Genomic DNA, 70169 nt, shown 5'->3' with positions numbered 1-70169 from the left:
TTTACATAAATTACTCTGCTGAATGTGCTGACCTGTAGAAGCTGAATGTGATCCTTCAGTCTGTAAGACTCCTGCTCAGAATCTCTGAGCCTTGGGCTCAGCCTGTTGACACAGGGGCATGAGGAACAGCATTGTTACACAAGTGTAAAAAAAATATATATATAAACTCAGCAAAAAAAGAAACAAATAACTTCACAGATCTTCATTGTAAAGGGTTTAAACACTGTTTCCCATGCTTGTTCAATGAACCATAAACAGTTAATGAACATGCACCTGTGGAACGGTCGTTAAGACACTAACAGCTTAGACGGTAGGCAATTAAGGTCACAGTTACAAAAACTTAGGACACTAAAGAGGCCTTTCTACTGACTCTGAAAAACACCAAAAGAAAGATGCCCACGATCCCTGCTCATCTTCGTGAACGTGCCTTAGGCATGCTGCAAGGAGGCATGAGGACTGCAGATGTGGCCAGGGCAATAAATTGCAATGTCCGTACTGTGAGACGCCTAAGACAGCGCTACAGGGAGACAGGACGGACAGCTGATCGTCCTCGCAGTGGCAGACCACATGTAACAACATCTGCACAGGATCAGTACATCCGAACATCACACCTGCGGGACAGGTACAGGATGGCAACAACAAATGCCCGAGTTACACCAGGAACGCACAATCCCTCCATCAGTGCTCACTGTCTGTAATAGGCTGAGGGCTTGTAGGCCTGTTGTAAGGCAGGTCCGCACCAGACATCACCGGCAACAACGCCGCCTATGGGCACAAACCCACGTCGCTGGACCAGACAGGACTGGCAAAAAGTGCTCTTCACTGACAAGTCGCAGTTTTGGTCGGATTTGCGTTTATTGTCGAAGGAATGAGCGTTACACCGAGGCCTGTACTCTGGAGCGGGATCGATTTGGAGGTGGATGGTCCGTCATGGTCTGGGGCAGTGTGTCACTGCATCATCGGACTGAGCTTGTCATTGCAGGCAATCTCAACGCTGTGCGTTAAAGGGAAGACAGCCTCCTCCCTCATGTGGTACCCTTCCTGCAGGCTCATCCTGACATGACCCTCCAGCATGACAATGCCACCAGCCATACTGCTCGTTCTGTGCGTGATTTCCTGCAAGACAGGAATGTCAGTGTTCTGCAATGGCCATCGAAGAGCCCGGATCTCAATCCCATTGACCACGTCTGGGACCTGTTGAGGGCTAGGGCCATTCCCCCCCAGTCCGGAAAGGTGCAGGTGCCTTAGTGGAAGAGTGGGGTAACGTCTCACAGCAAGAACTGGAAAATCTGGTGCAGTCCATGAGGAGGAGATGCACTGCAGTAGTTAATGCAGCTGGTGGCCACACCAGATACTTTTCATTTTGACCCCTTCCCTTTGTTCAGGGACACATTATTCCATTTCTGTTAGTCACATGTCTGTGGAACTTGATAAGTTTGTCTCAGTTGTTGAATCTTATGTTCATACAAATATTTACACATGTTAAGTTTGCTGAAAATAAACACAGTTGACAGTGAGGGGACCTTTATTTTTTTGCTGAGTTTATATATAGACAGGATGATATCATGATATGACTGTAAAGGTCTTGTACTAGAAAGATATGTGCATTGAATGGATTGCTCGAGACAAGTACTCACTGTGCAATCTCCACACTTTGAACCTCAACCTTTCCTTTCAACTCCTCTCGCTCCTTCTTCAGCTGTTTGATCTTGCTCAATGCTTGTTCATATTTCTCACAAATAGGAGTCAGAGACTGCAGGCATTTGTGAAGAGAAATAGCAAGTTAAAGTGATTCAGACTTTGTCCCTTTAAGCCAATTTTTGCGAGTGCAGTTCGCTTAATATTTTGTGTAGTGTAAGGAAAGTTCCAAAGGAACTCAGAACCCTCAAAAGATCCCCCGAAGTGAACTGAACTGAGACCATCTCGAGAGGTGGTCTGACTTCGGTTCGCTTGAATTCTGCAGGCCGGTTCTCTTTTTTAGACCAATGTGAACACAAAGCTCCCCAGGTTCGCTTGTCGTTATTCCTGCACCACACACTACACTACTTTATTAAAGAGGACTATACAGTGCCTTCGGAAAGTATTCAGACCCCTTGACTTTTTCCACATTTTGATAGGTTACAGCCTTATTTTAAAATGTATTCAATCTACACACAATACCCCATAATAACAAAGCAAAAACTGTTTTGTAGAAGAAAAAACCCCGGAAATATCACATTTACATAACTTTTCAGACCCTTTACTCAGTACTTTGTTGAAACCCCTTTGGCTGTGATTACAGCCTTGAGTCTTCTTTGGTATGACGCTACAAGCTTGGCACACCTGTATTTGTGGAGTTTCTCCCATTCTTCTCTGCAGATCCTCTCAAGCTTCTTCAGGTTGGATGGGTAGCGTTGGTGCACAGCTATTTTCAGGTCTCTCCAGAGATGTTTGATAGGGTTTAAGTCCGGGCTCTGGCTGGGCCACTCAAGGAAATTGAGACTTGTCCCGAAACCACTCCTGCCTTGTCTTGGCTGTGTGCTTAGGGTCGTTGTCCTGTTGGAAGGTGAACCTTCGCCCCAGTCTGAGGTCCTGAGTGCTCTGGAGCAGGTTTTCATCAAGGATCTCTCTCTACTTTGCTCTATTCATCTTTGCCTCGATCCTGACTCGTCTCCCAGTCCCTGCCACTGAAAAACATCCCCAGAGCATGATGCTGCCACCACCATGCTTCACCGTAGGGATGGTGGCAGGTTTCCTCCAGATGTGACGCTTGGCAGTCAGGCCAAAGAGTTCAATCTTGGTTTCATTAGACCAGAGAATCTTGTTTCTCATGGTCAGAGTCTTTAGTTGCCTTTTGGAAAACTCCAAGCGGGCTGTAGTGCCTTTTACTGAGGAGTGGCTTCCGTCTGGCCATTCTACTATAAACGCCTAATTGGTAGTGCTGCAGAGATGGTTGTCCTTCTGGAAGGTTCCCCTATCTCCACAGAGGAACTCTAGAGCTCTGTCAGAGTAACCATCAGGTTGTTGGTCACCTCCCTGACCAAGGCCCTTCTCCCCCGATTGCTAGGTTTGGCTGGGTGGCCAGCTCTAGGAAGAGTCTTGGTGGTTCCAAACTTCTTCCATTTAAGAATGATGGAGGCCACTGAGTTCTTAGAGACCTTCAATGCTGCAGAAATGTTTTGGTACCCTTTCCCAGATCTGTGCCTCGACACAATCCTGTCTCGGAGCTCTAGGGAAAATTCCTTTGATCTCGTGGCTTGGTTTTTGCTCTGACATGCACTGTCAACTGTGGGACCTTATATAGACAGGTTTGTGCCTTTCCAAATCATGTCCAATCAATTTAATTTACCACAGGTGGACTCCAATCATGTTGTAGAAACATCTTCAAGGATGACAGGATGCACCTGAGCTCAATTTCGAGTCTCATAGCAAAGGGTCTGAATACTTATGTAAATAAGGTATTTCTGTTTTTTTTTTTTTTTATATATTTGCATTTTCGCTTTGTCATTATGGGGTATCGTGTGTAGATTGCGGGGGAAATTAATTTATTTAATCCATTTTAGAATAAGGCTGTTACGTAACAAAATGTGGAAAAAGTCAAGGGGTCTGAATACTTTCCGAAGGCACTGTATGTGAAAACACCCTTCGATACATGACAAGGAGACAGAAAAAGTATGGGAAAAAAAGATTAGAAGAGGCATTGAAAAATATTGATGGTTTACAAACAGCTGTCACATGTTTTGACACGTTCACCAAATATTTTTCATAAATTGGGGTCAGAGACTGCAGCCTTTCATGGACAGAAACAGTTAGAAACAAGACAAAATGCACTCAATAGTAGTAGTAATTCTTTGGTAGTCCCAAATGGGAAATTGGTTTGCGACAGTTACCTCCTGTCCTGTGTGTGAGTCATCCATTGATTTGGCATTCTGTGTCAGTTCTTCATGCTCTCTAGCATTCTGTTGCTGTTGCTCCAGTTTGCTCACTACCTGTGCAAGTTCCTCTTTGGATTCCTACAGGAACAATATACAATTCATTACCCTCTCAGCCTGATTAGGGGCTAGAAGTAAAACTGCTTGGTGGAAAGAAAAGACTTTCAAACAAACCTTGAGGCGGTCAACCTCTTGATGTTGCTCCTTTAGGGCACGTGTCAGAGTCTCATTTTGCTCTTTCAGTTGCCCCAACTCCATGACCAGCTCTTCTATCATCCTCTCACTTTGCACCGCCTGTTCCTAGATTCAGAAATGCTCAAATCATGTCCATAACCTCTACTGGTTATGAAAATGGAACACTAGTCACTTTAATAATGTTCACATACTGCTTTACTCATCTCATATGTATATACTGTATTCTATTATACTGTATTTTAGTCAATGCCACTCCGACATTGCTAGTCCTAATATTTATATACTTCTTAATTCCATTATTTTACTTTTAGATTTGTGTATTGTTGTGAATTGTTAGATATTACTGCACTGTTGGAGCTAAGAACACAAGCATTCCGCTACACCCGCAATATACATATTTAGCAGATGTTATGTGACCAATACAATTTGATTTGATTACTGTGTTTGGATAGTTCCATCTATCCATCAAGTATAGTTCCACCAGTTATGTTGAAAAGCATTTATGTTTCAGTATGGAAACAGTTTCTTAGTTGTCAGATGATTTGTGATCACTGTGTTGTAGACACAAAATTCACCAAATATTACCTCCTGTCCTTTGTGTGAGTCTTCCATTGATTTAGCTTTCTGTGTCAGTTGTTCATGCTCTCTTGACTTCTGCTGCTGCTTCTCCAGGTTCCCGTCTGCCTTGTATAGTTCGTCGTTAGACAACTGCAGAAATAAGGTTACAATTCTGTTACCTCACATTGTAATTTCCATTCTCACACATGACTAGGGGCTAGAAATTAGCAGATGTAACGAACATCTTGAAAACAAACCTTGAGGCAATCAATCTCTTGCTGTTGCTCCTTCAGGACTCCTCTCAAAATCTCATTTTGCTCTTTCAGTTGCCCCAACTCCATGACCATCTCGTCTTTCTCCCTCTCACGTTGCTCTACCTTTTCCTAGATTCAGAAATGCACATCATGTACATACATAACCTCTCCTACGGATAATTCTAGCTAAAATGTTCTTGTGAGGGACATCATCTCCTTGACCCAGCCACTAAGCAAGCCAAACAAAAAGTTCTGCATTTTTAAGTGTTTCAAGCATGGTCTTTAAAACACAATCAAATCAACTTTTAATGTTAGGTATGGTGGATTGCGTTGTACCTGTGTTGTGATGACCAAGAGGTCGTTTTCCAGGCTGCCGTCTGTGCTTTGTTCCCCTGAGGTTTTAAAGCAGAATGGGGTGCTGGCTCCTCTCACTTGGCCGTTGCTATCAATATAGCAGAACTGATAGAACTCTGCCTCATCCTTTGGCAAGTAGTATGCTAACAGAATAACAACATCATTGTCAGTGTAATCCCCAGCATAATACTGATCACTTGAATGTCAAATAAATGTCATTTGTATCTAAAATTAAGAAATTAACATGGGCCTATAGGTATCATCAAAACCGAATTCACCTAAATTGATCACGATCATTCATATCAAAGTTCATGTCAGTCGAAAAGTTTGAGGATAAAATGCACACTTGGTCTTACCACTAAAAAGCACTTGTTTTCTGTTTGCATCCTGTGTTATCAGATCCAATGATGGTTCTATCCACACAAATGTGTAATAATCCTTTGTGGTGCTCCAGCCCACCTGCACAAAATCAGTTATAACACAATCAGCACAACATCAGTTACAACACAATCATGGCTGACTGACAACTGGGAGGCATTCCAGACTGTGGATTTCTATTGTTAAATATATGAGGTTATTATTTCCTTTGTGGAAATACAATCCATATCATAATCTCTGATGAAACAGACCACTCATGAATATTCATGACAAAATATCTATAATCCCACCTTAAATATCCCCACCCAGTCTCTGGGGTTCTGTTGAATGGCTGCTGTCAGAGTGTAGCAGCAAGTCACGGCAGTACTTGGCGTGTAGGAGTGGGGGATTTCCTGAAATACAACCTGGGAAAAGGTTGTTGACAATTCCATGTTGGCTGCACTTTCGACGCTCTCCATTGTGACCTCTGAAATTGAGAATATAGCAAAATGAAAACAAGTAGGCCCAACATGCGCATAAAAAAACTAACAGCATGTACAACTCGAATAAACCATCATTTATGTTGTCAACTGAACCCCGTATATGTATCTAATCTGGCAGCAGACGTTGTGGATGGTTCGTTTGTTAATTAGAAGGCCAAACATTTTATATCACATAAAAATTGCATATAATGTTGCGTTCGCAAAACTAAGTTTCACTTTCATTTAACATTTATTGTGAAACGTATCGCCTATTCTTCACACTTGACAATCACATTTAACATACCCATATATGTTTTCAGAAGACTTTTGGACGTCAATTTGATTGTCAAACATATACTTCTAACCCAATAACTTATTCGATGGTGATTTATTATGTTTGATCAAGCTACAATAAACCATACAAGGCCACAAATAAAACACTGGAGAGAAAACGAATATGAAAGTGAACACAATTCTGTCACTATTAAGATCAATGTGTTATACGGTTTAGCTAAAATAATGACATTAAATGGTTGAACTTACATGAAGTTTGGACTGCCAACTGCAACTGCCAGTTCAACTCAGCGGTGTCGCAACTCGGACTGCAACAAGAAGTACTTACTGTCCCTAGGTATTAATTTCCCGCAGAGAGGAAGAGGTTAGGGGCGAGGGATAACAGGGCTAAAATCTATCTTCTCCAACAGGTGGCGTTGTTTCGTTTTCTTTCGCTCAACAAGCGAGGAGCTTTTGTATGGAGGTCAATGAGAGTGTCGAATTTCGCTAACACAGAAATGCAATGGCTTATTTTCTATGTGTGGCTTATTTGATCAAATAGAAGTCTCATAATGATGAGGTTGTTACGACTGTACGGATATAAATAGGACACCTGACATCCCGGCAACTTTGAGAAAACACACTTTATATCGGAGTTGTGGCTGGTCATTACTACTTACCCCAGCCACAAAGTCATAAAGCCCATTTCTACAATTTATCTTCTTTAAATGTGATTTTAAACCTAACCTTAACCACACTTCTAACCTTATGCCTAACCATAACCTTAAATGAACACCAAAAATCCAATGTTTGTTTTCATACATTTTTTATGATAGCCTATAGCCAATTTATACTTTGTGGCTGTGGTAACTTGTGGAAACCCTTGTGCCTGCTGTTCACACACGTATATGTTTATACTTTCCCTTTCACCTAGACCAGTGTTTGCCAGTACATGCATTTGTTGTGGCCCATGACAAGCACACCTGATTCTACTTGTCAACTAATCATCAATCCTTTGACAAGTTAAATCTTTTTTTTTTTGTCCTTGGATTCATCAGAAATGTGTGCTGCTGTTGATGGTACTCGAGGACCGGAGTTGGGAAACACTGATCTAGACAGTTGGGGAGATTTCACAATATGAAATAGGATATAGCCTCTTCCCTCTGGAAAGTTGGATATTGACCTGTCCCCATTATTAAAGGGTTGGTCTTATGTTGTGACTGGATATTGCTGATGTCAATGAGTGGCATTGCGCTAGTATAATAGGAACTAGCACTATATAATAGGAAAGGGGTTCAGGTAGCCTTGGTGTCAGACTGTTTCTGTATTCAACAGTTCAGCTAAAGCAAAAATAGACTGTCACCCAGGGTAGATGACAGGATGGGAGATAATCGTGATCAACTTTCAATTCCCTGCATGTGCTGTAGTGCACTCAGATATCTGTATGTAGCATGTAGCATGTAGCCTACAGACTTCTCCTCAGTTAACCAGTTGTTTTCTAGAGGAAACCAACAACAATTTCATTTTGTTGGTTGAATTACACAACAATCTCCTGTGTTTACTTGAATACTTGGTCAATCTGGTGTGATTGAAGGTGCAAGGATCCCTCCTTCCATTGGCAAACAATAGCAGATGAAACAAGGGCCATAGAGGATGGGTAGAACTTTGCTATAGCAGAAGCAGACACCAAATCAAGTAAAATAAAATTGTATTTGTCACATGCGCCGAACACAATAGGTGTAGACCTTTCAGTGAAATGCTTACTTACAAGCCCTTAACCAACAATGCAGTTTTAAGAAAACAGTACAGAGTCAATGTGCGGGAGCACTGGTTAGTCGAGTAATTGAGGTAATATGTACATGTAGATAGTGTCAAAGTGACTATGCATAGATAATAACAAGAGAGTAGCAGCAGCGTGGGGGGGGGGGGGGGCAATGCAAATAGTGTGGGTAGCTATTTGATTAGCTGTTCAGGAGTCTTATGGCTTGGCGGTAGAAACTGTTAAGAAGCCTTTTGGACTTAGACTTGGCGCTCCGGTACCGCTTGTCGTGCGATAGCAGAGAGAACAGTCTATGACCAGGGTGGCTGGAGTCTTTGACAATTTTTAGGGCCTTCCTCTGACACCGCCTGGTATAGAGGTCCTGGATGGCAGGAAGCTTGGCCCCAGTGATGTACTGGGTCATATGCACTACCCTCTGTAGTGCCTTGCGGTCGGAGGCCGAGCAGTTGCCATACCAGGCAGTGATGCAACCAGTCAGGATGCTCTCGATGGTGCAGCTGTATAACCTTTTGAGGATCTGAGGACCAATGCCAAATCTTTTCAGTCTTCTGAGGAGGAATAGGCTTTGTCGTGCCCGCTTCACAACAGTCTTGGTGTGTTTGGACCATGATAGTTTGTTGGTGATGTGGACACCAAGGAACTTGAAGCTCTCAACCTGCTCCACTACAGCCCCGTCGGTGAGAATGGGGGCATGCTCATTCCTTCTTTTCCTGTAGTCCACAATCATCTCCTTTGTCTTGATCACGTCGAGGGCGAGGTTGTTATCCTGGCACCACAAGGCCAAGTCTCTTACCTCCACCCTATAGGCTGTCTCATCATTGTTGGTGATCAGGCCTACCACTGTTGTGTCGTCAACAAACTTAATGATGGTGTTGGAGTCGTGCCTGGCCATGCAGTCATGGGTGAACAGGGAGTACAGGAGGGGACTGAGCACGCACCCCTGAGGGGCCCACGTGTTCAGGATCAGCGTGGCAGATGTGTTGTTACCTACCCGTACCACCTGGGGGCGGCCCGTCAGGAAGTCCAGGATCCAGTTGCAGACGGAGGTTTTTAGTCCCAGGGTCCTTAGCTTAGTGATGAGCTTTGAGGGCATTATGGTGTTGAACGCTGAGCTGTAGTCAATGAATAGCATTCTCACGTAGGTGTTCCTTTTGTCCATGTGGGAAAGGGCAGTGTGGAGTGCAATAGAGATTGCATCATATGTGGATCTGTTGGGGCGGTGTGCAAATTGGAGTGGGTCTAGGGTTTCTGGGATAATGGTGTTGATGGTGTTGATGTGAGCCATGGCCAGCCTTTCAAAGCACTTCATGGCTACAGACGTGAGTGCTACGGGTTGGTAATCATTTAGGCAGGTTACCTTAGTGTTCTTGGGAACAGGGACTATGATGGTCTGCTTGAAATTGGTTTTGGTATTACAGACTCAGTCAGGGACAGGTTGAAAATGTCAGTGAAGACACTTGCCAGTTGGTCAGTGCATGCTTGGAGTACACGTCCTGGTAATCCATCTGGCCCTGCGGACTTGTGAATGGTGTCCTGTTTAAAGGTCTTACTCACATTGGCTACGGAGAGCATGATCACACAGTTGTCGGGAACAGCTGATGCTCTCATGCATGCTTCAGTGTTGCTTGCCTCGAAGCGAGCATATAATTAATTTAGCTCGTCGGGTAGGCTTGTGTCACTGGGCAGCTCGCGGCTCTGCTTCCCTTTGTAGTCTGTAATAGTTTGCAAGCCCTGCCACATCCGACAAGCGTCGGAGCCGGTGTAGTAATCTTAGTCCTGTATTGATGCTTTGCCTGTTTGATGGTTCGTCTGAGGGCATAGCGGGATTTCTTATAAGCTTCCGGGTTAGAGTGCCGCCCCATTGAAAGCGACAGCTCTACCCTTTAGCTCAGTGAGGATGTTGCCTGTAATCCATGGCTTCTGGTTGGGGTATGTACGTACGGTCACTGTGGGGACGACATCATCGATGCACTTATTGATGAAGCCAGTGACTGATGTGGTGTACTCCTCAATGCCATCGGAAGAATCACGGAACATATTCCAGTCTGTGCTAGCAAAACAGTCCTTTAGCTTAGCATCTGCGTCATCTAACCACTTCTTTATTGACCAAGTCACTGGTGCTTCCTGCTTCAGTGTTTGCTTGTAAGCAGGAATCAGAAGGATGTATGGTCAGATTTGCAAAATGGAGGGTGAGGGAGAGCTATGTACGCGTCGCTGTGTGTGGAGTATAGATGGTCTAGAGTTTGTTTTCCTCTGGTTCACATTTAACATGCTGGTAGAAATGAGGTAAAACGGATTTAAGCTTCCCTGCTTTAAAGTCCCCGGGCCACTAGGAGCGCCGCCTCTGGATGATCGATGGTGACACACTGGTGCTGCTATTCCTGTAACACTAGCCCACTGCTCTCCTTCTGCTTCCCTGGTTCAGTGTACAAAAGGAGATAACCTGCTGAGCGCTCTATCAGAGAGGTGTCAGTGTGACTCATTTGTAGCCAGGTTGAACAGGTAGCAGGTCCCCAATGTATTGCCCAGCTTAAAACACACTATGCATAACCCTGACCTTTCTAACGTTAGCCAGGATAGTGTAGTATTAGGGACAGAATTGAGCATTGAAATGCTCTATGCACCTGTTGAAGGCCGGGTGTGGCTTTTGGCTCTTTTTCTTTCATTGCTCTGATCCATATTGCATTTTTTGAAGGATTTATTCTTATGATGGTTTGTTGATTTTGAGGTTGATGTTTCGGGTTAAATTTCTTTCTGCCCCATTTTATTTGATCAAGACCTTGTTGTCCTGTGCTGCTTCATTTAAAGATACCGCATATCTGTATATAATGACGAGATGAGAAGTTTAGATCCAAAATAAGCCCATAGAATCGCAGAAGGCTTTTTTTAAAAGATTTTGGCAAGAGTGAAACCTCTCGCTTCGTCTTTTCATCTCTGAAGATACTCTGTGCACCCTGGTGGGTAGGCTAAATACCACCTGTTTCCTATTTTGAAAATGTTTCACACTATACTGAAGAATAGTGCTCAGATTATACAATAATTTACTGATATTACATTTTCTCAGAATCCTGAACCTCAGTATAATCCTCCAGAAGTATTTGAGTCTCAGTGAACTGAACGTCAGTGTCAACCTCGCCTCTAGATGGTGCAAACTGACCTACATCCTTTTTCAAACCTCTCCTTAGGGACCCCTAGATGTTTCCCAATTGTGTTGTAGCCCTGAACTAGCAAACCTGATTCAAGTAGTCAAGAGCTTTATGATTCCTCGTTGAATAGTTCAAATACATGTTGAATAGTTCCAATACATGAAATGGCTGGGGGTCTCTGAGGAGAGGTTTGAAAAAGGCTGCTCTAACCTACAAAATCTTCTGCGTCACCATTCACCATTTGTCTACTGTTATAAATATCAGGGGCGCAACTTTCACTGGAACTGGGGACGGGAGGGACAGGGGAAATGCCCCCCCCCCCACACACACACACACACACACACACACACACACATTCTGAAATTGCATTTTTGTCCCCACCAGTTTTAGCATTGGAATGTGATACAAAACGAGGCAACGGCATGCTTTAGGACAATGCCAACACCTCCGAACGGTTGGGTAGGCTGTTTGGAGTGTTTATCCGACCGGATAAAAAAATATATAAAAAAATGATATGCCCCCCCACTTCTAAAACCAAAGTTGCGCCCCTGATAAATATAGTGGCTTTTGCAAAGATGTAACTAACAATGTCTTGATAAGCTGCTTGAGGACCTTGTCAAATCTGGCAGGATTTCTGTCCTTCTCTGAATAGCTGATCATGGAGCAGCTTTCCGTTTCATTCTGTAGCTTCAGGAGATGAAGGATGAAGCATCTGATTTTATTTTATTTTGACCTAATAAAGTGAACATTTTGTAGGGATATGTACATAATACCGATACACTGACTTCATTATGACTGACCATACCATAATAACCATAATGTGGAATACCAAGCGATCTAAAACGGCTCAAAAGCAGGGTAAAATCCGTCCAAGACTCAAGGAGAACCTCAAAGGCTGATGTGTTTCTCTGGTGCAGAAGTAATCAGTTAGTACAGTGGTATTTAAACTTTTTCAACAGGGACCCCATTTTTTTCGCCAGAATTTCTCGTGACCCCACCCCAACTCTAATGGCACAACCTTAAAATGGGTACATTTCTACTTGAAGACCAACAAATAACCTTAATTTAAGTACACGTTCATCTCTCATCAAAATTAAGAGAACCAATATATACATTTACTCAATAAAATTGTATTTTTCAAATAACCTTTCAAAAAAAGATTGTTTATTGTCCCATACAATAATCTGTAGCATACTCTTATTTTTTTTCTTTTATTTTTAGGTACAAACCCCCACTAGGCGTTGCTGAGAGCCCATTGGCTGTCGAACGAACAATGGGCTGTGTGATTGGACGAAATTACAGCCTGTTTGTGTAGGAGGAACTTCAGCGCAAAAGAACAGGACGTCGGGAATGTTTTAAACAATATTAACACTGTGTGCCTGCCACACTAACACATATTGTGCGGAACGAAAAGTAGAAGGTAAGCTTTACTATTTTATTTTGACAGTGTATGGTTTGACATTTTCGGGTGAGTGAGAACATGTTTGAGACTCAGGTGTTGATACCTACTTGCCGCTGCTTGCCCTGCAGTCAGCGAGCGTTCTGTTACCATAGCAATGCCATGCGCTATCCAGCCAAGAAGCTAACTAGCATAGCAGCAGGGAAGTCAAGTTAATACAGTGGGTTTATATTTTGAACTCACTATTTGCAATGTCAATTATTCAGTTACTATTCTAAAAAGGTTACTGTTGGCTCAGTAGGGAATGGATAAACTGTAATGTGTAAAATAACATTTGCAGCTGGTGAGGGAGGGTATGTTAGGGGTAGGAAGAAAGCAAGTGTTAACATAGCAGAGACTCAGTCAGTGTGTGTGTGTGTGTGTGCGCGTGCGCGCGCGCTAGTTAGGAGATGACTGATACCTATTAGTTACCATGACAACAAGGAAACATAAGGTAAAGTGACCCCCACATAGATTAAATTACCTCCTATGCTTTAATCTCTGTATGCTGGGGGGCTAGTTGTAACTCATCTTTGGTTAGAATAAAATAAATATAGCTATGAAAGATGGAGCAGAAATTCTTTATAAATCCACAGGTTGCAGTAACAAATAGACCAGAGCATCCCTTTGAACAACTACGGTTCAGTTCCGATTATCTGTAGTGCAGATTTCTCCATGGTCAATGCAAAGCTATTAGGATGTAAGTCAATCTGAGTAGGGCCACCCCTGGGCTCATAGTACAAATGTGCTCTTTTTGTTCAGGATTAGGACCCGACCAGAGGTGGATATGTGGCTTTGTGAGCTGCCTTCTGTTGGGAACGACCACATCTTGCTGGGCCCCTGAAACTGAGGGGCCACGACCAACAAACAGAGTGGGTGAGTTGGACAGGTGGAGGGCATCGTCTAGCATTTCCACCCGCCTTGAATGCACAGCACAGGTTTGTGTACCTTCAAAAAAAAGTATATATATGTATGTGAGAGTGCTGTTCATTGACTACAACTCAGCGTTAAACTCCGTGGTCCACTCCAAGCTCATCACGAAGCTCGGGACCCTGGGACTGAACACCTCCCTCTGCAACTGGATCCTGTTCCTCGGTGTCCACATCACTAAGGACTTAACATGATCCACACACATGGTCCGCACAGTCGTGAAGAGGGCACAACAGTGCCTCTTCTCCCTCAGGAGGCTGAAGAGATTTGGCATGGGCCCTCAGGTCCTGAAGAGGTTCTATAGCTGCACCATCGAGAGCAACTTGACTGGTTGCATCACGGCTTGGAAAGCAACTGCACCGTCCTCGACCGCAAAGCTCTACAGAGGGTGTTGAGGACGGCCCAGTACATCACTGGGGCTGAGCTCCCTGCCATCCTGTACCTTGATATCAGGCGGCATTAGAGGAAGGCCCGAAAAAATTGCGAAAGACTTCAGCTACCCAAGCCATAGACTGTTCTCTCTGCTACCGTCCGGCAAGTGGTACCGGGGCAACGTTTCTCGGACCTGCATGCTCCGAGACAGCTTCTATCAACAAGCAATAAGACTGTTGTATAGATAATCAAATGATTAACCGGACTACATGCGCTGACTCTATTTTGCACTGACTCTATGCACACTCACAAGACTCTATCCACACACACATACACACACTTACATACGCACACACACAACACATGCGTACTGACGCCACACACACACTTTCACACATGTACACATACTCTCATCATACAATGCATCGTCTGTAAATTATACAGACCCCTTCCCTTTTCCCACATTTTGTTACATTACAGCCTTATTCTAAAATGTATTAAATAAAAATTATCCCTCACCAATCTACACACAATACCCCATAATGACAAAGCGAAAACAGGTTTTTAGACATTTTTGCAAATGTATTTAAACGAACAAATAGGGTATTTACATAATTATTCAGACCCTTTGCTATGAGACTTGAAATTGAGCTCAGGTGCATCCTTTTACCATTGAACATCCTTAAGATGTTTCTACTAGATTGGAGTCCACCTGTGGTAAATTCAATTGATTGGACATGATTTGGAAAGGCACATACCTGTCTATATAAGGTCCCACATTTGACAGTGCATGTCAGAGCAAAAACCAAGCCATGAGTTCCAAACACATGTCCGTAGAGCTCCGAGACTGGATTGTTACGAGGCACAGATCTGGGAAAGTGTACCAAAAAAATGTCTACAGCATTGAAAGTCCCCAAGAACACAGTGGCCTCCATCATTCTTAAATGGAAGAAGTTTGGAACCAACAAGGCTCTCCGCCAGGCCAAACTGAGCAATCGGGGGAGAAGGGCCTGGGTCAGGGAGGTGACCAAGAACCCGATGGTCACTCTTGACAGAGCTCCAGAGTTCATCTGTGGAAATGGGAGAAACTTCCAGAAGGACAACCATCTTGCAGCACTCCACCAACCAGGCCTTTATGGTAGAGTGGCCAGACAGAAGCCACTCCTCAGTAAAAGGCACATGACAGCCCGCTTGGAGTTTGCCAAAAGGCACCTAAAGGACTCTCAGACCATGAGAAACGAGGTTCTCTGTTCTGATGAAACCAAGATTGAACTCCTTGGTCTGAATGCCAAGCGTCACGTCTGGAAGAATCCTGGCACCATCCCTAAGGGAAGCATGGTGGTGGCAGCATCATGATGTGGGGTTGTTTTTCAGCGGCAGGGACTGGGAGACTAGTCAAGATCGAGGGAAAGATGAACGGAGCAAAGTACAGAGAGATCTTTGATGAAAACCTGCTCCAGGGTGCTCAGAACCTCAGAATGGGGCGAAGGTTCACCTTGCAACAGGAAAACGACCCTAAACACACAGCCAAGACAACGCAGGAGTGGTATCGGGACAAGTCCTTGAGTGGCCAAGCCAGAGCCCGGACTTGAACCCTATCGAACATAGCTGTGCAGCGACGCTCCCCATGCAACCTGACAGAGCTTGAGAGGATTTGCAGAGAAAAATGGGAGAAACTCCCCAAATACAGGTGTGCCAAGCTTGTAGCGTCATACCCAAGAAGACTCAAGGCTGTAAATGCTGCCGAAGGTGCTTCAACAAAGTACTGAATTAATGGTCTGAATACTTATGTAAATGTGATATTTTGGTGGTTAATTTTTTCTAAGAACCTGTTTTTGCTTTGTCATTATGGGGTATTATGTGTAGATTGATGAGGGGGGGAAACTATTTAATAAGGCTGTAACGTAACAAAATGTGGAAAAGGTCAAGGGGTCTGAATACTTTCCGAATGCAATGTATACGCTGTTGCTACTTAGTTTTTTACATTTTATTATTATCAATCCTGATGCCTAGTCACTTTACCCATGCCTACATGTACATACATAACTACCTCAGCTACCTCGTACCCCTGCACATTGATATGGTATTGGTTCACCCTGTATATAGCTTAATTCTTGTTTTTATTTTCTTATTTTACCTCTGTGTTGTCAGGAATTAGCTTGTAAGTAAGCATTTCACTGTAAGTATTCGGCGCATGTGACAAATAAAATGTGAAGTGATAATGAGGGAAAATGCAGTGAGCATTGATCAGAGAAAAACATGCAAAGTCAGGTCAGTGATTGACTGAATTGTTGATTTGAGTTGTTTTCAGAAGTTTTTTACCATGACTTCAGAACTTTTGCATGAAATAATTACTTTGTTTTTCCATCTTGAGGATAGAGATTAGTGAATTGAAAATGAATTATTATATAGTAATAGACCAATATCGTTCTTTGACTAGAATTTACATCTGATATACTAGAAAAAAATATGCTTGAGAACACAGAACTGCTAGGCCTATTTAAAGACTATATTTATGCAATTGTTGTTTTTTGGATAGGTCCTAAAGAGAGATCCTATGAGAGTGCTGTTGTAACAGTATACCTGTAGAGGTCACTGGGCCGTCTCGGCCAAGCTCAATTACAAGAGTTCAGGGCCAGGATTATCCAGATCACTGGCTCAGAATACTGTTACCCAGCACCAGAGGAGGCTGGTGGGAGGAGCTATTGGTGGATGGGTTGATTGTAATGGCTGGAATGGAACAAATGGAATGGAGTCAAACATGTTGTTTTCATGTGTTGGATGTGTTTGGTACCATTCCATCGATTCCATTCCAGCCATTACAATTAGCTCATCTTCCTATAGCTCCTCCCACTAGCAGCCTATGCCCAGCACCCAGGCCTCCCGCAGCCTGACAGGGATGTCCCTCCTCACCCCCCCGGGCCCTGTCCAGCACTTACCCTTATCATTACCAGCAATTAGCCTACTCTCACCTAGGCTTCACCTTTGGGACGTGAGATCGGAGAGAGAACCCCTCTGTGATGGTCAGTGCACACAAGGACACTTCAAGGGGATTTAGGCTAAGTTACTGTCTGAGGAGTCTTGTGTTTTTTTCCAAACGGAGTGATCCGTCTGAACTCTGTTACAAACTTGATTCGCTGCCCAATAACTCTTGAATGACCCTCTGCTATGGATGGAATGTTGACAGGCCGAGTACCTACCTGAGAAGAGAAATGGAAATAGAAACATGATTCCCTGTGTACATTACAACCTGGATTCTGATCCAGTTGATTGTATTTCAGGGTGGGGGTACTTGTATCCACATCAAAACACAATTATGTAAATGTATGCAAATTGCTTAGATGTAGGTTGGAAAACAGAATGTATTTTAATTTGTGTTAATTGATGCTTGATAACTCAAGTTAATTAACTAGTGTTACTGTTATGTAAGCCTTTTTTATTCCTCTTTGTGTATCTTCTTCAGGATGGACCTGCGAGCAGAGAGCCCTGACAAAGACTCTGAAGATGATGCCTTCAAGTGTGGACCTGAGGGAGGAGAGGAGGGTGAGGGCTGGGGGAGCGATAGTCAACCCGAGGTCTGCACCCCTACTCCTCCGTCCACTGGCAAGAGGAAGAAGAAAAGGAAAAAGAGGTACTTTAAAGTTAAAATATGTAACTGTGTGGATGTACCGGTGCTTTGATGCTTCCTCTTCCCCAGAACGCTGGGAGAGGCAGAAGTTATTGGGGAAGGATGATTACAACCTTGCAGCAAGGCACGTCTGTCCCCCTCTCTCTGTTTCTTCTCTCCCAGATGACTGTGGATCAATATCGTCAACTGCAAATATGAAAGTGGTGAGTTATCCTGCATATACTAACATGTGAATTGGTGTGATTTTATCTTTTCAAAGATCACCCATGTCACTTGCTTTGTTACCCCCATGTTGGGATAATCCGAGACCATCCATTTATTTCCTCACAGTCACAGTTTTGCTACTTAGTCTAGTCAAATACATTTGAAGCACAGATGTACACTGAGTATAGCATACATTAGGAACACCTTCTTAATATTGAGTTGCACCCCCTTTTGCCATCAGAACAGCCTCAATTTGTCAGGGTAGGTGTCGAAAGGTGTTGAAAGCATTCCACAGGGATGCTGGCCCATGTTTACTCCAATGCTTCCCACAGTTGTGTCAAGTTGGCTGGATGTCCTTTGGGTGGTGGACCTTTCTTGATACACACGGGAAACTGTTGACCGTGAAAACCCCAGCAGCGTTGCAGTTCTTGACACAAATCGGTGCACCAGACACCTACTACCATATCCCGTTCAAAGGCACTTAAATCTTTTGTCTTTCCCATTCACCCTCTGAATGGCACACACACAATCCATGTCTCAATTGTCTCAAGGCTTGAAAATCCTTCTTTAACCTGTTTCCTCCCCTTCACCTACACTGATTTGAAGTGGATTTAACAAGTTACATCAATAAGGGATCATAGCTTTCGTCTGGATTCACCTGGTCAGTCTATGTCATGAAAAGAGCAGGGGTTCCTTAATGTTTTGTATACTTAGTGTAGATTAATATATGTCATCTAATAGGAAGTCTTTCTTCCTCACCCTGTCAGTGCGACGTGCTGCTCGCAGATATGGCCTTTTGGAAGCAGTGGAGGGCGAGGACTGGACTCTCTTCTGGACAGACTGCTCTGTCTCACTGGACAGAGTTATGGACATGAAGCGCTACCAGGTACTCAACATCTCCCAAGTGCACTCCTCATTCTCTCCTCATAGAGTTCTGAAAAGGTTCCTCTGCCCCATTCAATGCTATGTGTCTGCTGTACCCTTACAGAAGATCAACCATTTTCCAGGGATGAGTGAGATTTGTAGAAAGGATCTCCTGGCTCGAAACATGAACCGCATGCTAAAGCTCTTCCCCAAAGACTACAATATCTTTCCCCGAACATGGTGCCTACCAGCAGAGTGAGTTCTCATTGTCAATGTGCTTAAGAGTCTCGTTATTCAAAACACATACAGTACCAGTCAAAAGTTTGGACACACGTACTCATTCCAGGGTTTTTCTTTATTTTTACTATTTTCTACATTGTAGAATAATGGTGAAGACATCAAAACTATGAAATAACACATATGGAATCATGTGGAAACCAAAAAAGTGTTAAACAAATCCAAATATATTTTATATTTGACATTCTTCAATGTAGCCACCCTTTGTCTTGATGACAGCTTTGCACACTCTTGGCATTCTCTCAACCAGCTTCATGCGGTAGTCACCTGGAATGCATTTCAATTAACAGGTGTGCCTTGTTAAAAGTTAATTTGTGGAATTTCTTTCCTTCTTAATGTATTTGAGCCAATCAGTTGTCTTGTGACAAGGTAGGGATGGTATACAGAAGATCAATATTATGGCAAGAACGGCTCAAATAAGCAATGAGAATCGGTTGCCAATCATAACTTTAAGACATGAAGGTCAGTCAATCCGGAAAACTTCAAGAACCTTGAAAGTTTCTTCAAGTGCAGTCGCAAAAACCATCACGCACTATAATTAAACTGGCTCTCATGAGGGCCGCCACATGAAAGGAAGACCCAGAGTTACCTCTGCTGCAGAGGATAAATTCATTAGTTAACTGCACCTCAGATTGCAGCCCAAATAAATGCTTCACAGAGTTCAAGTAACATACACATCTCAACATCAACTGTTCAGAGGAGACTGCGTGAATCAGACCTTCATGGTCAGATTACTGCAAAGAAACCACTACTAAAGGACACAAATAAGAATAAGAGACTTGCTTGGGCCAAGAAACACGAGCAATGGAGATTAGACCGGTGGACATCTGTCCTTTGGTCTGATGAGCCCAAATGTGAGATTTTTGGTTCCAACCGCCGTGTCTTTGTGAGATGCAGAGTAGGTGAACGGATGATCTCCACATGTGTGGTTCCCACTGTGAAGCATGGAGGAGGAGGTATGATGGTGTGGGGGTGCTTTGCTGGTGACACTGTCTGTGATTTATTTAGAATTCAAGGCACCCTTAACCAGCATGGTTACAACAGCATTCTGCAGCGATACTTGGAGTGCTGCATCAGATGACCTGGCCTCCACAATCACCCGACCTCAACACAATTGATGGTTTGGGATGAGTTGGACCGCAGAGTGAAGGAAAAGCAGCCAGCAAGTGCTCAGCATATGTGCTGGGCGGCAGGTAGCCTAGTGGTTAGAGCATTGGGCCAGTAACCGAAAGGTTGCTAGATCGAATCCCCGAGCTGCCAAGGTAAAAAATCTGTTCTGAATGACAGAAAAACGACATAAAAATATGTGGGAACTCCTTCAAGACTGTTGGAAAAGCATTCCTCATGAAGCTGATTGAGAGAATGCCAAGAGTGTGCAATGAGGGCATGAAAAAACCTGTTCCCCCTCAGGAGACTGAAAAGATTTGGCATGGGTCCTCAGATCCTCAAAAGGTTCTACAGCTTACACCACTGCTACTCTCTGTTGTTATCATCTATGCATAGTCACTTTAATAACACTACCTACATGTACATATTACCTCAACTAACTCATGCCCCCACACATTGTCTCTGTCCCGGTACCCCCCCCCCCCCCCCATAAATATAGTCACGCAATTGTTATTTTAGTGTGCTGCTCTTTAATTACTTGTTACTTTTATTTCTTGTTCTTATCCGTATTTTTTTGTTAACTGCATTGTTGGTTAGGTGCTCGTAAGTAAGCATTTCACTGTATTCGGCGTATCTGACTAATAAAATTTGATTTGATTTGAAGCTGTCATCAAGGCAAAGGATGGCTACTTTGAAGAATCTAAAATATATTTCGATTTTTTTTAACACTTTTTTTGGTTACTAAATGATTCCATATGTGCTATTTCCTAGTTTTGATGTCTTCACTATTATTCTACAATGTAGAAAATAGTAAAAATAAAGAAAAACCCTGGAATGTGTAGGTGTGTCCTAACTTTTGACTGGTACTGTATATGATCAGGAGAGTAATCAATTGAGAATGGAAGTGTTTTTTTGTATCTCTGCAGTTATAGTGACTTCCAAGCTTACACCAGGTCCAAGAAACACAAGACTTACATCTGTAAGCCAGACTCCGGTTGCCAAGGGCGAGGCATCTTACTCACCAAGTCCAGCAAAGACATCCGGCCCGGAGAACACATGATCTGCCAGGTGTACGTCTCCCGGGTGAGACTCACTCCCTTCTCAGAGAGGGATCCTTCTAGACTTTTGTACATATTGTGTAATATTCTGCACAAGCAATTCAACTCGTAGTTCAACTGAGGTTGCAGGATGACAGTTGTAATAAATGTGATACCTTATTATGTGACAGTAATTATGGGACCAATCAGAGAGAAGGGTTATGACAATGTCATTATGAAAGGACTAATCCGAGAGCAGGCTATGACGATGTTATTACGAAGGGACTAATCAGAGAGCAGGGTTATGTTGATGTCATTAGGTATATCATAATGCCAACCGTCCTCTCCCCCCAGCCATTCGTTATTGACGGCTTCAAGTTTGACCTGCGTATCTATGTGCTGGTGACCTCCTGTGACCCCTTCCGCATCTTCCTGTACAACGAGGGGCTGGCTCGCTTCTGCACTACCCAATACAATGAGCCCAGCAATGGCAACGTGGTGAGGTGGACAACACAGATACTCCGTTAACACTTCTAATGCCAACTGTTACGCAGCCTTACACACTTCTTATTGTCCTATTTCGCCCTGTTCATTGACAGTTAATTGGTAGTTGTGGTGTTGGTTGTGTCGTTGATGCTCTGAAGCATTCGAGATAATCATTTAAAATGGGGAATCGCATCTTTACAGTAGTCATATGTTTATTCCAGAATGATAGTATATTTTCTACGGTGTCCTTTCTGATCCCTTATTGTACCTTTACACATCCCTGGCTCTCCCTCACAAAATGTATATTTGTACAAGGATGATGTTTGCATGCATCTGACCAACTATGCCATCAACAAGCACAGTGAGAACTTTGTCCGTGATGACGACACGGGCAGCAAACGGTAAGCAGGTGTTTGTTTACTTCAAATACCTCTCGAGTTGACCTTTAGCTTTGTTTGTATAATTCATCTCATGATGCAAAGCTTGCATCTCAGTTCCCTCCTCCCTGTCGTTCCAGGAAGCTGTCCACCTTGAACAAGCACCTGGAGGCCATGTGTTACGACACAGAGAAGATGTGGTTGGACATTGAGGACGTGATTATTAAGACGCTCATCTCAGCCCACCCTATCCTCAAACACAACTACCACACCTGTTTCCCCAACCACGCAGCCGGCAGTGCCTGCTTTGAGATCCTTGGCTTTGATGTGCTACTAGACCATCGACTCAAGCCCTGGCTGCTGGAGGTGAGGCCTTCTTAAAGAATCAGGATGATGTATTGATTTGGGTCCGGTTCAGTGTTTGTTGAGCTAAGAAATGTGTTATTCTAATCTACCACACTCTCATCATGCAGTGTCCAATAGGCATTTCGCTAGCAACTTATAATAACTTTATTATTAAAGGTAGATAGCAAACAAGGAATATTCATGATGTTCAATTATGTTCACATTAATATATGGGCGTGTTTATTAAAGGGATACTTTGAGATTTTGACAATGGGGCTTTTTATCTACTTTCCCAGAGTCAGATGAGCTCGTAGATACCATTTTTATGTCTCTGTGTCCAGTATGAAGGAAGTTAGAGGTAGTTTTGCGAGCCAATGCTAACTAGCGTTAGTACAATTAATGGGAGTGTAGCGTCCTAGCAGAGTCCCCCAAAACTTAGTCATTGCGCTAACGCTACTTAGTAATTCCGCTAGCGTTAGTTAGTAGGAGGTAGATAACGTGCCTCATTACCAAAATCCTAAAGTATCCCTTTAATGTTTGTGCAGGTCAACCACTCCCCCAGTTTCACTACTGATTCGCGGTTGGACCGGGAGGTGAAGGATAGCCTGCTGTATGACACCCTGGTCCTTATAAACCTGGGTGCCTGTGACCGCCGTAAGATCACTGAGGAGGAGAAGCGCAGGGTGAAGGAGAGGCTGCAGCAGAACCGCTCCAGAGAGGCTAGGTATAGTCAGGACCGTGTGATGGATAGGAAGACAATGCGGAACTTTGATTTCAATGCGCTTGTAGGATCAGTTTGACCATGTAACAATAAGCTATGATGAGTCATTTTATTATAAATTAGCATTGTTATAGACATGTAACAAACAAAGTGATTTGGACCAAACTCAAGCCAACACACACTGAGTGTACAAAACATTAAGAACACTTTCCATGACATAGACTGACCAGGTGAATCCAGGTGAAAGCTATGATCTCTTATTGATGTCACTTGTTAAATCCACTTCAATCAGTGTAGATGAAGGGGAGGAGACAGGTTAAAGAATAATTTTTAAGCCTTGAGACAACTGAGACATGGGCAAGACTAAAGATGTAAGTGACTTCGAACAGGGTATGATAGTAGGTGTCAAGCGCACCGGTTTGAGTGTGTCAAGAACTGCATCGCTGCTGGTTTTTCACGCTCAACAGTTTCCCGTGTGTATCAAGAATGATCCAACACCCAAGGACATCCAGCCAGCTTGACACAACTGTGGGAAGCATTGGAGTCAACATGGGCCAGCATCCCTGTGGAACGCTTTCGACACCTTGTAGAGTCCATGCTGTTCTGAGGGCTAAAGGGGATGCAACTCCATATTAGGATGGTGTTCTTAATGTTTTGTACACTCAGTGTATATTGAGTGTATGCATTCATTCAGTTGTGGTAATGTTGTGTTGTCAGGAGTGAGGAACTGCGTCAGTCCCAGGCAGCCAGTGTAGAGCAGATGCGGAGGTATGAAGCCAAACACCTGGGTGGCTTCCGTGGAATCTACCCCTGTGAGGGTGGAGAGAAGTACGAGAAGTACTTCAAACACAGCAGCTCCCTGTTTCAGGAGACTGCCGCCTCTAAGGCCAGGGAGGAGTGTGCCAGGTAGAAACAATCACCCAAACACTCACACACATACGCATGCACAGGCTTCTTGACAATACCATGAAAACACTCAACAGAAAATACAAAATCGTTGTGCCTTTAAATTCACTTTTTTTGTTCTTTCATGTACAACTTATTTGTGTGTGACTGTGTGTGACTGTCCGCTCAGGCAGCAGCTGCAGGAGCTTCGTCTGAAGCAGGAGCAGAAGGAGAGGGAGCAGAAGGGGAGCCGTAGACGAGACTTGCAGGGGGAGTCTGCAGGAGAGAGGGCCAAACCACACAGAGTACAAGTTCGTCAGACCAACTCCAACTCCCAACAGGTTACTGTGAGTCACATCACCCTGCCCATCAGATTTTATGTAACATTTTACCTCAGGTTTTGAATGTAGTATTGCCTACAGAATCTAGCAGACAACAACCGTAAAGAGAAGTCTAAAGTCTCGTCTTATCATTGGGGGTGGCAATCTTAGTGGACTTGTAGTTGTAGGGCCTTTCAGTGGCCACAAGAGGGAGCCAAATATCTTCTCCACTAAATACCTTACACATATGTCCAGCTACCAAACTATATATAATGGCCATTTATCATATTTACATAAGCATCTCAATGAATACTGAAGAATGATTATACACTGTGATGAACTTATTCCTTACTGTATGGTGTGAATTGTGGCTGTCCAGCTCCTGACCATGCCCCTCCTGCCTACTGCTACCAATGGTTCCGCTATGGTGCAGGACCTCTCTGATGAGGAGGTGGAGAGGGTGAGTGGACTGCTCCAACGGGAGAGTCTACTGAGGGACCTGGGGGTGGTGGACCAGATCTATAAGCTGCTGCAGGGGCGAGGCCAGTCCATGCCTAACGGCATTACACCACCCCGCGAGCAGAATGAGCGGCCCCTACACAGACATGAACGAGCCAATAAGGTAAGGCTACACCTCCATAGTCACTGACTGGTCAGTTTAGTAAGTTCCGTTTATTGTTTCCCTAACAAGGAAATGTGTCCTCCATATTTTTCCTAATATGGGATAAAGAGCTCGACAGCTTGTAGTCCTAAAAAACAGAAATGAGTTCTCTGGTTCGTTCAAGCATTCTTATGGATGGAAATTAATGGGAAAGAATGAGGTTTTGGGATAAACGTTAGAATAAGGTCAGAGATTAACACAGGTTTAGGAGATCTTATACATTTTGTTCTGTGAGAAAATGTTATTTTATATTATATTTGTCACATGCGCCGAATACAACTGGTGTAGACCTTACAGTGAAGTGCTTACTTGCAGTTTTACGAAAATACCCCAAAAATACGAAATAAAAGTAACATAATTAAAGAGCAGCAGTAAAATAACAATAGCGAGGCTATATACAGGGGGGAACTGGTACAAAGTCAACGTGCGGGGGCACCGGTTAGTCGAGGTAATTGAGGTAATATATACACGTGGGTAGAGTTATTAAAGTGACTTATGCATAGATAATAATTAAGTGATGTTAGCTGATGAAGATTATCTCATAGAACAAAATGTATAAGATCTCCTAAGCCTGTGTTTACTACAAACCTTATTTTTGCCGTTTTATCCAAAAACCCTACAAAAAAAAAAAAAATCTCCATAGGCTTTGTTTAACCAATGAGTTATGGCGGAGTTAGTGCCGACAAAAATACACCATTACTCTTGCTCTCTATGGTCACTGCATTGTCTCAAACATTACTCCATTAGTAATGAGATGCTTAAGTCTGTCCTATGTAATGTCTTGCCAGTTGGACTCCCTGACTGAGTTTTCCTGGAGACCGAAGCGCCACTGTACTGTGATCCAACACCTGTTGCCTCCAGGGGCCAAGCCCTGCCGTCAGTACGTCCATTCCCAGCTGCTGCAGCACCGCTGGCCATGGCCCAGTCTGGACAGGGGGCCCGCTCAGACTGAGTCTGCCTGCCTTCAGTACTACACCCCAGAGGACCAAGTCCTAGAGACGGTCCGCCGGGCACCAGGGGACCTGAGGAGGACCAACAGTGCCCAGCGTATCCCATTGACAAGTGAGCACACCCACTGAGCACCCTCACTGCACCTCACTTTATTGTGTCATTACAGTACCGCCACTGATCTAAAGTTGGACATTGTACTTCTGGGTAATTGGATGGCATAGTATTGATTTTCTCTACCTCTCTCTCTTTTTCTCTCTCTCTTTGACTCTCAGTCAATGGTGCTCGTCAGGGCAGTATGAGCTCGTCTTATGCAGAGTCCAAGGCCCGGACCACAGTGTCAAACATCTCCCAGCTCATGCCTGGACGGCTCCACTGCACCCCCATGTCCTCCGACCCCAAGGCCCTCCAGAGCCTGTTTGTCATCTCCACCCCAGCCCTACTGATCCAGAGGCCCGAGTTCCCCCACCCCATCCGCAAACCCCCGCGCAAAGTCCCCCAGCACGGACAAGGGCGCTAGGGAGCAGGGACTTTACCAGTCCATCCATAGTGCCATAAACCACGAGCAGGGGAGAGTGAACAAGCTTTCCTGGCAAAACTGTACACAAGTTGTCCCTGAAATCCTCTCCCTATACTGTGTACATTTCTTCACTTTTATTTCATGAAAATGAAATTCATTTCTACATTAGCACTGAGCTACTGAGAATTAATTGAAGAGAAATGGAGAATAGATAAATGGAATAGGTCTTATTGTGAAAATATTGAAGCAACGGTGCCTATCGTGACTTAGGTATTGTGTGCGGTACTTGGTAGGAAGACGTGTCATCTCATATGTCTACGCAAACACTGTGGCTTTTACAGAATTGAATGTAAGTGAATACTATCTGTGTCTTATCAAATATCTTGGGTTGTTAAATATCACTATAACCACTGAGCCAATGGTGAAAACACGTTTTTTTTTAATAATTCTGGAAATCTGGATGTTTTACTCAGTAATGTGAAATCTGAAGGGAAAATGTGACCATGTAGGCATATAGCAAGTTTGTATGACTTTGATGTTGATGACTTTGCTACTATGCTATGTTATCATATAGATTTTTGTTTAGCTAAGCAGGAAATTCTAATTTTGCAATGGGAACCATAATCAATCATGTGTGCCAAACCTTAGAAGAAAAGCTCAGGATACTGAAATGAGATACTGAAATGACCACCAAGCTGGACTAACAAATACTCCTCACATTTCACTGATTTTAATTGCAAATTTACCCACAGTATTTTCATATGGTTATTTTAAATTTGGGATGGGGTGTACATTTACTTATTGAGCATTCTTTTATTTGAGTTGGTGAGAAATATAGACAAATACCTTCCGAAATGTTATGCCTTGATCATTGCTCATGTAGAAATGAGGATATTTGTTAAATTCAGGATGATATTGATAATAGTACTAGGCTTATTATCAATATATACTCCATATGAATAATCAAATAGTTTCCTAATTTATGTAAATTATTTGGAAATCTTAAATTTGCACATTTGTAGGCCTACAAATTATGAGTGAAATCTTTGGAAATGCAAACTAATATTTCAATGAAAATGTAAGTTTATTTTCTTTAACAATGCTCTTGTTTGATTTTTTTTTCATAAACGTTGTCGGCCTACTACTGTATTTAAATGGTAATTCGATATTTCGATGTGTTTGCATTTTACCTCAAGAATTATTTGGAAAAGTAGGCTTTAATTACAATCGAAATCATTGAACGATATATTTTTCGATTGGAATATGTAGACCTTTGTAGAGTTTCGATGCGTGTGATCTCAAGTCTATCGCTCAAGACCTATGAGCTGTTGATATAGTTGTCATAACAATAGTTTCAGTTACATAGTTAAATTACACAGTTTAGTTATAGTTTTATATAACTTTCAACACCCTTTATCACAATATTTACATTTCAATAAAAGCACATTAGTTTTATTGTCATCTACAAACACAATAACTCAAGCCCCGTATATACGAATAATGGTTGATTTTTAATCGCCAAAATAAAGTAGTCTTTACTTTTCACGCTGAAACAGCCTGCTGATGAAGACATCATCTTATTGTTGACGTCTTTGAATGCCAATTAAAAATATAGGTTATCAGTTTGTTGTTAGAAATTAGTCATAAAATGTAAGCTGTGTTCTTGTATATTCGATCCAATGAACTAGCCTATGCATCAATATTCTCTAGTATTTCAGCTAACTAGCTCTTCACAGTTTAATATTTGTATCAGGTTCACGTAAATACGTCTATTCCACACTGGTTCAAAATGACGTGTAAAAAAACGTTGATTGAATCAGTGTGCCCAGTGGGTTCCCTCGTCTCCCTATCACCCCCTCCCTTGTTGGTTTCTCTCACTTTGCATTCAAGCGCGCAATGCTTTGTCTGTTGTCTGGAGATTTTCGTCTGGAGACATCATCGTATCCAAAACAAGGCAGGATATACCCCGTGAAGGTATAATCCATGTATTCTGCCCCATCATTCACGGACTTCAGAGAGGTAGGCAATTGAATTGACATGGAAATGTTGGTCTTCACCGAGGAAAGTCATGCCTAAACTTCAAACCTTGCGTTTATTCCATGAAGTGTAATATATGCTAGTAGCCTGACTTAAATAAGATTTTAAACAATAGAAAATGAGCTCTTATTTCGTTAATGGTCTATTCTCAAAAAACAGCAACAGCGAGTCCTGGCATTCCGATTATGGGCTGGCACATGATTTGGGAAGCACATCCTCTGTATCGTACGGATACGGTGCCGGTGGCACCATCCAGCAGCAGCATCCCACGCAGTTAACGGAATTCTACAATGGCACATCGTTGTCCAAAACCGCTCACCAACACCAACTAAATCCGTGCGTATTATCGCTGCCAATGGGCAGCTTGTATCATGCCCACGATGTGATACAGAGACCAACCTTTTACGCATCCCATAATACGGATTGTATCCAGTACAGTGATTATCATTTGAAATCCACCGGGGTTGCAAATGATTCCGTGTGCGCAGAACAGTGCTCCTCTCTACCCGACCTCTTTCCCTGGATGAAACCACAAGGTGAGTCAATGACCCTTAAAACACCTCATTTGAGAATTTGGTTGACCTCGGAGATATGTGAGACACCCCCCCCCCAATAAACTTCGTTTTCAAATGACCCCCAATAAACTTCGTTGTTTTTCCAGCATTTCTGGAGAGGACAATGGCTCGTTATGGTGTCAAAAAGAAACTGTAAATCTATTTTATGATGTGAGAAAAGTTTTTGCTTCGCCTGATTTTTTTCTTCTTCTTTTTGTGTGTGTGTGTCTTCCATAACAGCTAGGGTATGTGGTAGCCTTTGTTTAGGCCTATTGAGTCAATGTTCATCTAAATGTCTCTAAAATGTTTTGTCTCTCAGCAGCTACCGGACGGAGAAGAGGCAGACAGGCATACAGTCGCTTCCAGACTCTGGAACTTGAGAAGGAGTTCTTATTTAACTCTTACTTGACCCGCAAGCGCAAGGTTGAAGTCTCGCACGCTCTGGCGCTCACCGAGCGGCAGATTAAAATCTGGTTTCAAAACAGACGCATGAAATGGAAGAAGGAGAACAAGAAGGACACATTTCCGATAAACAGGCCGGATCAGAATGAAATCAAGAAAGAGAGCAAAGAAACGTACAAGAATATTCAGACGTCAGATGAGGAGGGTAAAGGATAAGACTATCCTAGACTTGGTGATGGGAGGTCACACAGTGATAACAAATGTGTTAATTATAAATTGCATTTCGAATAAAAAAAATCAACAGTCAAATCTATTGTGTTTGTTGATAATTCATTGTCAAATTAAATTCTATAAAACTGGAGAAGACGTGCGCAAAATAGCTTTTACGCACCATTTTACGCATCATTCCAATTATTTATTTATTTATTTATTTCACCTTTATTTAACCAGGTAGGCAAGTTGAGAACAAGTTCTCATTTACAATTGCGACCTGGCCAAGATAAAGCAAAGCAGTTCGACAACATACAAAAACACAGTTACACATGGAGTAAAACAACATACAATCAATGATGCAGAAGAAAAAATAAGACTATATACAATGTGAGCAAATGATGTGAGATAAGGGAGGTAAAGGCAAAAAAATGCCATGGTGGCAAAGTAAATAAAGTATGGCAAGAAAAACACTGGAATGGTAGATTTGTAGTTTGAGGAAAGTTAAAAGTTAAAATATAAATAATATGGTGCAAAGGAGCAAAATAAATAAAATAAATAAATACAGTAGGGGAAGAGGTAGTAGTTTGGGCTAAATTAAGGATGGAGAATTAGAGGTTTGTGCGTGTGAATCACTTCTGCAGAATAGTCTGAACAGGTATTTATGTTGTTAGAATGTATAATTATGTAATTTAGTGCAGTATGGTAGCACAGCTGCCACACTTTCTGCCACTAATAATAATGATTCATCATTAGATGGGCTTCCGAGTGGCGCAGTGGTCTAGGGCACTGCAACTCAGTGCTCGAGGCGTCACTACAGACCCTGGTTCGATTCCAGGCTGTATCACAAACGGCCGTGATTGGTAGTCCCATAGGGTGGCGCACAATTGGCCAAGCGTCGTCCGGGTTAGGGTTTGGCCGGGGTAGGCCGTCATTGTAAATAAGAATTTGTTCTTAACTGACTTTCCTAGTTAAAAAAATGATCAATTAAAAATGTTTTTTTTTTAAAAAGCTGGCACTAAATCCTAACTTAATTAAGATAGGCATAAAGAATTTTGCGCAAACCTCCAATGGGCATGTTTTATGCAAAGATAGAATAACGTGCACATCTCGAGTCCATTTTAATTGGCAGTTTTGTATCTGTGTTGTCAATGTTGTGTCTAGAGCTGTTGTCAGGCCTTGGCTGTAAAGGCTGCTACTGGATGTAAACTGTAAATAAAATGTAACCTTTTAAAATCGAAGCCTTTCCTTTATTGTGAAACATTCAGGCCTACCTAATAGTGTAATTGTTCGGATCTTTGTTTGCTGAAATCCATACTTTTTTAATAAAACGTTAATCAAATACAACCACCAACTGTTTTCTTGAATAGATTCAATTGGCACATGCGCATTAGCGCTGAGTTGCCATAGAGCAACAGTAACTAGGAAACAGTCGGTGGTTGTATTTGATGAACGTTTCATTAAAAAGTATGGTTTTCAGAAAACAAAGAAAGGCATGCAACAACAGATGACAAACAGGTACACAGCAAGCGTTAAGGAATTAACATTTGGAAGTGTCGACGCATAGCTAATTGAAGGAGTCGGAGGTTCATTTAAAAGAACGAATCTTTGCTCAACTCTGTGGAGGAGTTAAGCTGGCTAACAACCAAGATCACATATTGCTGGTCTGTATCCAGTTTCCTCCGTGTTATATCGACATTTTGATTAGCCTATACAGTTTGGCACTAGCAGAACAAATTCAAAAGATCTAGAGATATTATAGAAAAAAATATTTGTTTTACTATGTCGGGTAACTGATATTTTGTACACCATCATTCAGTCTAATATAAGCCTGGTTGAATTCATGCCAATTGTATATTCATTGGGCCTAGATTTTAAAAAGTGTCTGAAGGTTATTAATAAACAGTCTGGAATTGTGGAAACACACAATTTCAGCTAAATTTTATCCACCTTCATGAGGCAAATACATTGTAGTTAATGAAAACTATAATGTATCAAAATGCTTCATGTTAGTTTATTGTTGATAGGTTGTTAGCATTTTTTAGACTGCAATACAATGTTCCAACGTAGACCTATAGCCCTACTTACAGGTCACATTCATCCAAAGTAGAATCATTTCAAACTGCATTTGACAACCTCCAAGTCTACATAATATTTACGAATTTTATAGAAATAGTGATAAAAACGAGTTCTCCGTTTATTGTCGTGGAGGTTAGGCCTGTTGTTCTTACTAATGAAAAACATTCCTGAATGAATTTCAATTAAAAACACATTGCAAGTTTCCTAGAATATGTTCGGTTTAGGCTAGTCCTGCTTTGGGGAGATTAGGCCGAATTGTCTCTGTGCGACCTTTTGCAGAAGGAATATGTTGCATTGGGGGGTTTTATGGTTTTATTGCATCTATAAACGTCGGAAATCCTTTTGTCAATGAAATTACATTTAACAGGGCACCATGCAAATAGTTGCTTTGGCTATGTAACGGAACATTTTTCCATACATTTTATATAAATATTTTACCTTATGATTATATACATGCCTGATGACCACTGGGCACAGACGTCAGTTCAACCTCTTATTACACGTTGGCTTAACATAATTTCATTGAAATGACGTGGAAACAACGTTGATTCAACCAATGTGTGCCCAGTGGGTGTTTTCAAATAGGGATATCTTTGGTCTATATATCTTAACATACAACTGTTTTATATGAGAGAAAAATCTTAAGATGGGCAGCTCACTAGGCTATTGCAACAGTATAGGCTAATTACATGGATCCCTATCATATTTTGTCGCATTTGTTTGAAAATTTGTGCTAGTGCAATGAAGGTAGGCCTATAGGCTATCTAAGGGATTCATAAAGGGTTCACGCTTGATTATGTTGATATATAACTAGTTTAACTTAACTACATTACTAAACGTAATGCAAATGTAGACTAGGCCTTAAATAATTATCCGTTTACATAATCTACCTATAGGCTTTTATCAATAATTTAAGTAAACTTATAATAACTATCCTATAAGACAATGTAAATTGTAACCAAACATGTTTTATATAAGCCTATATGCTATTGTATGGAACTACAATTTGGTCAAACGTTTCCGCATTTTTGTAGCTTAATATTCAATTGATAAGGCATGATCATCAAATGCTCTAAATAGGATACCGGCCTGAAATATTATAGACCTAGCCATTTCGCTTTAAAGACAACGTAGCTTTTTAAAAAAAGCCAAAAATGCTATCCCATCTTTCAAAGAAAAAGATGGCGATGAAGAAAGAAATGCCTTCTATTGAAGCGTTCCTGAAAAATGCAATAAATTAGAGTCTGCTAATGAAAATGTACAACTTTATGATGGAACTTTACGACTGGCTGGGTTCTGGGATTGGCTGAGGTTGGTCATGTGGACTCTGGACAGGGAACTTTTTACCCCTTGAGGTTATATTGCAGCTGTCTGTTTTCGACCGCTCATTCAGTAACACCTTCGTTTTCTTGGCTCTTGTATAAGCTCCAGTTGAATTCTGGTAGAAATGTGTTCTGTATCTACGGAGCTCCACCAACTGAGAGATGGAGTCAATGAGGAATCCCTCATCCAATGTTAGCCTATGCTAATGTGGCTATCTCTGAATTGCACCGTCAAAGAAGACTCAATATTCGCAAGGACAATGGAATACTTTATGTTTTATTTTTCACAGAGGGAATCGTTTATTTATTGCTACTTACCGTATGCAATATACCAGATTAACAGTAATGGAAGACTAAAAAGAACCTTGATAATCACATCCGGAATACCCACATGCGAAATGATGAATTATCAACAAAAGGTAGGTCGTCAAATCTCAATGTCCTATATCACCACAATCATACTTGAAGCCTGTCTTATAAGGTTTTTAAAATGATAAAATGTTGAGTAGGTTGAGTAGGTGCAAATTATGTTCGATAAAAACCGTTACAAATGTAACATTGGTAGCATACAAAATGGCTAGTGTCTTAAAGTGTACTAGCATTGTATTGATTTGCAATACCTATAGTGTGTTAGTGGCAAGATGGCAGCAGTATCTTTGGCGGGTGACTGTGGCCTAAATGCATTTAGTATTTTAAGGTTTCAGATAAATAGGTAGGCCTATATGATACCTCTTGGAAGTTGTCACAATCATGTGCACACACTGAAAATGAGACAACCCAAAATATTTAGATCTAGATTTCCTGTGTTTTTTTAGATGTACAGTGTTTTTTATTGTGTGTCGCCTACATTTGTATTACCTTTGAGCTAGCTGTAATGCTAAGTAGATATGCTACAATTGACTCATACCCAAAATGTTTTATGGGTCATTTAAAGAGTAAAATCGAGACATGATGTAAGCGATGTTCTCAAGGGTTCAATGTCATTTTTCAGAATCCACTTTCCAATCATCTGCACTATTCGACGTCGTCATCATCATCATCATCATCATCAACATCAACATTATCGTCGAGCCTCAATCAATGAATTGATAAGCTGTATGTTATTCACTCCATTTATACAGCAGTATGCTGACACATTTTCTTTACAACCTGATCTCGTGTATTGCTCTTTGACTCCATCTACTGGCGACAATAAGCCTACATTTGGACACCGAATTCTTGAGACAGAAGCTTTCAGAATGACATATTGACGTATTCGTACAAATTATTATTATTTTTTTCGTTTTTTATGATCAAATTAAACTAAAGCAAACTAAAATGTATTTTGCACAAACGCTATTGACGTTGAGTAACTGTCATTCTGTATACAGACAAGTCGTAGGATACTTAGCAACAATATTTGATTACTTGTGGAAACAATTTTGTTGAAGGAAGTCTACACAGACTATTAACTATCAAGTTTAGATAATACAAAATTATTTTGTTGAAATATCAAAGGTTTTTACAGTGAACGGAAAATAACATTGATTGGAAAAAGGAAAGACATCCTATTCTAAAGAAAGTGGCTTTGTTTATTGATTAAAATGTATTGAACGTTTTAGTCCAACAACAAAATAACGATAATAGCATAATAATAATACATATTAAATAATATTATTCAACTCAATAACATGTGTCTACTGATATAAGAAGCAGTCAAAAACAATATCAGACTAGATTCGATAATGACAATATTTATATTAATGTAAATATATTTATTTGATAATATTAAAAAACATAGATGATTTATTTTAGTGGTTAATAATAAAACATGCTGCATGTAATGTGGTCTACTTAGGCCTACAAGTTCCCGAAACATGAACGGCAATCTTTAAGAGATGAATGTTGAAACCAACGTGTAATATCCTCTGCATTGGCCTTGATCAGTTGGAAAATCCTTTTGCCTTCTGTCAGTTGATTTGTCAGTGTAGACGTCTTGGTCGTGTTTAACTTTTTATCCGGCCAGTGTGGGAATACCTAGAAAACAGAACGAACACGTTAACTTATACGTGAACGAATGATGAAACATAAATTATGTCAAACAGCTTAAAATAACAGCTGCATGAAAGTAGAAATTCAGCTGGATCAATTGAATAGGCCCACGTTTGATTGTGCAACTAGCCCACTTCTAGTAATCAATACTTTACATTTGTGGGTAATTGAAAGAACCAACAAACAACAACATTATTCTTCTTAAGTCAATTTGATAAAAGGGGAAATTGTACAGTAATTATTTCATGCAAACCAAAGATCGAATAAAGATCATATAAGGGTCAAATAGTGTGTGTGTGTGTGTGTGTGTGTGTGTGTGTGTGTGTGTGTGTGTGTGTGTGTGTGTGTGTGTGTGTGTGTGTGTGTGTGTGTGTGTGTGTGTGTGTGTGTGTGTGTGTGTGTGTGTGTGTGTGTGGAGAGAGAGGGTGGTGTTGCCAGCATTATATTATTTATATCGTTTGTTTGCAACGAAATTAAGAACGAAAACGAAATGCTTCAATGTTTAATGAATCAGAGGGCGCAAGCTCATTTGATATGTGGAGAGACTGCGCGAGAAGCCTGTGCGCTTCGTTTCGAGTCACTGGGGACCCCTGTGCGCAACAAGAGCCCCCCCATGAGAGCAATATTGTAACCAGACGCTCGCGATTGGCCGGACGTTGATCAGATGGTACAGTTCCCTTCTGCCCTATTGAGTGGCACCTCGCAAGCCCCCTTCAGCTAAAACCAAATCTCCGATAAAGTAATGGCAAAACCACTTGGACTATAAAACATTACAAATCATATTCCTCGGAGCATATTTGTCCATCCAATGAGTTCCTATTTTGTCAACTCAACTTTTCCTGTTTCTCTGCCCGGAGGACAGGAGTCTCTCCTCGCTCAGATACCTTTATATTCCTCCGGATATACTGACCCTTTAAGACACTTTTCCAACGCTACATATGGAGCTGCCAATATGCAAGAGAAGGTTTACCCAACCTCATATTACCAGCAAACCACTAGTCTCTACGGTCGCCCCAGCACCAGCGCTCCCTGCGACTATACAGCTGCCGCTTTTTACACTGACCGCTCGTGCGCTTTCGCAAATCGAGAGGAGCAGCCGCTCTTTGTAACTCAGGACCAGCGCAAGTCAGAGTGCCTCGAGCAGAATGTAAACATAACCACTGCTGTGGACGACAAGTCTTCTCTGCTTTATCCCTGGATGCAAAGGATGAATTCTTGCACAGCCGGTCAGTGAAACCTTTACTTTTGATTTGTGTTAACGTTTAACGTGTTTTCATTGTTAATTTATTGAAAGGGGGGTTTACAATCAGCATGTTGCCTATCAATCAGATGACTACTGTAACAGTGTTGCCTGGCAAAGTCCATAATATGCATAGACATTGTAGCTTATAAGTAACTATTGGTTTGAAATTAAGACGGGAAAAATAGAAAAGAGGAAGAATTTTACAAGTCGTTGTGTGAACACATGCATGATGATTTGATGACTGGGATATGTATTGGATTCTATCGCCGGGAACGTGATTGACATGAAAAATATATGAACAGATAAACTGGTTTTGTATAGGAAACGCGTTAAACTGTCAAAATGCAGTGGGCTATCATGTGAATCAAATGGATAATTTCAACTACGCTATGCTATTTTTAAGGTTTTAGTAATGGAGGCTATTTTACATGTATATAGGCTAATTTATTACATCCATAATAGTGATTGTAACAATAGTCTATAACAGTGATGATAGTGTAAAGGTATCCATCCTGTCCATGTCTTTGTTTCTTACATAATTGCTGGGTTTGGTTTGCTATTCTTTTTTTGTAGGGACATTGGGCAGCAGTGGACGCAGGGGCCGTCAGACCTATACTCGATACCAGACTCTTGAGCTCGAGAAAGAGTTCCATTTCAATAGGTATCTCACCAGGCGTCGTCGAATCGAGATTTCGCATGCTCTGTGTCTCACTGAACGTCAGATAAAGATTTGGTTCCAGAATCGCAGAATGAAGTGGAAAAAGGAGAACAAAGTTATGAATCCTTCGAAACCCAGCGACGAAGAGGAGGAAAAGCAGACAGATTAAAAGACACTGAGTAAAAAAGCTACACAAGCCATCCTATAACTGTTGTAACATGAATTGAGAGATGTTTAATTATTGTTGGTTGTTGTTTTTCATAAAATAGCTGCATAGGCCTACACATTTTTGTGAAAATATGTAAATAGGCCTACTAGATAAATATATTTGCACGATGAAATAACGTCTGTTGGTTAGAAACAGGTTAAAACCAACTGAAGCTGGCTAGCCTATTCTTATGATTTTGGGTTTTTTGTTTTGTCAATATTGTTGCTTGAAAGTAAAATAGGGTTTACCACATCCACAAAGTCAAAATTGGCTATATCGTAAAAATTCATGAAAAAAGAAATGTGGTCTTAATTTAAGGTTAGGTAGTGTGGTTAAGGTTAGAAGTGTGGTAAAGGTATAAAATCACATTTTAGGAAGATCAATTGTATAAATAGGCGGGGTTTATGACTTTGTGGTTGTGGTAACTGGTGACGACCGTGAAATAGGCCTTACACTCGCACATATTGGTTTCCTGGAACGGCGTTGAAGTGCAAAAACAAGCCTAGTCAAAATACTCGATAATTAAATATTTTTGCTTCAAAAATATTTTTTTATGGCCCCATTATCGATACAAGAGAGATGCTTTGGCCTAATAGCCTACCATAGTGTGTGTTGTATTTTGTTCGTTTTAGGCTTTTACATCGCTTTGTCATATTCAACTGGATAATGTTTTCACAAGTTGTTGATTGTGCACTTACCATCTGGACGTCGTGTGCAATATTATGTAAGACATGTTTTTGTTATCTTTTGTAAATGCAAATAAAGCGTTGGTAATTTCTGCAAATACTTCATAGAAAGTTTTCTTGTTTTATTGATGTGAAGGCAATAGTCTTATAATAGTTATTATTATCATTATGTCCTGTAAAATGGACCTAGTTGAGCAAACCGGACATTTAAATAGGCTAGTCTCTCTTTAATGATACAAATTCCTTGTGTATTAGGCCTACTATAATATATGTTTTTGTATAACTTTTTTATACTGGGATACCTGTCTGAGATACCTATTGGTAAAATAGTTTAGCCTACTTTTGTGTCCTAGAACAGTCAATGTTTTAAAAAAAATGAACAATGAAAAAAAGTATTCAGAGCACCCTCTCTGACAGTTACCTCCACTGCCAGTAGATGACGCTGTCTGTCTACATGGATCTCAGGGCGAAATGGGGAGGCACCATTGACTCGAGCATAACGACCATCATTTCGTCATCATTTGTAACCATAGAGCATGAATTACCTCTTGAAGTCATCAGTGAGAATTTACGACTGGTCAACAAATGCACGTGATTCCCGAGCGCTCTCCCATATTTGGCCGCATACCTGGCAAAGTACAGTAGGCTTCATTGCTATAATTCATGATTACATCATAAATCGTGAAGCAGAGGATTATAGCGACAAAGATCTACAAATCGAGCCTTTAAAAACAAGCAAATGAGCTCTTACTTTGTTAACTCGTTTTCAGGGCGCTATCCGAATGGCTCCGACTATCAGTTACTAAATTATGGGACTAACGGCACTGTGAACGGTACGTTCAGGGACCCTGGCACCATGCACTCTGGGTCTTTCGGATGCAACTACAATGGCATGGACCTAACCGTAAATCGCCCCGACACTGGTAGCCACTTCGCGGCTGTTGGAGAGGATACCCGTGGTTTTCCGTCCACTGGCCCGGATGCCCGGTACAGATTGCCGACCTGCTCGCTTTCGTCTCCAGATCCCCTTCCTTGCGCCAACCGCGAGTCTTTGGAACTAAAAAGCCCCTCTCCTCCACCTGACCGGAGCACGACCTCGATCGCCAACAATAATCTCAACAAAGGCAACAACAGTCATTTTACAGAGATAGAGGATACCAGCGTTGTCTCTGAGACCGAGGAAGGCGCGCACACAAGCAGTACCAGCAGCATGGCTGCCCGGGCACAACAACTACAACAGGAGTCCAATAACGCAACCTCCACGACAATCTCAAACGATTGCCAAACGCCGCAAATATTCCCATGGATGCGGAAACTGCACATTAACCATGGTACATACATAGCCTACTTTTACTGTGTTTTGTGGTGGTCTTGCTTTGGAGTGAATTGCATGCTCGCTGATGTGATTTTCTATAGTACAAATTTGTAGCGTCACAAATATGTCAAGTGTTGCATGAACTCCGTAAGGATGGTAGGATATAGCAACGGATTTGCTTTTATGATATTGTCCAGTGCAATATATTTCTTAGTGCAAGATAAAACATAATTGTTAGCCTATTAAAGTATTTTAATTGTAATAAAGATAATTGTAATAAAGATTAATTTAGAGAAACATTATTTAAATGTTGGAAAATTGGTGGCTATTTATGTTTAGGCTATAGCGGAATGCAAGTTCTATTTCTGGTAATGTAGGATAGTTGTGCGACAATCCGTGCATGCCACACAACGTGCAGCCTATTCAACACCCAGAATTGCTTAATATTTCATATGTGCTGTTAAACATGTTTCCTTTTGTAATGTTTAAAATCCTATTTCCACTATCTGTTGTCCACTTCTAATTTGGATTTTTCATGCAATTTAGAAATGGCTGGACCAGATGGGAAAAGGGCCCGAACAGCGTACACCCGCTACCAGACGCTAGAGCTGGAGAAAGAATTTCACTTCAATAGATACCTAACCCGGAGGAGGAGAATAGAGATAGCCCACACGTTGTGCCTCACGGAACGACAAATAAAAATATGGTTTCAGAATCGAAGGATGAAATGGAAGAAGGACAATAAACTGAAAAGTATGAGTCTGGTTACAGGAGGTAGCGCGTTCCATAACTGAGCTCGAACTAAGAGTGATACGGGAGAAATCCGGAGGACTGTAAGCTACAGCGCAGCACCTTTCAGCATGTTGTTGTGATTTTAGACGAACAAAAATATTCTGTGGTCTTTAACAGACGTTTAGTTTAACGTTGTGTTACGGTAGCCTGTAGTTATCTTTGGAACTAGAAAAAAGTTAGACTCATTGTCTAAGGGTAGTATAAAGTCATGTGCTCTGTTTTATCTCTTGAATGTTGTCATGTTTCACGTGAGCTGTTAGCCTATATTGTGTAATTTCTAAACATTCGAACAGGTGTAAAGTGTACAGTAGCCTATGTTTCCAAAACATACGCTGCTCTTCATTGAATGTAAACCTACAGATGATGGGATCATTCAAAGCGCTTCAGTGTAAGTTTTTAATGCTGTATTTATGCTTGATTATCGTGGTTAGCGCAGTACGTTTTCCAGGTTTAAAAATACAGGTAAATCTGTTATGTAGCCTATAACACGTTGTGCACAAATATATCCAATTGTAATTGTTTAGAACTAAGTACTTATTAAGTTGCATAAATGTATTGAACCTTTTCAATGTGATCAATTTGTATAGTGGACAGGAAGGGAGTGGTATTCGGTGGATTATACGCCTACAGTGATGGTAAAGATTTTGCCAATTAAGCTTTTTGTATTTCTATGTGAATCTATAGATTTGGAAATAAAGTTACTCTCCATCGCTCGATATATTTGAAGCATAGTAATTGCAATTAATTAACCTCTTCTTCATTTAACATATAGTAAATGAATGAATTAGGCCTACACATGTTTTAATGCACTATTTTAAAGACACACATAGGCTATAACACTGGTGAACGTAAACCATTCATGGCATTTTGGACATTTTGTATCAACAATTTAGGCTTACTTAACCTTGCCACACGTTCAAACAAATTAACTTCATAAACAACATGTTCCTATAGATTCTGTACTGTTTTACAATGATATAAAATAACACATTAGCAAGAATAATTTCCATGGAAGTTTTCATGCTTAACATTGGCTTGAGATCCCTTTTTTGGTATAGGCCTATGACGTGCATTACATTTGAGTCAGGTTTGTTGCTGATTTAAATATGTGCATTGTTTTCGTCCAAGCTATATTGTTTTAACCATGCACCTATAAAGTGCCCACCATCATGTCAAGGTTATTAGATTCATTATTGGTTCCATGCTGCCATTCTTTACCAGAAAAACAAACGCTAAACCTTTAAAACTTACCCTCTTATTGACTTCTTTGGGTTGAGTCGCACTTCTGTTTGCTTGTATTTAGTTATTCGTTTCCCCATCAAATGTCCCAACATGTAGGCTGTCTTACAGGTACGTGGCTCGAATTTACTAAATGCCTCCGTACCGTAGAACATATAATCCATTTACTGACTCTGAAAGGTCACGTGGGGTCCATAAAGTTAGTTTTATGGTTTTGGGGAGTAGACAATGTACTATATAATTCACATTCTTGAATGAAAGTGACGGTTTTACTGCTGCGAAGGGATTAGAAAGGGCTGTGGACTGTACAGCACTAGTCTGGGCAGTGGCGATATCCTCGATATTAGGATAGAAAGTTCATATCAGAAATGCAGTGATACATTTAAATAAGTGTTCCACTGTCTATGATTATAAACCAAACATATGTTATTAATGTTGGAATTAGCCTCAAAATAAAATATTTTGACAATCCATGGATTGTAATCGAATTATCTATAAACACCAGCAAATAAGAATTCATTCATTTTGCTCAGCGTAAAACTGGGGGAAATTCTGCCTCTTCACGAACAGGACACTAACTAATTCAATTTCTGCAATAACTGCATTGAACCTCGTGGATTTAGTGTCAGAGGTGCTGATATGAGATGGGAAATTGGATAATGCATGTCTCTGGCCTATAGACTCAAGTCAGAAAACTGACAAAAACTTGAAGTGAAATTCAAGTCTGTATCCAAAAATTAGACCGTCTTGATAAAAGCGTGGCCTAAGGTAAAGCACGAACTTGAACAGGGTTTTGTGTGTACCATCAATCTCCAAGATAAGCCATTGAACAGTGCGTCTCTCTCCAAGGACAGGATAGGTGAATCCACTGTAAACGTTGGGAATCAGACCTCTGTCGATTTGAATAAATTATTCTGGATATATGATCTAATCATATAAATATTAGGCTTTATAATGCCACACTGAACAAAATATAAACGCAACATGTAAAGTGTTGGTCCCATGTTTCATGAGCTGAAATAAAAGATCCCAGAAATGTTCCATATGTACAAAAAGCTTATTTCTCTCAAATGTTGTGCACACATTTGTTTACATCCCTGTTAGTTGGATGTACTGCCAAATGAGCATTTCCCCATTTGCCAACATAATCCATCCACCTGACAGGTGTGGCATATCAAGAAGCTTGTTCTGTTGACAATAAAAGGACACTCTAAAATGTGCAGTTTTGTCACACAACACAATGCCACAGATGTCTCAAGTTTTGAGGAAGTGTGCAATTGGCATGCTGACTGCAGGAATGTCCACCAGAACTGTTGCCGGAGAATTGAATGTTAATTTCTCTAGCATAAGCCGCCTCCAACATAATTTTAGAGAATTTGGTAGTACATCCAACTAGCCTCACAACAGCAGACATGGTATATGGCGTCGGTGTGGGCAAGCGGTTTGCTGATGTCAATGTTGTGAACAGAGTGCCCAATAGTGACGGTGGGGTTATGAAATGGGCAGGCATAAACTAACAACAATGAACACAATTGCATTTTCTCGATGGCAGTTTGAATGCACAGAAATAGCGTGACGAGATCCTGAGGCCCATTTTGAGGCTTTTTAAAGGTATCTGTGACCAACACAGATGCATATCTGTATTCCAAGTCATGTGAAATCCATAGATTAGGGCCTCATTTATTTATTTCAATTGACTGATTTCCTTATTTGAACAGTAATTCAGTAAAATCTTAGAAATTGTTACACGTTGCGTTTTTATATTTTTGTTCAGTATATTAAACGCATCAAACTCTGATCCTGATTGTATAGGCCTGTATGTCAAACTTGGATTACGCCCAATTTTGTATGTTATATTATAATAACGCGTTGCTATTGTGTGTTTGTAGCCTATGTTAATGGTTCATGTCTTTGCGTAGTTGCCATGGCTAAATTGTGTGTCCCATTGTGTAGCAAGCCTACCTGACCAAATTGTATATGAATCAGCATGCAATCGCAGTTCTGCGTGGTGATATCCAATCAAATTAGGGCAATATGAAAACACTGGTTTTGACATCTTTCGTCAATAGCTGTCATTTATTCATCTAAAATGTACCTAAATGCAATAAATATTCCCGATGTCTCAAACTTTTTTTGCTTAAATCATTTTATATATTAAAAAAAAAATTATGCTAAAGAACACACACCAATGTTTTGTATTGGGTAGAAACAATTCCACTATTCATAACTGTTAAATAGCCATTTAACCAGGATAATAAGTATTGCATATTGATAGGGGTAATCTGTGCACGGATCTCATCAATAATTCATAGACCGGGATCATCGCGAGGTCACTAGACGAGAGCCACAGATGCTGAGGATCTAACCTACAATACCAATAGGCCTGTTTCTCAGACATCGTCAACATCCTTGGAATCCATAGGCCTACACGAACGAAAAAGACAGTCTGAATAATTGTTTTAATTTGTGCTTTTGGAAGCATACATGATAGCCGATGGAATTGTATCTTGTGTTGGTTATTCTGTATGGATGGATTAATGCGTAAAATACGTTAGTGTTTTGTTTAAGAATTGTCTATGTTTCGTTTTCCATTTATAGGCCTACTTATTATTTATATTCAATACAATTGCATGGAGATTATTGACACCTTTATTAGTGCGTAGGTATTTTTATTGAGCAGTTGGGAATCAAGTTTACATTGAAAAAGCATTGATAGATGAACAGGCTATTTGTTCTTTATCTGAAAACTTGTCTTACAGCAGTCGACACAAATATTTTAATATGCATGGATAGATGGCATAATAATCGTGCTTGACAAAGTGACCTCAAAGTAAATCTTAAAATATGCGATTGGAGCATAGGCCAATGCTTATTCAGTGACGTGATGTAACGCCACTTGCACACCAGCAGAGCCCGCTTCAGACCGGCTTCACTGTTGCCCCGCTCAATCGATCATCTAACTATAGGCCTATGACTATGTTATAGCCTACACACAAAACAATGTCCAATGGATAACATGTATGACGTCTAGACTACTCAAATATTTTAGCAAAGTTGTAAATTAAGCACAGTGTAAAAAAAAAGTCTCAAACCTTAGAAAATGTGTGGTTATATTACAATGCCTGGCCTATATTTCCAATGAGAGGAGATAAAACAAAATGTCTCCCATTATCTCACCATTATCTTCCCCATTATCTTCTCGAGTACCGTAACATGTAAAAACATTCTGGATCAAAATAATGTATTTATTTGGAATTATGCTTTAATTCGGGGTGTAGGTCTAGCCTACCCACTGTTTGCTATTTAACTGTAAATCACTATACATGTCATTGCTCTCTCTGCGCTCAGAATGATCAGCTCCAATAACTCACAGGAGCCTGGTTCCTATATATATTGGGCCCCTGCTCCCTTTTTGGTAAAAGGAGTAGGCCTACATTACTCAATAAAAGCAGAAATTGTTCATGTGTGAGGCCTTGAGGAAGGGGTGAAACGCAGGTCACCGCTTCTAACAAATATTAAAATGCCATGCGATTCGTGAGGCGCGGTGTCTATCAAAGGCTGTACGTCCAAAAACGAGATTAATCAGAAAGCTCGTGTCCACCTAGTATGTGTTTTGGGTTCTGGATTTTTCGGATGACGTAGCTCCAGCAGGCCATGTTTTTAAATCAGGAGAGAGACAAGTTACAGTTGAAGTCGGAAGTTTACATACACTTGGTTGGATTCATTAAAACTCGTTTTTCAACCACTCCACACATTTCTTGTTAACAAACTATAGTTTTGGCAAGTCAACAAGTCTAAATCTACTTTGTGCATGACACAAGTAATTATTCCAACAATTGTGTGGAGACAGATTATTTCACTTATAATTCACTATCACAATTCCAGTGGATCAGAAGTTTACATACACTAAGTTGACTGTGCCTTTAAACATCTTGGAAAATTCCAGAAAATGATGTCATGGCTTTAGGAGCTTCTGATAGGCTAATTGACATCATTTGAGTCAATTGGAGGTGTACCTGTGGATGTATTTCAAGGCCTACCTTCAAACTCAGTGCCTCTTTGCTTGACATCATGGGAAAATGAAAATAAATCAGCCAAGACCTCAGAAAAGAAATGTAGACCTCCACAAGTCTGGTTCATCCTTGGGAGTAATTTCCAAACACCTGAAGGTACCACGTTCATCTGTACAAACAATAGTACGCAAGTATAAACACCATGGAACCACGCAGCCGTCATACCGCTCAGGAAGGAGACACCTTCTGTCTCCTAGAGATGAACGTACTTTGGTGCGAAAAGTGCAAATCAATCCCAGAACAACAGCAAAGGACCTTGTGAAGATGCTGCAGGAAATGGATACAAAAGTATCTATATCCACAGCAAAACCAGTCCTATATCGACATAACCTGAAAAGCTGCTCAGCAAGGAAGAAGCCACTGCTCCAAAACCACCATAAAAAAGCCAGACTACGGTTTGCAACTACACATGGGGACAAAGATCTTACTTTTTGGAGAAATGTCCTCTGGTCTGATGAAACAAAAATAGAACTGTTTGGCCATAATGACCATCATTATGTTTGGAGGAAAAAGAGGGAGAATTGCAAGCCGAAGAACACCATCCCAACCGTGAAGCATGGGGTTGGCAGAATCATGTTGTGGGGGTGCTTTGCTGCAGGAGGGACTGGTGCACTTCACAAAATAGACAGCATCATGAGGAAAGAAAATGATGTGGATATATTGAAGCAACATCTCAAGACATCAATCAGGAAGTTAAAGCTTGGTCACAAATGGGTCTTCCAAATGGACAATGACCCCAAGCATACTTCCAAAGTTGTGGCAAAATGGCTTAAGGACAACAAAGTCAAGGTATTGGAGTGGCCATCACAAAGCCCTGACCTCAATCCTATAGAACCTTTGTGGGAAGAACTGAAAAAGCGTGTGCGAGGAAGGAGGCCTACAAACCTGACTCAGTTACACCAGCTCTGTCAGGAGGAATGGGCCAAAATTCACCCAACTTATTGTGGGAAGCTTGTGGAAAGCTACCCGAAATGTTTGACCTAAGTTAAACAATTTAAAGGCAATGCTATCAAATACTAATTGAGTCTATATAAACTTATGATCCACTGGGAATGTGATGAAAGGAATAAAAGCTGAAATAAATCATTCTATCTACTATTATCCTGACATTTCACATTTTTTAAATAAAGTGATGATCCTAACTGACCTAAAACAGGGAATTTTTACTAGGATTAAATGTTAGGAATTGTGAAAAACTGAGTTTAAATGTATTTGGCTAAGGTGTATTTAAACTTCCGACTTCAACTGCATGTTTGCACTGGAGGAAAGGACCAAACAAAAGTCAGGACTCGGATAACGTCTTCAATGTCACACTTTTTAATCAACACTTTTTTTAAAACAGTCTGCATTTAACTGCCAAAATAAAGGAAACACTTGAGTAAATGAGGGATACGAATTATATTGAACGTTAATTAAGCAGTTAACATCCCGTCATGCTTAGGGTCACGTATAAAAATTCCCAGTTGCCAATTTTTGGCTAGAAGAGACCTCAGTGACAAGAAGAAGGGTTTCAAATGCGCATATGGGGTTTAAAGGGTGTGTGTGTGTTAGTCACTAGATCTAAACCCAATTTAACACTTATTGGAGATTCTGGATGTGTTCTGAGAGAGCGTTTTCTACCACCATCAACAAAACACCAGATGATGGAATTTCTCGTGGAAGAAGGGTGTCGCATCCCTCCAATAGACTTCCAGACACTTGTAGAATCTATGCCAATGCGCACTGAAGCTCTTCTGGCCGATCATGGTCAGAGCCATAACCAGGGTTTGAGTTTTAGTGAGGTTTGTTATACAATTAAAAAACGTTAAAATGCTATTCGTAGAACAGAACAATGACCCCAGCCATGATCACTTTGACTGCTAGTTCTTTCACCTCAGTCAACCACATAGCCTGTTAGCTAGCTTATACAATTGTAATGTTATACGCCTGATTTGATTTGAAAGGGGGAAATATGAGAAATGATTCACACTGACGCATAGCATCAGCGACTGTTCAGTCGGTTGTAATGATGAATTGTATAAAACCATCAAGTCCACATAGATATCTCTTTTCTCAAATTCCATAGTGTTCACGTTTGTATTCCTAGGAATTACTCATCAAGCTCCACACAGACGTCAATGGAGCACACAGATTATCGTTTGTATTATCGCATTCACATGAATTATTAGAATGTTACTTACAGTGATGTAGTGGTAAAAAGGTGGGTGATGGGTAAACTATAAACTCCAGTGGGCGATCGATATAAGACTGTATTGTTTGCTTTTTGATTAGACAATGTAGGCCTATAGGGAAAATAGGCCATGTGGAGATGTTCATATTGAAACATATATATATATATATATATATATATATATATATATATATATTTATATATATATTTGTTTTAGTTCACAACTTATTCCATAAGTTTTAACAAGTTTGGGAACCACTTTACTAACCTCTCCCTCTCTGCCTGCTTGCTTGTTTCCGCTTTCTTGCGGTCTCTGCTTCTTCCTACATGCATTGCAGCCTGCCTCAGTCTCACCACATCACTGGCCTTCTCAGTATAGCCTATTCTCTCTAAAGCAACGTTATTATTATCCTGCTGAGGTATGCTCCGTTTAACGTTCCATTCTTACTTCATCCTTATAGTTGGCTAAGTAGCCGAATACAGAGCCTACAATATAAGTCTCTGCGACAGCTAGCCACCCGACCGACATACTGTCTTTATAAGAGACTATTTACCAGTTGTGCACTCATTCTTTGAAAGACGGTTTTTGTTTGTTTTGGGGGATGTCTGTAGACACGGCAAGGAGTCTCGGGATGGTTTTAAAATGGCCTTTTGTCCGGCATCTCGCAAACACACTCCACAGGGTTTCTAGTTACCTACTTGAGCCGACTCCGAGCTGGGGTGGTTAGTTTCACGTCTCAGGCCCTCGGCCTGTGCACGAGAAGGCGGAGTTAGCCGTTGAGAGAGTGGTGAATGTGCTGCTAAAAAGGCAAATCCAGGAGACGCAGGCGAACATTACGAACAGACCACTGTTCATAATTCCACTCGTTCACAAAGATGCAGGCGCGATTAGAACTCCGTCAGATTAAGAATATAAGCCTTCTGAACTTTGATCAACGCTGGGAGCAATATTTAGATGTTGACCCGTCATTTTTTAAATGATGTACAATATATTCCCCCCCCCCAAATTACCCAGAACACAAGTATAAACGCAACATGAAACAATTTCAAAATATCTCAGGAGATATTTTTGATTGACATCTCATGATTGACATCTCAGGCTGAGATGTCAATCATGGGCTTTGGAGCCACTGTGGAACAGGGATACATAGCCTATATTGAGAGATTGGAATTATCATGCAATTCTTTATTTACCCTCTACAGACCCTGCTGACCTTTTTGACAGAGAGAGCCTAATGTTGGACTAGATGTGTGCCAAACCTAGTTTATAAACTTTCTGTCATTATGCCTTTTTTTAATTATTATTTAATCGTGTTGCTGTAATACACAAACGGTCACGATCAAAACATTTATTTTTCTTATCCCAGGATCACTACTTTGAACATAATCCATACTATTTGGCTAGTAATGACCGCGAGTCCGTCTAAAGATTAACAGCAATGACATGGGGCGAGCCAAGGTTTACATTGTTCGGGGAGGTAGCCCTACCCACTCAGCATCAAGTGCCCAGGCTATAGACAGCCCCATGTTACTACTGACGATAGCCTTCCGTCTGCATTCATTTCGCCGACATATCCATCATGTCTCCTTTGAAAACTATAATGCGCAAAACTAGCTGCTGGCGAATACCGAGTGCTAACCTTTACGCCCGAGTTTTGTCTTTTGGATAATAAGATACGTTTTTGGAGAACCTCGGTAAGTGCCACTGTTGCTCATTACTTCCAGTTTCCAAACATAGGTCTATTGTTATAACGAAATGCACGTCTCATGTATTTTCAATGCAACTGATGGGTAAACCATGAGGTGTTATATGTATTGTAAAAAGCGTTATTATATGAAAGCTTTCCAACCTATGACAGGGCTCTCCAAAACAGTTCCTGGAGAGCTGTGGTCCTGTAGGTTTTGGCTCCAATCATAATAGCGCACCTGATTCTAATAATTAGCTGGTTGATCAGCTGAATCAGGTTGGTTACAACTGGGTTAGATTGAAAACATACAGGAGGATAGCTCTCCAGGAACAGGGTTAGATTGAAAACATACAGGAGGATAGCTCTCCAGGAACAGGGTTGGATTGAAAACATACAGGAGGATAGCTCTCCAGGAACAGGGTTGGATTGAAAACATACAGGAGGATAGCTCTCCAGGAACAGGGTTGGATTGAAAACATACAGGAGGATAGCTCTCCAGGAACAGGGTTGGATTGAAAACATACAGGAGGATAGCTCTCCAGGAACAGGGTTGGATTGAAAACATACAGGAGGCTAGCTCTCCAGGAACAGGGTTGGATTGAAAACATACAGGAGGATAGCTCTCCAGGAACAGGGTTGGATTGAAAACATACAGGAGGCTAGCTCTCCAGTAACAGGGTTGGATTGAAAACATACAGGAGGATAGCTCTCCAGGAACAGGGTTGGATTGAAAACATACAGGAGGATAGCTCTCCAGGAACAGGGTTGGATTGAAAACATACAGGAGGATAGCTCTCCAGGAACAGGGTTGGAGAGCCCTGGCCTATACGATATTGATTGACTGGGCCAGTGCAAACTGGGCTAGTGTAGATTACATTTTATTAATTAAAAGTGTAAGGAAGTTGGATAAGATGTTATTTTTCATGGTGTTAAATATTATCAAAGAGGATTGGTATACCAAACCCATGGTGAAACATGCTTTTTGGACCCATTATGATTTTTGAACGTAGTTCGTTATAGTACTTATACTTTTTACGCACACACACCCACACCCACACGGTTAGAGATGGACCAATACTTTGACGAGGCAGTCTGTTTTTGTTCACTGTAAGTTGTCCTAAATTTCGTCGTGCTGACCATGAGGCCTGAAATGAAACTGCCTATATCCTCATGCATTTCAAAAATTATTTTCGCTGTTTGTAGACAAAACTCAGAGGGTGTGTGAACTTATTTACCTTACCTAAATTGATTTAGGGTAGTTAATTGCTGGCGTAAATATGTCTGCCTCATATAGACTATAATCAGTTGTTTTGAACATTAGTAAATCCATTTGATTTGTAAATCCTGTGTATTGTATTTATGCGCCTTTTATCAATTGCCGTTGCATGAGGTCAGCAGGAGGCCTTGCCGTTTTAAATAATAATTTGCCATATAACAATCTGAACTAATCCATGAGTTTAGATTCTAACCGACCAACCATTTTCTGACAGAGAAAGGAACGGCTCCATTGGACGTTTCAGGATAGGCCTAAGATGTGGGTATCGTTCAGGATAACATGTGTTTCTTCATTCTTTAATACACTTTTGTTTTGCTATACAGCTTATCTATAGAGGACCAGACCGTCTGCCAAAGAAATCACAGAGTTCTTATCTCCGTTCTCGAAGACAGCAGTACAGTGCAAATCAAAAACGATATGGGTAGGTTTTATTTTATATTTGCAGCGCCGTGTAAATAATACAACACAAGGTTGCATTGCTCTGAAGCCAGTTCCCACATCATAGGTCAGAGTAGCCTGGTGAGCAACCGTCCCTGTCACGTGATTCATTAAATCATTGAGGAAGCGGTTGCAGAGTAGATGCATGCATTCATCAGGCCAACCACTGTAGTGATTTGCCCGCTGGTTTACAATGTATCTTCTTAAAGTCTACATAGCTGGAATGAAGAAGATCCTGCAAATGTATTGTAAGTATATGGATAGCATTTTTTTGGAGGATCTGATTTTGTATTAATTAGGCCATATGAATGACATTGCAGGAAATGTATGGTCCAATTCAAGAAATGTTACAACAAGCATGACACATTATGTTGTTTGATGTTCTATATTGAAGTTTCAATCTATTTCAATGATTTCGATGGTTTAGGTGATGTATACATTTCATCCTACACTATCTTCCTGTCTGCCAGTCGTTCCATTTTGATTTATAGCCTAATGGTATGTGAGCCAATGTCAGAGACAGCTGCCATTGTGTTTCTGGAATAGTCTTTTTTGTTGTTGTTTATAGCTGTATGTGCATTAATCTACAGATCCACAAGTGATACGATTAATCGGTGCTCTTAATTGTCTTTCTCCATCCTTCATCTGGGCTGAGCAGACCGATATAAAGACTTTATGCCTGGAGGTCTCGGGTTACATCAACTTGGCAATTACAGAGCCTTAACGTTTCATTTTAAGCCATAGAACCTTGAAATAAATCATTGTCTAATCTCGACGCCACATATTCATGCTTCATTTCGAATTGATCATCGTTCCCCCCAGGATAGAAGCTTTTTATGGAATATGATTTGAAACGATTATTATAGTATTTTCATGACAGTGTATATGGCAGGAATTTGTCTTGAGATTGGAAGAATAGGCACACAGATATATTTGATCACTGAAAGATGATATAGCTAGGCTATAGGCAGACATCCTATAAATGTATTATGACAATGTAGATAGAAAAAGTGGGAGATGTACGGTATCCATTTGATAGCTAAATTCAACAAATCCATGTGCACGGTCTGAACCGGTCACGGCTAAATTACCTCGGCTAAATTTCGTTAGATTGGCAGTCCTGACGTCTTTGATCAAAAGACTGGTCAATGTTTAGATTATTTTGTGTTGTAGCCTAATTACTTTCGTGTAGTTAAACATTAGCTATCCTGCCTGGGGTATTAACTATTGTCCCTAATGAATGAATCGAGGGGATTGAGTATTTTCAATTAAAAAGTTAACATAAGAGATCAAAGCACCGCCACAGTCCCAATGGGTATCGATCCACTAACAACAATCCTATAGCGGCATGTTTGATCCTCACCTCCAGTAGGCTCAGTGTCTAACCTGTACAGCCAGGAGGCAGATGGTTTTCCAAAGAAACTGACGCAATTTGGGTCCATGGCCCTTTGAGCACTAATATGCTGGAATATTAATTTACCTCTCCAAAACTGAATATGAATGTTGGGTTGCTGTGTTTTGTCTTGATGTGTGCAAAATAGTTCACTTTTCGATATGGTTGTCTGCCAGGTTAGACAGCCGCATAATCCTGAAATCTCTAATTCATATATCATGGAAATACATTCTATGTATTGCCAGTCACACTCAACACGAACTTTTTGGCAAATTTCACATTGGCATCATACATTATTCATGCAGGGGTCATGCAATAGTATGCAAAGTCATAAATTGACCAAATCAAAATCATAACCCCATTTTGACAATTTAGTTTGGCAAAGTTCAATTGGTGCGTTTTGATTGCCTTTCTTTATTTTAAGACAACAATGCCATTCCACATTTTTGCTACTACTCTCAAATTGTTATTTGTTTTCTGTTGTCATCTCCAAACACTGGTCTCTTGATTTTTATATTTATTTTGGTGGTCAAATCTGGCATATAACATCCAATGAGATAGGCCAACTCAAAGTAGCCTAAGTATAGACTGGGCTATGTTAGCTCTATGGCTATGCCATAGATAAAAGTTGGGGCCTCAGGTCAGATCATTAATGCAGATTGCTCTCGTGTGAATCAAATCGATCAAAGGCCACTAGCCCCGTCCCACCACATCTGCAATTACCATAATTTTTGTTGTGAAAAGGCTATCCTAAACACACATTTTAAAATAGGCTGCTATAACTGCAGACAGCCCCTTACAAAGCATCAGGGAGTAATGTATCCACATGTATTTGTCTCATAATGTACGGACTGAGGTCATGGTTTTCGGCGAATAGTGTTTTCAAATTGGCGATGTGGCCAGAATTCTTCTTCACTGTCTAGTCAGCTGCGCAAAGGCTACCCATGTTCTCGTTCGACCTCTTCCATGCTGTGGGCGACTCCCAATGAGTTAGTTAATAGCAAGCCTATCATTGCAACTGGATTATAATACTCCTCGATGTTTTTGAAAGGAGAGACCTCTCGTTATTGATTCTGGATGTGAAATTAATCATATCTAGGCAGTATTCGTGGGATCTACGTTATAAGCTAAGGTAAGCCGGGCTGGTGAATGGTCGGCTATTTTCTTTGTGATTTATGACCATATGACTCGTGCGCGGTTCAAGCAGAGTTCATAAAGCTGTACGCTGTGCCTCCATACCATCCAACATTCGTTTTCTCTTGAAAACTATTTCATCATCTTCTGTTTTTATTTATTTTGGTTGCTTATAAAGGCATACTCAGCATAATCGTTATAATGAATTCAGAGACCTTGAATATTTTGTTCATGTGGAAGATTTCAATGGAAATGTAAGGAAACGTGATTAGACATACAATTATAGGCTACCATTAACGGTTAAGCTTATCTGATATTGAATAAAGAAATTGGCTGTTTTTTCCCCCTACATTGGGCTTTATGTAGGAGACTATTGACACAGTTACCTTGTTTTTTGTTGTCGTGTTTTGTTGGCTAAATCTCGATCGACAGCTGTATATTATAATAATCTTATCATTAGCCTATGTAAGACCTATAGCCTATGTGTCTTTAATTAGTTGTTTTTATTTAGGCTAGTAATTTAACATGTAGGGCTATTTATTTTTTCTCTAAAATAGCATAGTTTCACACAAGTTCTACAGGCCTCAAGCATTCTAGCATGAAATTCTTGAAAATATAAAAATAATGTCTTGCCTTTATGGAATTCAAATTGCATTGTTGTTTGCATTCTTATTTGTTTAAGCCCATTGACGGGTCTGCAAAAGTAGGCCTATGCTGAATAAAACTACTGGACTAAAAACTGGTGACTTGTTTCTCAATAAACAATTACTTTTTTTAGGGTTGAGAAGGGAGAAGTAGATATTAGAGACTATCATCTAGTCCGACATTGCCTCTGTAAGCAGGTTGAAAGGGCCCTATTCACGTCATGATGCTATTGAGTTGATAAGATGGATTCATACTGTCACCTCCCTTATTATGTGTTTTTTCATAACCTTTCAGAACAGCAACCAAGAGGTCATTGGAAGGAAACTGTCACGTGACTTCTGGGTGCCAATGTTCCTTCAGAAGGTCAAAAGGGCCCCAGTAGCTGATGAGACATTTCTTGACAATGCAGAGAAATACCTACCAAGACGCCATAGCAATATTTGGAGAGTCCCCATACCAAGGTGCCAGTGGATTTGGATACAATCATGACGCACCAGCCGACCAACCCTTGGCCTACCTGGAGAGCCAGATCAACTTGAAGGAGTTGGATTGCTCATCGCAGTCAAATGGCAACAGCAAATCACAGCACCCAAAAGAGATTGACCCTAACTCAAATTCTACCTTCACCAAAAGCATATTCCCGTGGATGAAGAAGTCGACAATTCAGAACTGTATAAAGAACAACGGAGACAATCCCTTAGATGTTAATGGTGTGTATTCAAATGCCTAGCCCAATAAATAGTTGGACAGTAAAATTCCCATTTAGGTCTACAAATAATACTTTTTTAAGCTTGATAAATCCTAATTGTATTATATGATTACGACCAATGGGCGTTGGCTAATTGCATTTCCAGTTTCGACAGAAGCTTACATGTTGATATAATGTAATGTAATATAGCCTAATGTTGTTAAGATTTTGTTTAGGTACTGTAGGCCTATTCAATTGATGAATGACGTTCCATTTCATTTTCTCTCCGGCAGAACTATTTGGTGACGAGGAAAGCCCAACAACTGCAGCCTCCAAAAGGGCGCGCACTGCATACACAAGCGCCCAGTTGGTTGAGCTAGAGAAGGAGTTCCACTTCAATCGTTACCTTTGCCGCCCCAGGCGCATGGAGATGGCTAGCCAACTCAGTCTAAAGGAGAGGCAGATCAAGATTTGGTTTCAAAATCGGAGAATGAAGTGCAAGAAAGATGGAAAGTTTAAAGGACTGTGCTCCTCTTTAGGTAGCCCTGGAACTCTTACCAATCTTGGTTATATTCATGCAATGGGGGAGGATTATGACACTGTTTCCCCGCCATCTTTAAAGCGTCAACAAAACGATTATGTCAGTGCATTAGTCTATCCAAACTCAATGAAAGGGCAACAGAAATATGCCACAAACCCAGAATATGCTCCCTGCAGTATGCAGGACAATGATAGTAGTTTTTCCATTCATTATGCTCAAGCTGACCCGGTCCATGTTGATGTGAACTTGCCATTCACTGCATGCGGGATAAATACCCAGTGTAATCATACTGCACAGATGACGTCAAGCCAACACCGTCCTAAACCTACACTATATGATCCAAACACATCATACCTATTGGGGCATCATTCTTCTCAACAATGAATCAAGCAAGCTCCTAAACTGACTCATTTATAGCATATGTAGTCAGTATGTCCCTTGACCATAGTCAGATCCTTAGTGGACCGAATCCAAAGTTCAGGTCTGCACGCATAAAAATATTTTTTGTTGTTGCGCAAAAAGCCAATTATTCGCTGTATCCAAATGCATGCAAATAGTGTTGTCATTACAGCAGAGTTACTAATATTTTACTCGAAAAGAGCAGCTTTAACTATTTTGGGAATTCAGCGACTGATTGTGACCACTAGAGTCGGAGGTAAAACAGTTAATTCGAATAGAGTGTTTATAAGTATTGCTAGAGTCAACGTGATCCCGCCCACAGATCAGCACCTGCACACCCTATTCGATCCTGTTGGACAGTTTTGTGTTTCTGTTTTGATTTGTTATCCATATAGGATAAACCTGAAATTATTTAATTATATGAAACCACCGGGTAATGTAAAACATTGAATTTGAATCAATATCAAGCAAAAACTTTTCTCACTTATGTTTTTGTACAAGACTTGACATTATGCACTTTTATAAGTGGAGGAGGTCATGACCCAACTGTGTGCATTGGAATATTAAAAACATATATATTACAATGTTATTTCTATGTTATTTATGAATTTAATTTATGGGAATTGAATGTATTTTGTTATTTTTTTATCATAGGGCTTAGTGTTTACAGACTCTTATGCTTCAGGGACTGTTGAATCAGTGTTCCTCAAAATGTATTTAATTGTGAAATACTTTTGGATACCCTTTGAAATGCATGTGTAGGATATGCTGACGAATAATTTCTGTATATTGTTGAATAAATGCATTTGTTGTTCAGACTTTGTGCAGAACTGTTTTTTACACATCTTGTTATCAAAAAGAGCTCGCTCTACCTATATATAGTCTAAATGTGTCTAGTTAGAGTAAAATACACACACAATATATTCAAATATGTCAAATGAAATAGGCCACATTAGGTATAGTCTGGTAAAGATTATATGCAATAATAAATTGTTAAAAGTCCATAAAGGCACAATGATTTAGGCTGTTCTTTGTTCTCTCTCGAGCAAATTGGAGAACCAGCTGTCAAGCGTTTAGAGGAGCAGAAGATTGATCGTCGCATTAATTTCAAGACTCCTCTGTAAAATTAGCTCTCAGACAGAAGAACACACAGAGCTAATCAAGTAATTCACATGAGCTGCTATACTTATACACATTGGTCAACATAATTCTCCTAGAGGACGCCTGGTATTACAACCCATCTTATAGCCTCTTGTTAACGGCATGAATGACAATGGAAACATTTCAGTTCACTAAACTTACTTACTCTTATAATACTGTTAAAAAAGCACAGCCAAAATACTATTTCGATCACATAGACCATCCAATCAACTGTTTGCTTCAAACTCTAAATTACCGAGAGACAAAATTGAAATCATTTCAAAATCTTTCACTTTTCAAACTATCCTTCTCCCTCACTCTGACCAGAAGGTCCTTGCAGAAGTGGTGTGACGTGTTTGTGTTCTTATCAGATTGATGGGCGAGTTTGACTGAAGCATTTGTCATGTAAATGTGAGACGTTTGATGGACGATCCTGACCTGACAAACTGCTATAGGTCCCAATTGCCATTGGCGTAAAGTGAGTCACATGATCTGTCACTAAGGTGATATGAGCGTGGTAGGCAGTTTTACAGATTTGACATACTACGTAGAGGTTGTAGGGCACAGGGAAGAGCAATTAAGGTGGACTGACCCGTCTTCATTAATTTTGACATAACAATACAGGATGAACTCTTACTTAGATTATACCATTTGTAACAGGGGGACTAACATATTCAATGCCAATGCCGGATACCACCATTTAAACCATGGATACATGTCCTCCTTATCATCCAATTCATGCGCAACAAGTGATAGTTTTGCGTCCGATGGGCGGTTAGTTGGTGGTTCTTCGGTGCACCAGACTTCGAGCCACCCTCTCCACCAGCCTCAGCTTCATCATATAGATCTCCAGTTGGGCTCAACGGGAAACTCGGTGTATGGCTCGCCAACAGGGCCAAACTTGGATTATGGACCTCATCAATACGCTCTAATTCATGAACAAGAACGAGGTTTCATTCAGTCGCCTGGGATTCCTGTGTCAGCCATTGGAACGAACATGCCCCCCCTGGCCGAAGGGAACAGTGAGCCAGGGTCTGCACCAAGCAGCCAGTATCTGCACTTTTGCAGTGGAGAACAGGGGCAACAAGAATACTTGGAGAGTATTTACTCGAGATTAGTTCCTTCCCAATATAGTGATAAGGATTCGGATGATTTCAATGCAGATTTAACTTCAAAAACTTTCGACTGGATGAAAGTTAAGAGGAATCCCCCTAAAACAGGTTTGTTAGGGGGGGACATGGTCATAAATAACACTGTCATGACAAAGGCTAATTTATAGACAACATTACTATATATATATGAGGAAATGATAGAGACACTGCCTAATCAATGTTTGTGCTTTGCATGTCAGTGCGTAAACTGTGCCGTGGTGCGTAAAATAAATGATCAAATACAGAATGTGTTTGCTTGGCTGCTCACAATCATCACATAATAATAATACAGTTTATTCCTGTTTTCATTCCTTCATTTAAAATTCAATTTATTCCATCAGTTCCTTCATTCATTCATTAACTTTTACAGTTTCAGAATATGGAGTCCCTGGTCAACAGAATGTAATCCGTACCAACTTCAACACAAAGCAGCTGACAGAGCTCGAGAAGGAGTTCCATTTCAACAGGTACCTGACCAGGGCCCGGCGAGTGGAAGTTGCCGCTATTCTCGAGCTCAACGAAACTCAAGTGAAAATTTGGTTCCAAAACCGCAGGATGAAGCAGAAAAAGCGTGAGAAAGCAGGCACGGTCTTTCTAAACACAGCAGTACCGGCAAATGATTTGGGAGAGATCACCTCATCTCCTGATGTGTCACCAAGCTCGAAGACCGCATAAATCAATCTTTTTACAAATAACATTTGAATCACCGCACTCATGGTGCCGCACTTTACTTGTCACATTTTCAAGGATACTGCAGGTTTACAGGGTTTAGGTGCACTAATTTCTGCAAACAATTTAGTTTCATGTTTGCACTATTTACGGGTATTTTCTACAAATACATTTAGATACTTATGTGAGAAGTTAAAAATAAAAGGTTTGTTTTGAAAAGTCTGTATTTGTGCTGATTTGTACATTTGTGAGTGAATGAAATGTTCCCATACAGTAGGCTATAAAGTATTTATTGAATGTGACAATAAGGATATGTTGTAAGAAAATCTAAATCTATGGAACTAATTGAATTCTTCTTCGATGTTCTTTCTACGCAAATAGTATTTTGGAAGTCAACATTGTTTAACTGTTGTTGAAACTGTTTTAAATCTGCCTACTCATGAAATTAGGAATCAGATGGAAAAATATGTCATTTTCATTGAAATGCAATTCATATTGACAATCACATATTACTGATTTCTATATAATAGTTTTTACAAAATTAAACTTTAACAAATATATAATGTTCTGTCTTTCATTGCTGTTGAGTTTTACCCATTCTTTTCCTTTGCATAATGTGACATGAGGAGTCTTTCACCACACATGGGGTGGCTACCAATGACCTCTTCACCTCAGAATACCCCCAGGGTTTCTAAACATGACAACAAACTCCAGGGTGCCAGGTTTCACACTAGATTTGTTACCCAAATTCAATTTGGCTATGCACAAATGTCATGCCCTGAGATCCACAAACAATTGGTACAGGTTCTCACTTACACTTGCCACTTTCTCTTCTGATTGCTATAATAGTTCATTAGAAAAGTAATTGGATAATCTTCTACCACCACTAGAGCTACATTTCTAGTTGAACCTTGTATGCTGCCCTCAGCTCTTCCTTAAAGCTGGCAGGGGCTTGACAACCCTGTTTCATCTCCTGATGTTATAGGCAGGCTCAATATTTGCACTGGTTGTAAGGTTTGCACAGTTCCTGCCCCAGCGGCACTGGCCTGTCAGTGCCCTCTCCCCCAAAGCTGAGGTTCATTCAAAGTTCACCCACAAATGGATTCACAAAGGCCTCTAGTAAATCTGTCAGGACACCAGAATGGCTTTGACGAGTCAACTGAAGGTCTCCCTCTCTTCCTTTTCTTTGCTTTTAATATTCAAGGCTAAAAACGGCAGGGGATATTTTTTCATCTACATATTGTATGGCTTATTAGACAATTGTAGTGTCATCATAGTTCCTTACATTTTTTTACCATGAATTATTAACAAAGAGGGAACTGGTGCTAGATGATGATCATTCCATTAAAAGACCTATCTGCCTCATTGCCTCCTGCCACATCCCATGTGGTCCTCTCCTCCCTCGTTGTCTCTTTTTGAAGCTGACTCTCGTCCTCCCATTTCCCCCATCAGACTGTTTGAAACAGTCATCAGGCAAGCCATGATGATTTGAAATACATCTGAATGAGGTTTTACGTTCTCTTCTAGCAATTGGCGTCAATAATTGATCGATTTTCAACCAGTCATCGTTTCACTTTAAACTTTACACTGAGCGTCACCAAAGAGAATATGTCAGGTTAGTTGCCGTGTATCTTTTCTCTATCCTGACAGTCACAATGGGGCCTTGGGAGGTGATGGCGGTAGATATAGTGAAGGCTGACAGGTCCAACAAAAACAGGGAAGGGACTAAGTGCAGGACTTGAACCCAGAGGTGTGATTCCTGTCCTCTCGCTTGGTAATACCTCAGACCTCCCACCGGGCTCTCCACCTGCGTCACAGCCAGCGACGGAGGAGCCAGCACCATGGAGACAGATGTTCAACCAGGGAGATGGAGGATGTTTTTCACCAGCCTGTCAGTGTGGCACTACAGCTCTAACTGGAGAACGTAAAACAAGCAGGGCCAGGGATTTAACGTGCAATGAACACAGAGAGGCAAAAGGCAGAAACGCAGGCAGAGAATACTACTAGGCACAATGGTAATGGCGTAAGATATAGCATGAATGCCAGCTGAAACATAAAGACCGATAATACATAGCAACAAGTCAACATTTAGTAATATATTTTTTTAACATCGTTATCTCTTCACTGTAACATTTTCTGACACCAAAGAGATGAATAGTGAGCCCCATGCTGGTTGCAGTTGTTGCAAGCTCTTTTACAAGTTGAATGCCTGGCTCACTTCCTTGGTCTCTGGTTCCACTGTGGCACGTCACACTGCAGGGACACCAAGCTTCAAGGCAGGGACAGCAGGCTTCAAGGCAGGGACAGCAGGCTTCAAGGCAGGGACAGCAGGCTTCAAGGCAGGGACAGCAGGCTTCAAAGGATCTGAACTGGATACAGTATTCATGGGTTAGGGGGTTGGGGATTGGGGAGTTCAGGGGCAGCACAGAGAGATCCCTTTTGTTGATTATCGAGGCAGAAATCAGGGTGGCATCCTAAACATTTTAGAACCAGGATAAAAGCTTCTTACAGGTGTTCAGTAGGCCTCAAAGAGAATTGCACATGTCCCGCTTCTGCGTGATTCCTTTGTTGTGACAGTGGTTCATTTGAGCCAAGGTAAGTGTCTCCAAAAACCATCCCCCTCCTTGGGAGGCTCATTCATATCTGCATCCCCAAGCCAACTTGCAGGCCAACCCCTCATGAGTGCTCCAGCAACTGCATCCATTCTCTACCCTATATGCAGGCTAACCAGGAGGGACAAGTGGCTGGGCCAGGGTTAACGTCTTGATACTTTCTGGAATTGGCTCCAGGATCCAAATGGCCACCCTAATAGTTTGCCCCTGTCTGCCTGTCAGTTCACCATGGCTGTTTGGCGTAAGAAAAACAGGAACGGGAGAAAAAGCAGAGTAACGAAGCAGCGCTATGGAAATAATGAGGGGTGGTGAGACGAGGCGATTGTAACCATGGCAGGTCGAGTAGAATAAGGCTAAAATGCTGTCACAGAACATCCACCCTCATTCGGCTGCAGGGCCTCTTTCCATTCATTTAAAAAAAACAGTTGTATTGTTCCAAATGGAGACAGCAGAGCTCAATCAGTGTTGCGTCACATGGTTCAAAGCGGGCCAATTCGATGCTGCCAGGAGTTTGAGAAATGAGAGGTGACAGTTCATTTTCCCAGTGACAGTCTGTCGGTCTCGCTTGCTGGTTCCCCAGTCAATTTCCAGTGTGCAGTGAAGGCGGAGTGTTGGCTGAGATGGACAGCAACCCCCTTCTCCACCACTCTCTCCCATCGACCTCGCTGTGCTTTGTGTTCCAATTAACTGGACAGCAGTGGGTAAAATCACTAGGGAAGCCAGAAAAAAAGTCATATTACAACCTATGTGTTGTGATAATTGCGTTGTTTGCTCTATAACCTGTTAGTTCATATGCCTTGCCACCGTGATATATTGGCCTAAGGCCGAGACAATGAGAAGACACAGTGGCAGAATAAATTCAACCCCACCTGTGTTTCATCACAAAACTGGAGAGCAACCTCTGTCAAGTGAGGTCCACAAAGCATTCTGCATGTAACAAACAGTTACATGATCTACAGCATGGTCAAACAAGTTAATGTTTCCCACTAAACAACTATTGATTTAGAACCATGGCGAGTTACCGCAAGTCGCAAAGAAAACACTATTCCAGCACCATTTCAACTGAAACATTTCAACATCATCAAATCACCTCTGCTTAGTTTAACACAGTGACAACTAAAATATACCAAAAACTATTTGGGCCAATCAATGTAAACTAATATGATGTGGCTGTCCATGGTTCTGATTTCTGTGTGTATGTGTGTGTTTGTGCGTGTATGTGCGTTTTGCAAGTAGAAAAAACATGTTGACTCACGCCAATGCCATCCTCCTCTCTTTCATGTTGAAGAAACAATCTATCACTCTGTCATAAATTACACACTTTCATTGTTTGTGGTCCTAGGCTAACTGGCTAAAAAGCTGGCTTGCTAGCCTAACTTCCTTTAATGGGCAACTTTAGCTAGTTAACATTAGCCTTCTACATTTAGCTACATATTGAACATACATCTTCTCAGAATCGCCATTATAATCATTGGCCAGTACGGAGAATTAAGTAAAACCACAAGTCCAAATCCCTATCTCCATCCATGGCTAATTTAGGCAAGGGACAGTTTTAGCTAGCTAGCTAGCCTCCGGAGGACTACAACACAACGAGATCCACAACAAGTTTCTGTCAGTGACGTATGGTCTCGATGTGATTGGAGTAAAGCCAAATCCAAACTGGCTTCCCTTGACACCTTTTTTGGGTGCTCCAGGACCATTCACAGCTGAACTCACTCAGTTTAGCTCAACGCTGATTGACTATTATTTTATACTTTTATTATCAAGGGAGGCCAAACGCTCGCTGGCTTCCGTTGCATTCAACGCTATGGGCGGCAACAATGTCATACTCTTTATGACCAGACAGCGTCAGATATATGGCCTACACATACAGATACAGAGGAGCGCCGTTTCACTCGCTCGGATGCCTTCTCTGGTGAGATACATCCAGCCTCTTGCGAATTTAAGGTAAATTATGAAACCCAGAGATACGAAAGATAAATTATTTAATATGTTTTTTTTCTTGGTCAATGTTTTGGGGGAAGCCTGGCTTCCCTTGGCGTCCATGAATACATGTCACTGCTGGACAGACAGAAGCGGTGACATGCAGGATCGGAAGCAGCTACACGCTCCTTGTGTCCTTCCAGTCTCTCAATCCACGATCCATACCCCTGTGCAAAACGTTGCTTTTATTTTACTAGAGGGTGGAAATAGTGCAGATTCGTCTTTTTCACACTGCCTCAAGGGACAATGTCTGAACAGTGAAAATGTATACAGTTGTTATGTTTATCAGAGATAGGGAATTGTTCCGTAAAATACAATGTTCTCCAGCACGGCACACACTGTGGTGAATCAAGTAATGCAAAGACAGCTACACCATGGTTTTGAATATGGTTTGGCATGATTTTCTTCTATCTTAATTGATTAGAGTGACTCAAGCCTATACTTTTCTCAGTCAATACCTAACTGACCGACTGAATGCGCAAGGTTCTCTACAATAGATCGAGCATAAGCGCTACACCTGACTCTGGTGCTCTTCATCTCGCGTCACATCTTACTACCTTCCAAGACCAACCCACAGCCCTCCCCCTCTCTCATATATTTGAGCAAAGGGTGGAAGGAGAATACAACGATTCCCTAGGGAAATCCCTAAAGCAAACTACCTCTTTTCACCCTCTTCTAAAATGTAAACATTTGCAGACTCTTAAGAATGAACCCAAACGTCCTTTCAATAGTGCTTTTACAGAAGTCGTGAAGTGTTTTAAGCAGACGAAGACCTTTAATTAAGCAAATGGCCATGTTGATGGTCAAACTGCCCATGTCTCCTCAACTAGTCAGGCCCATATGAGCACTGCGCTTCGAAGAGATAGTAAAACCATCATACACCCAATACTATTTGTCCTTTTACCCTTATGCATTGTTGCCTGCCTGCCTATCTTGAGAATGTATGTATTGAGAGTGAAGTGTGGGGGTGGATATACACACTCTAGATACCCTCAGGTTTCTCCTGACTCTCTCTCTCTTGGCTCTATCAGATCAGAGTCTGTCCCTCCCCACTGTCCCTCCCCACTGTCCCTCCCCCACTGCAATGGAAATGGAAAGGAATGCACAGATAAAGAAGCCTGGCACTAGAGATGAGAGGGTAGAAGAGAGGGGGAGCGAATGCTAAAGGGCTTTCTTGAGGAGATGAGAGGTGGTCGTGACAGTGTTGGTAGTGGGAGATCATAGCAGGTTCCCCTCAGCAGCCCAGGGTTGCGTTTGATACAGGGCTTTTGTCACTCTTTCAGCGCTGCATTGTTGGGTGGTGTAATCCCTGCTGGATTACAAAGGGCCTGTCCTTTTATATGTGTGAGCCCAGCAGGCAGGTGGTGGAGGAAGGAAGGCTGGTTCCTCTAGCCCTCACAGGAGCATGGCTGGGGGGACAGTGAAACACGGGTCAAAGGGACAATTACATCACTGGAATTCCTCTCCTCCTGACCTCATCTGATTTCCTGTGTAAAGGCTACAGGGTTAATGGGATATCAAGCTAAAATACTAGTATACAGGATCTTTGGGGGGAAATGAACAGTGTGTAGTCATATTTGTAGCTGAAACATACTCAAAATAAATGTAATTATGAGAAGATTAAAACAATTTTTAGTGTGTACTGTGTATCACATTTGTTGATGTATCATATGGTTCATTAGGTTAGGTGGTTATGAAAAGAGAGTTAACTGAGTGTGCCGATCATTCATTTCCTGTGGGCCTCAGAGAGCACAGCAGAACAGACCACAGCTATAATCCTACTGACAGGTCAAAGAGAGATGAATGGGCAGGGGTCAACAGACAGACATGAAACTGTGGCAAAAGCCTTTCATTTTCATCCAATTTAGATTCAATGATTTATTTGTTGAAGTACAAACGCAATTCTCTCTCAGCAGACCCACAGCAATCACATTAGTTAAATTGATTGGTGGGGGATGTGTAATCAACACATTTTAAATGGGATAATATCTCAATAAGATTTTTTTTTTTATCCTTAGAATAAAATAATATTTAAGCAATAAGGTCAGAGGGGGTGAAGTATATGGCCAATAGGGGCGGCTGGTACCGGTAGGTTGCGGGCCGAAAGGTTGCTGGCCGAAAGGTTGCGAGATCGAATCCCCGAGATAACAAGGTAAAAATCTGTCGTTCTGCCTCTGAACAAGGCAGTTAACACACTGTTCCTAAGCAGTCATTGTAAATAAGAATTTATTCTTGACTGACTTGCCTAGTTAAAAAAAATAAAAATAAAATACCGCGGCTAAGGGTTGTTCTTACGCGCAATGCAATGCGGAGTGCCTGCATACAGCCGTTAGCCGTGGCATATTGGCCATATACCACAAACTCTCGTGGTGCCTTATTGCTGTTATAAACTGGTTACCAACATAATTATAACAATAAAAAAAAATGTTTTGTCATACCAGTGGTATATGGTCTGATATACAACGGCTTTCAGCCAATCATCATTCAGGGCTCAAACCCGGTTTATTGTTAATAAATTCATTTTGCTCATGTGCATAACTATATATAAATCCGACAGGAGGTTTTGAGTGATGAAAGTTGAAATTTGACATTTCTCTAGAAACAATTGGACAATTTTTTTTTTTCATGTTAGGCTATTTTCTGGCAATTGTGCCGTTATTATGTGCAAGATGTTAAGACTACAAACCGTTAGAAATAGCCATTTGCGAGATTGACTTGTCATTTCAATGGGCATAGACAACAGACAAAAAATCTGGGTTTATGATGTAGCCCACGATAGGCCTACATCTAATTTCAGTAGCCTATAGGCAAGATGTGAACAGAACGATTTAGCAGCTTGCTTAGTTCAAATTTACAGACTAATTTATTCACCATGAATGCAAGGCGATTTCGAGGTAAGAAGTGCTTGTGTTTCCCAATAGCCTGCTGGAATGGGCTACTGAGGATGGGGTCATAATTTCAATCACTAAATTAAATATTAATAATATGTTCACTACAAAATTCTTCCTTGAGAAATACACTACATGACCAAAAGTATGTGGACACCTGCTCGTTGAACATCGAATTCCAAAATAATGGGAGTTAATATGGAGTTGGTCCCCCCTCTGCTGCTATAACAGCCTCCACTCTTCTGGGAAGGCTTTCCACTAGATGTTGGAACATTGCTGTGGGGACAAGAGCATTAGTGAGGTCGAGCACTGATGTTGGGCAATTAGGCCTGGTTTGCAGTCAGCGTTCCAATTCATCCCAAAGGTGTTTTATGGGGTTGAGGTCAAGGCTCTGTGCAGGCCAGTCAAGTTCTTCCACACTGATCTCGACAAACCATTTCTGTATGGACCTCGCTTTGTGCATGGGGGCATTGTCATGCTGAAACAGAAAAGGGCCTTCCCCAAACTGATGCCACAAAGTTAGAAGCACAGAATAATCTAGAATGTCATTGTACACTGTAGTGTTAAGATTTCCCTTCACTGGAACTAGCCCGAATCATGAAAAACAGCCCAAATCATGAAAAACAGCCCCAGACCTTTATTCCTCCTCCACCAAACTTTACAGTTGGCACTATGCATTGGGGCAGGTAGCATTCTCCTAGCATCCAACAAACCCAGATTTGTCCGTCGGACCGCCAGATGGTGAAGCGTGATTCATCACTCCAGAGAACACGTTTCCACTGCTCCAGTCTAATAGCAGTGAGCTTTACACCACTCCAGTCAATGCTTGGCATTGCGCATGGTGATCTTAGGCTTGTGTGCGGCTGCTCAGTCATAGAAACCCATTTCATGAAGCAGTTATTGTGCTGACGTTGCTTCCAGAGGCAGTTTGGATCTCGGTAGTGAATGTTGCAACCAAGGACAGCCAATTTTTACACGCTTCAGCACTTGGCGGTCCCGTTCTGTCAGTTTGTGTGGCCTACCACTTTGTGGCTGAGCCTTTGTTGCTGCTAGACGTTTCCACTTCACAATAACAGCACTTACAGTTGACCGGGGCAGCTTTAGCAGGGCGTACATTTGACGATAGAGCTTCGATAATTTCCAATTAACTAAACATGGCCATTAATAATTGCATTATAACACAAGGCTACAACAACAATAAACTGATGTTATGGGCTATTTATTACATCTGTTTTCCAGCTCCAGGTAGGCTACACAAGTGGAACAAATTGATTTGCAATGACTCCAGTGATATGGTCATTTCAACATATTTATTGTATCAAATGGTAGCCTACAATGGCATGTACATTAATAGGCACATTTTTTTTTTAACTAGGCAAGTCAGTTAAGGACAAATTCTTATTATACAATGACACCTACTAGTAAAGTCCCCCAGGCCAAACCCTTCCCTAACCCGGACGACACAGGGCCAATTGTGCACCGCCCTATGGGACTGTGATACAGCCTGGGATCGAACCCGGGTCTGTAGTGACGCCTCTAGACCGCTGCGCCGCTCGGGAGGCCAATAGATGCAAATGTTATTATCCAATTTTAATGTCAGTTTCATTGAGACTTTTTCCCATAACAGAAGCACACGAGGAGTTCCATAACTTCCATTTCAAATTTCCACTCACGCAGCCACCGAGACCTATAACTGATCATGCATAAAACACTTTTCCATAAGCAGTCGACATTAGAATGGAGTTTAGACCACCTCCGTGCGAATGTATCTAATGCGCTCTAGTGCGCCCAAAGTCGTTTTCCAGTGCTTTGTCGCCGTTATTTGTTGATGCGCATCAGTTCTAGCGTGTTGATACGTTTTATGGAAAAAAGGTTGAAAATAGGTGTCTCCATAATGACAACTAAATATCCTACCTACAACTGGTTAAAAAGTTTACAAAACGTGCGCGCATGCTGCTTTGTCTCCTCTCACTCACGTGACTCAGCCAATAGTGGACTCTTGCTGTGTTAAATGCTAGTCGGAACTAGAAAAATCGGAAATTTCCGAATGGATGATTCGTTGAACGCGGCACGTGTATAACTACAACCGTTTAGCAGGTTCGACATTTCAGTGTTTCCTAGTTCTGACTAGCACATAAACGCAACATAAACTGCCTGCTGCAGTGCGCTCCCCACCACTCAATCACGCAGTAACAGCGTGCCTCACTGCCTGATAGTCGTTAGCAGCAGGTCACAGTGAAATATTATACACTTATTTATTTTTAAAGAGAAATGCCATGGCGGCCGCTGTGTAATTTAAAAGTAGCCCAAAAACCTGCAACCGATACAAATCTGGAATATTACGAACATGGCAACCCTGAGTGATAGGAAGACAAAATGTTTTCGAATCTAACCGTACTATTTGTGACGTGAATTGAGTATATAGTGTGTAGTATATACTCATTAAGTATGTATTAGTATACAGTATGTTAGTATGGGTATTCAAACACAGCTATGAGTTTCTAAACCCATAGACGCAACATCGCAATAAATCAATTAGAGAAGTGAAAGATTCTTCCTTAGATGTTAATTTTCTCGAAATCTAAAGGCACAACCTTTCTTAAGTAGTTGAACATGTTATTACTCCAACTTTTGAAAGTGACAAACTGACACGTTTTTATTTTCGTCAAAAACAACTTTATATCGAAGGAGTGCCTTTGATTTGACGGCCTGTGGTTCAGCGAGAGACGACTGTTGGACGTGTTTATTTTTTAAATATATATTTTTTCTCTGTTAGACGTGTTTCTGCGCATGAGTTTAGCTAATCAACGTCGCCATATTGCCTACAAGCGTGATCGTACAGTCTTTGGTAGAAAGCACAAACACCTCCACCCAATCAGTCTGCAATACTGCACAACATCCTTCGTTACTATGACAACTAGCTGTTAGCAAGTTACTGGTGGCTGAACACACATTCGATTTGGTAACTTCTAACTTGCAGTTTGGACAGTCAATACTCCAAAATGAATGTGAAAACAAACCTGAATTGAGCATTATGGCCTGCAGTGTGATCAAAGGCTTTATTCATACTTGAAGTTGGATGCCTACAGGGACTTTGAAAAACTGATGTGACGAGGTGATATAGACCTAACAACTGAAGAACATCATTCAGAGGAAGCGTTTAGTCACATCATGCTCCACCCCATTTTTGCAATTCTGATTTTGCATTAGATGCACGCACGGAAATAATTTTTGTAACAAAAGTGTACAGGTGTTGCATGAGTGTGTTAGTATAGTGTGTGAGTATCCATTCATTTGAAGCAGGGAACTGTTATAATATGACAGGAGTCCGGTCTACACAGACTCTATAACTTTTCACAAAAGTATAGTTTTGATTGACTATCAACATTTGTCTGAAAATTCCTCTGGCACTTTGAGGGAAGGATGGGGACAGTCTCTGAAGATGTTAGGAGGCTTTTGAATGGTAATGTTATATATATTTCTATTGATTTTAAGCAGTATGATTTAATGTAAGAATATTATAAGGATGGAATAGAAAATCATATACTGTGCAATTTTCGATGTACTTGTCTTATAACTAGAATCATCGTAAGAGGACGTATTGTATAACTCTACTGCTATATGTAGGCCTACTGATAGTTTTGAATTGCTACAACTTTTATCCCAATAAGGCACTGCACATGTCTGTTAACATTATTATGTGCTACAGAATTCAGTGATTTATGTTCAAAGTAATCAAACCATCTGGACTTGTTACAATGCTTTTATCTACAGTGACTTTGTGAATAACTATGCATGTGCCTCACTGTATTTCATATTCTATCATCTTTATGACAAGAGAATATTCGATTTTTAGTTAGTTCCTTGTGGATATTCCTCATAGATTGCCATCTGATTCACACTGTAGAGTAACTGTCAGTGTTTGCAAACATGAACACTGGCATCTGCCGTATTTGCATGTACTACTTAGCAACCTGACTTGGCCCTTTGACAAACATTTGCATATGTCAACACCTTACTGTATTTATTTAGCTCCTTTGCACCCCATTATTTCT

At 41.1% G+C, this 70169-nt stretch overlaps 8 protein-coding genes across 10 annotated transcripts in view; 7 read left to right on the top strand and 1 right to left on the bottom strand.

The window, feature by feature from the left end:
- Positions 1-6810, bottom strand: part of LOC115158672 (calcium-binding and coiled-coil domain-containing protein 2) — a 9002-nt gene extending 2192 nt beyond the window's left edge. The window contains exons 1-10 of the mRNA XM_029707874.1: positions 6655-6810; positions 5941-6116; positions 5629-5731; positions 5255-5415; positions 4922-5047; positions 4692-4814; positions 4086-4211; positions 3870-3992; positions 1638-1753; positions 33-102 (exon numbers count right to left, since the gene is read on the bottom strand). Of these exons, the coding sequence (XP_029563734.1) occupies positions 33-102; positions 1638-1753; positions 3870-3992; positions 4086-4211; positions 4692-4814; positions 4922-5047; positions 5255-5415; positions 5629-5731; positions 5941-6108 (1116 nt within the window). The 5' untranslated portion in view covers positions 6109-6116; positions 6655-6810. The remainder of the gene's footprint in view (positions 1-32; positions 103-1637; positions 1754-3869; positions 3993-4085; positions 4212-4691; positions 4815-4921; positions 5048-5254; positions 5416-5628; positions 5732-5940; positions 6117-6654) is intronic.
- A 5823-nt stretch (positions 6811-12633) lies between these two features.
- On the top strand, positions 12634-27589 carry ttll6 (tubulin tyrosine ligase-like family, member 6). 2 transcript variants are annotated; one of them, XM_029707849.1, is made up of 16 exons: positions 12634-12730; positions 13511-13624; positions 17514-17681; positions 17844-17881; positions 18650-18768; positions 18871-19001; positions 21077-21233; positions 21542-21685; positions 21989-22074; positions 22191-22416; positions 22941-23119; positions 23834-24022; positions 24192-24348; positions 24701-24943; positions 25771-26044; positions 26206-27589. In XM_029707849.1, exons 3-16 carry the CDS (start codon positions 17515-17517, stop codon positions 26448-26450), a joined length of 2355 nt encoding a protein of 784 aa, XP_029563709.1. In that variant the 5' UTR covers positions 12634-12730; positions 13511-13624; position 17514; the 3' UTR covers positions 26451-27589. The 2 variants fall into 2 exon arrangements, with proteins under 2 accessions (XP_029563709.1, XP_029563701.1); XM_029707841.1 differs by having other exon boundaries at positions 21056-21233.
- Positions 27590-28516: 927 nt separating this feature from the next.
- Positions 28517-29674, top strand: LOC115158665 (homeobox protein Hox-B8-like). The gene is made up of 2 exons (XM_029707861.1): positions 28517-29023; positions 29361-29674. The coding sequence occupies exons 1-2, from the start codon at positions 28606-28608 to the stop codon at positions 29657-29659; spliced, it is 717 nt and encodes a 238-aa protein (XP_029563721.1). The 5' UTR covers positions 28517-28605; the 3' UTR covers positions 29660-29674.
- A 6134-nt stretch (positions 29675-35808) lies between these two features.
- On the top strand, positions 35809-37155 carry LOC115158642 (homeobox protein Hox-B6b-like). Its single transcript, XM_029707830.1, has 2 exons — positions 35809-36311; positions 36902-37155. Exons 1-2 carry the CDS (start codon positions 35894-35896, stop codon positions 37153-37155), a joined length of 672 nt encoding a protein of 223 aa, XP_029563690.1. The 5' UTR covers positions 35809-35893.
- A 403-nt stretch (positions 37156-37558) lies between these two features.
- LOC115158632 (homeobox protein Hox-B5b) lies at positions 37559-41333 on the top strand. Its single transcript, XM_029707819.1, has 2 exons — positions 37559-39211; positions 39742-41333. The coding sequence occupies exons 1-2, from the start codon at positions 38620-38622 to the stop codon at positions 39987-39989; spliced, it is 840 nt and encodes a 279-aa protein (XP_029563679.1). The 5' UTR covers positions 37559-38619; the 3' UTR covers positions 39990-41333.
- A 9460-nt stretch (positions 41334-50793) lies between these two features.
- Positions 50794-56487, top strand: LOC115158624 (homeobox protein Hox-B3a). Of its 2 annotated transcripts, none has more exons than XM_029707806.1 (3): positions 50794-50854; positions 54338-54753; positions 55025-56487. In XM_029707806.1, the coding sequence occupies exons 2-3, from the start codon at positions 54429-54431 to the stop codon at positions 55654-55656; spliced, it is 957 nt and encodes a 318-aa protein (XP_029563666.1). In that variant the 5' UTR covers positions 50794-50854; positions 54338-54428; the 3' UTR covers positions 55657-56487. The 2 variants fall into 2 exon arrangements, with proteins under 2 accessions (XP_029563666.1, XP_029563657.1); XM_029707797.1 differs by lacking the exon at positions 50794-50854 and adding an exon at positions 53045-53396.
- Positions 56488-57275: 788 nt separating this feature from the next.
- Positions 57276-59337, top strand: hoxb1b (homeobox B1b). Its single transcript, XM_029707784.1, has 2 exons — positions 57276-58031; positions 58333-59337. The coding sequence occupies exons 1-2, from the start codon at positions 57437-57439 to the stop codon at positions 58635-58637; spliced, it is 900 nt and encodes a 299-aa protein (XP_029563644.1). The 5' UTR covers positions 57276-57436; the 3' UTR covers positions 58638-59337.
- Positions 59338-69038: 9701 nt separating this feature from the next.
- The window catches only part of LOC115158608 (src kinase-associated phosphoprotein 1), a 34619-nt gene continuing 33488 nt past the window's right edge, over positions 69039-70169 (top strand). Inside the window, exon 1 of the mRNA XM_029707774.1 lies at positions 69039-69577. Coding sequence (XP_029563634.1) covers positions 69538-69577 — 40 coding nt within the window. The 5' untranslated portion in view covers positions 69039-69537. The remainder of the gene's footprint in view (positions 69578-70169) is intronic.

Source organism: Salmo trutta, chromosome 2 (genome assembly GCF_901001165.1).
Source record: "Salmo trutta chromosome 2, fSalTru1.1, whole genome shotgun sequence".
NCBI classification, from domain to species: Eukaryota; Metazoa; Chordata; class Actinopteri; order Salmoniformes; family Salmonidae; genus Salmo; species Salmo trutta.
Note: the sequence above shows the minus strand (reverse complement) of the source record. Positions and strands in the feature narration are given on the sequence as shown.

What these genes read in the sequence shown, in the direction of transcription:
- LOC115158624 (XM_029707806.1), top strand. Translation starts at nt 54,429, where the DNA reads ATGAGACATTTCTTGACAATGCAGAGAAATACCTACCAAGACGCCATA. An exon ending in CAATCCCTTAGATGTTAATG is followed by an intron (nt 54,754 to 55,024) that starts GTGTGTATTCAA and finishes TCTCTCCGGCAG; the next exon opens with AACTATTTGGTGACGAGGAA.
- LOC115158632 (XM_029707819.1), top strand. Translation starts at nt 38,620, where the DNA reads ATGAGCTCTTACTTTGTTAACTCGTTTTCAGGGCGCTATCCGAATGGC. An exon ending in GAAACTGCACATTAACCATG is followed by an intron (nt 39,212 to 39,741) that starts GTACATACATAG and finishes CATGCAATTTAG; the next exon opens with AAATGGCTGGACCAGATGGG.
- hoxb1b (XM_029707784.1), top strand. Translation starts at nt 57,437, where the DNA reads ATGAACTCTTACTTAGATTATACCATTTGTAACAGGGGGACTAACATA. An exon ending in GAGGAATCCCCCTAAAACAG is followed by an intron (nt 58,032 to 58,332) that starts GTTTGTTAGGGG and finishes TAACTTTTACAG; the next exon opens with TTTCAGAATATGGAGTCCCT.
- LOC115158642 (XM_029707830.1), top strand. Translation starts at nt 35,894, where the DNA reads ATGAGTTCCTATTTTGTCAACTCAACTTTTCCTGTTTCTCTGCCCGGA. An exon ending in GATGAATTCTTGCACAGCCG is followed by an intron (nt 36,312 to 36,901) that starts GTCAGTGAAACC and finishes CTTTTTTTGTAG; the next exon opens with GGACATTGGGCAGCAGTGGA.
- ttll6 (XM_029707841.1), top strand. Translation starts at nt 17,515, where the DNA reads ATGGACCTGCGAGCAGAGAGCCCTGACAAAGACTCTGAAGATGATGCC. An exon ending in AAGAAGAAAAGGAAAAAGAG is followed by an intron (nt 17,682 to 17,843) that starts GTACTTTAAAGT and finishes CTCTCCCAGATG; the next exon opens with ACTGTGGATCAATATCGTCA. An exon ending in GCCAGGTGTACGTCTCCCGG is followed by an intron (nt 21,234 to 21,541) that starts GTGAGACTCACT and finishes CTCTCCCCCCAG; the next exon opens with CCATTCGTTATTGACGGCTT.
- LOC115158665 (XM_029707861.1), top strand. Translation starts at nt 28,606, where the DNA reads ATGAGCTCTTATTTCGTTAATGGTCTATTCTCAAAAAACAGCAACAGC. An exon ending in TCCCTGGATGAAACCACAAG is followed by an intron (nt 29,024 to 29,360) that starts GTGAGTCAATGA and finishes TTTGTCTCTCAG; the next exon opens with CAGCTACCGGACGGAGAAGA.